The sequence below is a fragment of the Vipera ursinii genome, assembly GCF_947247035.1.
Source record: "Vipera ursinii genome assembly, chromosome: 1".
NCBI lineage: Eukaryota > Metazoa > Chordata > Lepidosauria > Squamata > Viperidae > Vipera > Vipera ursinii.
In genome coordinates this window covers 109,421,297-109,493,385 of record NC_139512.1, presented here as the reverse complement: position 1 = coordinate 109,493,385, position 72,089 = coordinate 109,421,297, and the positions used below count along the sequence as shown (strand labels likewise).

The following is a 72,089-nucleotide window of genomic DNA, read 5'->3' as shown; positions in this document are numbered from 1 at the left end:
AAGTATCTGTGTCAAAAAGTCAAGATGGTGGCAGTGCAACAGTGCAATCAAAGTCCACAATTTTTGTACATGTCAAGCTGAAACGCCTTTGAATCCGTGATCAGAGATAGCCTCTTGACGTGTGTGACACATCCACCTACTGGATGATTTTACATGCAGAATAGGAAAGCTTCAGGTCCAAAGGGAAGGAGGCAAGGACCTTGCATGTATCCATTCTTTCTTAAATAAGGTGTGTCTGTACCTGGGCTTTTTATGGTATCCATGTTAGTCCAGGATAATATGCTTTTCAGGTAAAGAGATGCCACCTTCAGCATGTTCTTTACTGACCCCAAATGTGTATTTTCCTGGAATTGTGCAATTGTATACAAGCTCAAAGCTAGACACAACTTCTTTCAGGAAATAAGAGACAGGAATGCTTGGCATCTCCACAACCTCTCCAAAGCCCCTCTCCTGGCTCCAAAGTGAAGTAAACTATAATACCATCATAGCATTCTCTTTCCAGGCAGACACATTTTGGGCTGGATGCCACAGGTATAACTAAAGCCCAGCTTTATCCTAAGATTGCCTTTACTGCTTCATTCACACTATGATGTCTAATCTAGAGATGGCCTTGAATGTTAACACTTAATTGGTTATCCAGCCCATCAGTTTGCAGGAAGGGGCAGCATTCTGGCCTACACTGAGGATGCATATAAAATTACTTGTGTAAATAAGCCATCTACAGTCAAAAAGAAGAGTCTAATTCAAAAGAAACTAAAACCTTGGATCAATATATGTTCCCCTGACATTCTCACTAATACATCAATAGAGGTGCAAGAATAAAGCAGAAAAACTGCTGCAGTATTTCCTTGCTGGTTAGCCCTATATACAATGCCAAGCCATGAGCAAGCACATAAAACGATACATTTATTTATTTTTATTTATTTTATTACATTTATATACCGCCCTTTCCCGGAGGACTCAGGGCGGTTTACAGGGAATTAAAAACCAAAAATACAAAAGTTAAAACCAGTTTAAAAAAGATTAAATTTATCCCTGTACAAATAAAACCCCAATTAAAATAAATTAATCCTCAGCCTGGGCCAGAGAGCTCGAAGAGCCAGGTCTTCAGGCCTGGCTGATTTCTTCCTATCTCCACTGGAAGATTGTTTTAATGACGTGAAGTTAAGAATCGATTTAAATTACCTATACAAATACCCTGCTGTCCTCTGTTCTTTGAGAACATAAGTCCTTAAAAAAAAAGGCAGGGGGACAAACTAAGCCCTGGCCATTCCCTGTTAATTTCACTTGTGTGTCTCATTGAATTTAGAACTCATAAAACACTGAACAAGTTTGTGATCTGGAGGATCATCAAAGTAAATGTTGCATCCTATTTAATGAAGAAACGTTCCCTTAAGAACCCAGTTAGGGAAACTAATGATCCACACTATCCCAATACCTGCAGTGGTACACTTTCAAATGCAGTCATATATCAAATGGTTAACAAGAAGCTTCACCCAGACAGAACACCATCCTTTGGAAGATCTTTACGTCTTTACGTCTTCCAGAAACACACTAGGTGCCTTGTGGGTGTAGGCTAGAATAAACAGAGCAAATAGAAACTGCATCTTGGGGGTGGGGGGGAAAACCCACTGGACTGACTTTCAAGTTAACAACACCGCACATTTCCAGGATATCCAGATTTAAAGTTCAGATGGGACATTCATCATCCAAACCAAAAGGCAAAGTATTAATGCATCTTTCCATCCCTCAATATATTGGAAAGGTTATTAAGAGATTGCTATTATCTACCTTTCCTAGTTAAAACCTCCAAGGCAACTATTAGATGTAACATTTAAATATTTTTTAAAAATATTGAACATTGACTGTATGTCAGCACACCACGTGTACCTCCAAGCTGGTGAGTTATGAGCAGTATGTTCTTTTTCTGGATCTTTTCATCAAGGGGAAACAAGATTTTTCCTTGAAGAGTATATGAAATCATCAGCAGCTGCAGATTGACTTTATGTTCACTCTTATTTCACATCTGGCACCTTTTCAAATTAATTTCAGAGTAGCTCTGAGGCAAACTCCATGACCAATCAATGCTGCATGCTGAGATCGAGAAGGACAATTATTGAGAAAGTGCTGGTTTAAGGGTCAGGTTTGGATTTTCTAATTAGTACAATCTGATATATTTATATATGTAAAGTTTAGAACTGCATTCACAAGGTTATAACTCAATGCGTGGAATCACGCATCAGATTCAGATATACCAGTAGCTTGGTTTTGGTATAAGGGTCAACTAAATTCAGGAGTATGGATGCTGATTATTATTATTAGCATTAATTTGGAATGCTAATCAGGCTTATTAACATTAACCAGGAATCTCTAAAAATGTTTCCTACAGCAAATGGAAAACCTGTGTTGACAAGGACAAAATGGAGTCTAGAGTCTGGTCATAAAAGAGCAAAATGATATTTTGGAATGCAAAAGAAGAATCTGAGGAGTGTAGGGCCAAATAATGTACTGCTTCTAGGGTTGAGAGAAAATGATTGGCCCAAGGTCACCCAACTTAACCACTTTTATTAAATGTGCAACTGTGCAAGGAGAATACTGTCATGGTATCCCAGAACCGGTCAACTGCTAAAAGAAAAATCAGGTTCAGTTCCAGTCTGGGACACCCGACCAAATGGAGTTGAGAGTGGGTGACTCTTTATGAGGCTCTGAGACTTTGAAGTGGAAAAGTTTCCGGGTTGTGCAATGAGGTGGGTTTTTGTGTCTTTTGCTAGTTTACTGGTGGTGAGTTAATCTTATTATGTCCTAAAGGTCATGTCCTGTCTTTGGAGCTGGATGGGGGAATGTAGTTCTTAATCCCCATCAGCTGTGGGTGCTGAAGGCACTTTGCTTATGAATACTGTGCCCCAGTCTTTCTGAATGGATTACCAAATCTGCATTTCTAAAATGTGGCCTCCTCAGGTTTCTGCCTGAGGAAAGGGAGACTGGGAAGCTTTTCTACCTAAGATTTTTTTCTCCATTTCTCCTTTAGGGGAAATATTCTATCCTGCCTTTTTTAAATATTCCCCAAAATATTTCATTCTCTAGGAGGGTGGGTGGGTGCTGATTTTCTACACAATTTAAGCCACGTTTTGGCAAGATAACGGCCCTATTAATGAAGGCATCATTTATTCAGATCAGTGGCATATAGTGACACTTTTGACCAATCTTCCAAACAGGTTTGCTATTTGGCCAGCAATTAACCAGTTATTGAGCATTAAGTTGTCAGAAATAACATTGGTTTAGAAGCTAGTTCAACTGTTGCAATTAACCCTAAACAAGTTGCAAAGTTGTTAGCTGGGATAAGAGTCATTGCCCTGGTTCCCAATTCCATTCTAGCCTAAATACCATGTAAGGATTTGGAAAACCTGGTTAGTAGTGACAACATGATTATGGAATAATCTCAGTCAAGACAATTGCCACAAAAATACCACAATGTTATTATCTCTTGGGAAATACTTTCAGATTATTATGGTTGGTCACAAAGTCAACCAAATGTTTAGATTGGATTTGACATCTTTGTCCACCATTTGAATCTTTCCCAAATACCTGGGATACCAGATGTTGCTGTTTAAAGGTATACCCTTGACCGAAGATCGGTACACTCCTTCTGTCTGGGATGGTCGTCCTCTTCCGCCGAGTGCGCAGCTTCGGGAGGGATGCACATGGAGTGGTGAGGGAGGGAGGGGACACCCGCCTAGCCAGCCAGATCAGCCGAATCAACCCTGGCGATCAATGGGGTGACAGATGTCGCAGCCAGATCGCCCTCACATCCTCTGTTTAAAGGTATTATGACAGGATGTAAATTGTTCCAAGTAAAACTGTCTTTTGCAATTGACATGTGAAAATAAGATCTAATAGTTTATATTGCTACTTGGATAAGTGGCAATATGAAAGAATTACCAAGTACAAATAAAACAAATAATGAAATAAAGTTATTACTAGAACAGTCTTTGTGAAGGCCTTGGAAGCATGATTGTGTATTAGAGATATTGAATAAAAAACATGAATAAACTGAATAAAAAACATGGAATTGAAAAAAGATGTAGTGAGTACTGCATTAATAATAACACTAAACATTGTAGCATTGATTTGTTTAGTGTTTTATTTGTTTATAGAGATACTGCTTCCAAAGAGCAGGATCTGGAAGTCAATCACTGTTAAGTAAATGTAACTTGATTAATATATTGCTGGCATATTAGAAAGCCATTTAAATCTTAATTACATGCAGGTCTGCTTCCAATCCAAGTTGCAAAAACATAATTTGCATGTTTCTATGCTATATTAGGAGAATGGAATTAATGACAAGTAAGCTCCTTTTCTTTATTCTGAAAGTGTGGTTTGATCAGGAGAGTAGCAAGGAACGCTTTTCACAGCATTAAAGATAAATGCAACAATCTGTTAACTCCAGCAGACCAAATTGTTGAAGCTTTACACTCCCAGAAGTTACTTTAAAAGCTAACAAACCTAGAACATGTTATCGTTCTTAATCTTTTAATAGCTGATAAATTAAGGTGATCTTTCACTTGGCACTTCCCTCTACATTTGTTCTACAAATAAAAATAATTAAACTCTTTCATTGATTTTTGAAACAGTTCAAAACTTTATACCAAGAAGATGTGCATGGAGAGAGAGGTGTTCAACAGGCTCCTAACATGTTATATATTAGAAGGTATCTGTTGAGGGCCATTGTCATCCAGGTCTTTTCTTAGGAAAATAATAATAATGATAATGATAATGATAATGATAATGATGATGATAATAATAATAATAATAATAATAATAATAATAATAATAATATGATGATGATGATGATGATGATAATAATAATAATAATAATAATAATAATAATAATAATAATAATAATAATAATAATAATAAGTTGGAAGGGACCTTGGAGGTCATCTAGTCCAACCCCCTGCTCAGGCAGGAAACCTTATACCATTTCAGGCAAATGGCTGTCCAGTCTCTTCTTAAAAACCTCCAGTGTTGGAGCATTCACCACCTCTGGAGGCAGGTTGTTCCACTGGTTAATTGTTCTAACTGTCAGGAAGTTTCTCCTTAGTTCTAGGTTGCTTCTCTCCTTGATTAGTTTCCATCCGTTACTTCTTGTCCTGCTTTCAGGTGCTTTGGAGAATAGCTTGACTCCCTCTTCTTTGTGGTAGCCCCTGAGATATTGGAACACTGCTATCATGTCACCTCTCACCCTTCTCTTCGTTAAACTACACATACCCAATTCCAGCAACCGTTCCCTATATGTTTTAGCCTCCAGTCCCCTAATCATCTTTGTTGCTCTTCTCTGTACCCTTTCTAGAGTCTCGACATCTTTTTTACATTGTGGTGACCAAAACTGGATGCAGTATTCCAGGTGTGGCCTTACCAAAGCATTGTAAAGTGGTATTAGTACTTCACTTGATCTTGATTCTATCCCTCTGTTAATGCAGCCTAGTACTGTGTTGGCTTTTTTGGCAGCTGCAGCACACTGCTGGCTCATATTGAAGTGATTGTCTACTAGGACTCCGAGATCCCTCTCACAGTTACTACTATTGAGCAAGGTACCACCTATACTACACCTGTGCATTTGATTTTTCCTGCCTAAATGTAGAACCTTACATTTTTCACCATTGAATTTCATTTTGTTAGATAGCGCCCAGTGTTCGAGTCTGTCCAGATCCTCCTGTATTTTAAGCCTATCTTCTGGAGTATTGGCTATTCCTGCCAGCTTGGTGTCGTCTGCAAATTTGATGAGTTCCCCATCTATCCCCTCATCCAAAACGTTAATGAAGATATTGAAGAGCACTGGGCCCAGAACAGAGCCCTGGGGCACCCCACTACACACTTTCTTCCATGTAGATGCAGTTCCATTGAGGACCACACGCTGAGTACAGCCTGTCAGCCAGCTACGAATCCATCTGGTGGTGATGCTGTCTAACCCACATTTTTTAATCTTATCAAGTAGTAGGTTGTGATCTACTTTATCAAATGCCTTACTGAAGTCCAAGTAAATTATATCTACAGCATTCCTCTGGTCCACTAATTTTGTCACTTGGTCAAAGAATGTAATAAGATTTGTCTGGCATGATCTGTTTTTGACAAACCCATGTTGACTTTTAGTGATGACTTTGTTTGCATTTGTAGTAACTAGTTCTTATTTTTCCATTCTTTTTCACCTGTTTTTTACTGGATATAGTTTGAAATCATTTTTATGTAAAACCTTGTGAAGCCTTTTTAAATATAAAATAATATTAGATAGAAAATGGTATAAAATAGAGTAAATGATAATTATTGTTATTAATTACATATTTCAATAGTATTTGTTCAATAGATGCAGGGCTTTTTTCCTCATAGAACGTTCATAACGGAGTTCCGGCACCTCTTTTGGATGGAACCTTGTAGGGTAGGCAAGGCAGGTTGTATGACATGTGTGAGTTCCGGCACCTTTGTCTTTTACAAAAAAAGCACTGAATAGATGATACAATATCACTTATCATTTCAAGTATTCATGCAATGGAGTGTAATCTAAATACTGTATCATAACAACTGTGTAATATAGATTGAGAAATAACAAAGGTACAATAGCTCACATGCCGGACACAGAATATACACTGTTGTTTTAAGTAGAATCTACATTTTAGAAAGATGGCATTTGACATGTAGGCACAACTCCTGCCTCTTTTCTGGAAACAGGAACATTCAGAATGCTTTCAAAATCAGCCAAAACTTCTTAAGCTATGGACTGAGGAAGAAAAAAAGAAAGACACGTCCCAGAGTCTCTCATTTGACTTCGGTGTACCAGGATCCTTGGAGAGATACAGGGAATTGAGACAGATGGGATATCTGTTTTAAGGGAATTCAAGTTTTATTTATTTATTTATTTATTTATTTATTTATTTATTTATTTATTTATTTATTTAATTTTAATTCCATTTATATCCCGCCCTTCTCCGAAGACTCAGGGCGGCTTACAAGCTTAGCAGTAGCCTTCATTCTATGTATATGCCTGCTTATTAGGGCTTTCACACACACCCCAAGCGGCATTATTACAAAGTCAGCTTAATTGCCCCCAACAATCTGGGTCCTCATTTTACCTACCTCGGAAGGATGGAAGGCTGAGTCAACCTTGAGCCTGGTGGGATGCGAACCTGCACTAATTGCAGGCAGCTGGTGTTACTTAAGGAGGCATTAGCCCACTGCTCCACCAAGGAGCATAGTAATAGATAACAAATGTAGCCAGGAATCTCAATTAAGTTTTATTTTACTTTGTGAAGTTATCTCCTGTCTTTATTTTTCTGTATTACTGATAAAATTGGGTTTTTCAAATTCAGTTCTTATCCATTTTACAATTTGGGCATGATAACATTACCTATTTGTAATCTGTAGTATGTCTTGAATCCTTTCCAGTCTCTCTTTTTTTAATAAAGGTTCTAGCAGGAAGAACAAGACTTTGAGATCAGCACCATCTTCTGGTCAACTCAGTGAATAACATTTGTCCTTTATGCTTTTCTTTCTTTCTTTCCCAACTGATTTTTAAGTTGTATCATTGTGATTTGAACAGTATCTACTACAGTATCGTGCTCTTGTCCTACTCAGTGTTAGCCTTTTAAGATTTTAAAGTTTGTATGTATTCACATTTTAAACATATTTATATGGTTGCCCAACTCACACACAGATGACTCCGGGCTGCTTACAAGATTAAAAATCCACAACATAAGATCCACAATCCACCCAGTCATGCCTGTGGCAGCAGCAACACAATCAAATCTACCACTTGATCAGTTCCATCTCCAATAAAAGATGTTTTATATTACTTTTTCAATAAAGTTTGATTGTTCTTATACCTTATGAGATTGGTGAATTTCCCAAAGCAGAGAGAAAGTGCTGGTCTAGTCACACACCTTTAAGCTATACAGCCAAGAGTTTGCATTACAGGGATTATTTCAATTTCCCCCATCTTTATCTTTTAATATCCAGAAAGGCAGCAGAAATAGTGAGGGCCCTCTGTTTTACATACACTAAGTTTAGGGAGAGAATGCAAGGTGAGGCACCTCCTGGAAGACAGATGGCAGTAGAGGGAACTATCAATCTGCTGTTCCAAGACAGAACTAGGGAGTTTCTGGGATAGGAGGACTGAGTCTTCTAGTTTACTCCCTATCAACTCAGTCATGCAACCACCAAGGTTAATTTAGTTCTAGTTTACCTCGATATCTGACCCTAGGTATGTCTAGTTTAATGAAGAGAAGGGCGAGGAGTGACATGATAGCACTGTTCCAATATCTCAGGGCCTGCCACAAAGAAGAGGGAGTCAAGCTATTCTCCAAAGTGCCCGAAGGCAGGACAAGAAGCAATGAATGGAAACTAATCAAGGAGAGAAGCAACCTAGAACTAAGGAGAAACTTCCTGACAGTTAGAACAATTAACCAGTGGAACAACCTCCCTCCAGAAGCGGTGAATGCTCTGACACCGGAAGTTTTTAAGAAGAGACTGGACAGCCATTTGTCTGAAATGGTATAGGGTTTGCTGCCTGAGCAGGGGATTGGACTGGATGACCTCCAAAGTCCCTTCCAACTTTATTATTATTGTTGTTGTTGTTGTTGTTGTTGTTGTTGTTGTTGTTGTTGTTATTTTATAATCTGTGGTGTATGGCTCAGTGTATTGTATAAATTCAGCCACAGCAGCTAGTCAAGAAAAACAACTGAGATTCATTGGTAAATTAGTTCTCCCAGACCAGAACATCTTCCTTCCACTCTTTCCTCTACTTCCTAAGCTCCTATACTTGTTGTCCAAGACCCAATCTGTCTTTGGTTTACCTGGCACAATCAATAACGCAGGGCTGAGGAAAGTGGAAAGTTATCACTTTATTTCTGATCAGAAGCAAAGAGGCTCTCCGTTAGCCAAAAAAAAAAAAGGAGCTGGAAAGAGCAGGACTGGCATTCTATTTTTATACCTCAGGATACAGGAATTTCAGAACAGCAACGATAGGTTGCAAATTTCTTATCAACATAGCATGTGTATAAGTAATGCTGTTCAGCATGGAAAGCACATGTACATGTAGTGCTGTTCAGGTGTTCTTTGCATGACCTACACCACCTAGATCCCTGCTTGCCCCTCAACCCAAGCTGCAACAAGCTTCTACCATAGGTACTGTTCTAATCACATCCTGTGCATCTAGTTATGGTTTCTGTGTAGGGGCTGGTTACTTAATCATGCAGATCTTGTTCCACAGGAAAGGCTCTCTCCCTTGTATAGATCTACCTCACCTCCTTGGTACCAGGAAGAGAGCATGAATAGAGGATCCTAAACTTTGTATAATTCCATGCCACACTCTTTCAAGTAAACTGCCTGAAATGGTATAAGGTTTCCTGCCTGAGCAGGGGATTGGACTAGATGACCTCTAAGGTCCCTTCCAACTTTATTATTATTATTATTATTATTATTATTATTATTATTATTATTATTATTATTATTATTATTATTATCTATCAGAATGATACCTTTATCTGTTTTAAAACTTTTTTGCATGCTTTCCATAATATACAATCCTAGATGATGTCATGCAGTTAATGTTCCCAGGGGAAAGAATTTACATCAATAGCTCTAATTTATCAGCTAGATCAGACATGTCAAACACAAGACCCGGGGGCCAGATCCGGCCCGCAAAGTGGTTTCATGCGGCCCATGAAGCCATCCTGGAAACAGTGAGGGAACGGCCCCCACTGCCTTGGCCCTGCCCCAGAGACCCTCCTCCTGCCAGAGACCCTCAGATCTGTCCCATTCCTGCCCAGGCCCCCATAAGCACCCTTGATGCGAATGATGTAGAGCTGGCCACACCCACCCAGGCCATACCCACCCGGCCCCCTGAGGGCAACCACAATGCTGATGCGGCCCTCAATGAAATTGAGTTTGACACCCCTGAGCTAGATGGTCAGCCTTTTCTATCATTTGTTTTGAGAATTCCAGGACTGAATGACAGAAAAAGATTTTTTTTTCCCAACAGAGTTACTTTTGTGAAGTTTTAATGCAAGAGCTTTCCAATGTCAAAAGATATGTCTTGCATATAGTTGATATGTCGAATAATGTCATAATTATTGCTGTGTTAGTGCCCAAGAAAAACTTGAGAAAAAGGAAATTAAATATTTTGAGCATATTGAACCACAGTAAAGCTGCCGATGTTGATGTCACTAAATAACAAACCCCAAAGTTAAAACATGGAAGTGGTTTGCTTATCAGGTCACTGTGTGACTTATTTACTCTGTGTGAAACCTGCACCCACACATGATGATTGTATAAGGAACAGCAAAGACATTCTTCCAAGGGAAGGGTAGCAAGAATAAGTGCAAAACCCATAAGGGGATTAGTTTGTTAAATGTGTCTAGGAAAGCATTTTGCAGAATTGTGATTAAAAGTTAGGGGACGTAACAATAAATAAAAGTACAAAGTTGCTCTATGCTGAGCAAAGAATGTGCAAGTCAGAGTTTTGCTCTTTGACAGATGATTGAAAATTCTGTGTACTGTACTTCATTAGAACACATTCTACAGATATCTCCCCAATGCACACTTTATACTAACCAAGAAGGAAAAGAAAAAAAAGAGAAACAGGGAGGGAGGGAGGGAGGGAGGGAGGGAGGGAGGGAGGAAGGAAGGAAGGAAGGAAGGAAGGAAGGAAGGAAGGAAGGAAGGAAGGAAGGAAGGAAGGAAAGAAGGAAGGAAGGAAGTGTTGTGATTCAGGGTCAGCCTGTGGGTTCGGCATTTGGGTCGGACGATTCAGAGGAGGAGGGGGGGGTGTTGGAGAGGTTGCTGAGGGGGTTGGAGAGCTTGCTGATGAGAGCCCTCAGCCAGGCCCCTCCCACCTGGTTACGACGCAGACCCAGCTCTGTGAGCCTGACAGCGTGGATGAAGATGACCCACAACTGGCCCTGTTCAAGGACGCCCGACGCAGGAGGCAGTCATTCAGGAGTAAACAGAGGAAGGCAATGGGGCACCTCGGAAGGAAGCAGAGAGAAGCCACGCCCTGAAGTGTTTAAAAGGGGAATGCGTGGGAGGGCTGGTTTGCTGAAGGCAACCGTTTGAATAGTTCCTGTTTCATGGTTCGTGTCTTGTTTTGCTCTATTTGCTTTTGTGTTCATAAATTTGGCAGGCTTAGTTCCAGCCTCTTGCCTTCTTGTAAAAGGGGTTGTCCCTGCCTTATCTGCAGGGCCGGTAGTAGGCTGGTACAGAACAGGAAGGAAGGAAAGAAGGAAGGAAGGAAGGGTGTCCATCCATCAAAATGGAGTTGAGGGATTTCAAAGAGCTCTTCATCCTAATGAAATGAAGATGAATCTGACTTTTACAATTCCATGGGTCTATCTTTATCACAGCTTCTAGGCTGGTCCTCACAATAAGTGTTATTTCTTTGAAACTAACACTTTGAATAGGCCTCACAGATTTCTTTCCTGTTTATTTCATTCCTTTCTGAAGGAAATAAAGCTTTGTTTATTTGAGCTAGGCATGGAAGAAAGATGTTTTCTTTAGCTCGCTTTCATTTATCAGCGCTAAATGATAGTTACCGTTTGCATTCTTCACTCTTTAAGCTTCCAGAAATAGATACGTAGAAAAGAAGAAATAGAAAGGTTGTACATAATACAAAAAACATTATTTCATATCTGGAAACTAAATGCTTAGCAAGTAGTTCCTCAAGAATCAAATAAGAATGTGTGATGTGTCCTGGGTTTTTAAATTTATAGATAATTATGGGGGAAATGCTAGAAACAATAGTAAAAGTTTATTGGTCAGGGACACTGGACTTTTTTTTGCAGGCAAATACTGTGGTCAGACTCTTTGGGCGAGCACTTGACTAATTTGTATAGAATGTTAAAGAGAATATAGGATACAAGAGGTGTGAAGTTGAAAATGAATGTGTCAAAGTCCAAAGTAGATCTGTCTGATATGGAAAAGATAGACTGCAAATGGAAGTTATACATAAAATGGTAAAAAAAATAGAGCAAGTAGATGGATTTATGTATCTTTTCTGAGTGTTTAGTAAAGAAATGGACAGAAAAATTTAAAATACACTGTACAAATATTGGTAAGAAAGTGATTCATTGTGAGGAATAGACACATATCAAAAGATTGCTCTGTATATGGATCTGTATTCTTCTCATATTTTTAAATGAAAGTAAGAGATGGGTATGTCAGAACAAACTGAAACGTAAACAGAATGCAGTGGAATAGATTACATAAGAAGTATATGTGATAAAATAAAAATCGATCAAAAGTCAAAAATGATCAAGTGATTAATGAATATGGTCTAAATACAACAACAACCAGTATACTAACAAGTATGCCAAGATGGTTTGGACACACAGGGAGAATGAGGAATTAATTAAAAAACCAATATATGAAGGAAAAATGAATAAGCTGGGAGAAGGGGAAGACTGGGAAAGTCCTAACAGCATGAAATTGGTAAAATCTCAAAAGAAGAGAGGCAACCAGTTTAAAGAACAAGAAGCCACATTTGAAGTATGTCCGTGTATATGAATGTGATGGGAGCAAGGGTGATTTGCAAACTTTGAAAGGTGTAAAAAAGATTAGTGAAGGTGTAAACTAGATTTAGCTAGATTTTCAATTCTTTCATTACTGGTCTTTAATTTTTTAAATTTAGAGTTTCAGTTGCTTTTAGTCTAAGAGTAGAACAGGATAGGACATAGGGTAACATCAATAAATACAACCCAAAATCTAGAGACAGTTAAAATGATATTATAAAGCAACCCCATTACTACATTTCTAAAGATCCTGGCCCATACTGGATCTCTGAATTCCCATGAAGACAATGTAATGGGGAAAGCAATCCTTTAATATCTTATCTGAAACCATAAAAGTTGTTGACCCTAGAAATAAAACAGAAGGCTAGACCATCTATTTAATAACAAAGTCGTATACCTGTATAGAACATAGAATGATAGAGTTGGAAGGGACCTTGGAGGTCTTCTAGTCCAACCCTCTGCTCAAGCAGGAGACCCTATACCATTTCAGACAAATGGCTGCCCAGTCTCCTTTTGTAAGCTTCCAGTGATGGAGCACCCACAACTTCTGAAGCTAGTCCATTGGTTGATTGCTTTAACCGTTAGGAAATTTCTCCTTAGTGCTAGGTTATTTGCTAGGCAAATAGTTTTGGGAGGGATAGTAAGGGCTATAGGCCACATGATCAGGAAGATTTTAATGTGTTTGAGCAACATGGTGGAACTAAGGTAACATACGACATACGACCGACAATCTTTGCTGGCATGGTGAGTTTCTAGTTGTTTTGGAACTGTTGGTGAGACTGTTAAAGGTCGTTGGCACAGTTTGAATTTGTTCTACCAGCAGCAAGATCTGACTGCTGGCCCAGTGATGGATTGTATTGCAAATCAGGGCTGTTTCCAGAGGAGGCAGAGGAGGAGAGGACCTGGAACTTATGGAGTGAAGGAACTGGATGAGGCTGTCGGCAGGCCCAGAGGAAGAGAGAGAGGCTTTTGGAGGAGTTGGTGGCAGCAGCAGTGTGCTCCAGGGGGAAAAGAAGCAAGGCCTCTTTAAGGAAAAGATGGAAGAGTCAGGATCAGAAAAAGGAAAGAAGGCGAGGTTGTCAGAATACAAGCGAATTTGAGGGCTAATCCACATGGAGCCCCATTTCCATCTGTCCTGTTTGCCATCGTTCACTCCCTAGAGACTAAAATGGACAATGTGAAATTTGAGCGGGCCACGAACAAGAAGTATATATCGGAGGTGGTGACCCTTTGAGAGCTGTATGCAATGAAATTTCATTTTGATGCATGCCGATTGGTGTACATTCAAAGTGACAATAAAGTTATCATTATCATTATAACCAAGGTTCTCTCCTTGGTTAGTTTCTGGGCCTTTGTTTCTTGGAATATTCAAACATTTGTATCATGTCTCCCCTAGTTCTTCTTGTCATTAGACTAGACATACCCAATTCCTGTAACCATTCTTCATATGTTTTAGCTCCAGTCCCCTGTTCATTCTTGTTGCTCTTCTCTGCACTCTTTCCAGAGTCTCAACCTCTTTATATTGCAGTGACCAGGACTGGGTGCAGTATTCCAAGTTGGTCTTACTAAGACTTTGTAAAATGGTACTAGAACCTCATGTGATCTTAATTCTATCCCACTAGTAATACATCCTAGGACTGCATTGGCTTTTTTGGCTGCTGCTGCACACTGTTGGCTTATATTTCAGTGATTGTCCACTACGACTCCAAGATCTCTCTCACAGTTACTGGCATTAAGTCAGGTTTCAACTAGTCTGTACCTATACAGTTGGTTTTTCTTGCCTAAGTGTAAAACCTTACTTTTATCTATGCTAAATTTCATTTTGTTAGATAGGGACCAATCTTTAAGCCTGTCAAGATCTTTGGGGATCTCGAGCCTATCTTCTGGTATGTTGGCTATTCCTGCCAGCTTAGTGACATCTGCAAATTTGATGAGGGTCCCCTTCTGTTCCCTCATCTTGATCATTTATGAAAATATTGAGGAGTACTGAACCTAAAAGAGAACCCCACTACTTACTTCCCTCCATGTGAATGTAGCTCCATTGAGGACTACACATTGGGTACGATTTGTCAGCCAGTTACAAACCCATCTGGTGGTAGTGGTGGTGTCTATCCCACATTTTTCAAGCTTGCCAAGAAGTAGGTTGTGGTGTACTTTATCAAATGCTTTACTGGATATACTATACCCATAGCATTTCACTGATTTATTAATTTAGTCATTTTGTTGAAGAATGAAATAAGATTTCTTTGCCATGATCTGTTTTTGCTGAACCCATGTTGGCTTCTGGTTATAACTTTGTTGCTTCTAGGTGCTTGCAGATTTGTTGCTTGATTATCCTTTCCAAGATCTTCCCAGGTATTGATGTCAAGCTGATTAGTCTGTAATTTCCTGCATCAGGGTTTGTTTGTTTTTTGCCTTTTTTTGAAGATGGGAACCACATCAGCTCTTTTCCAGTCCTCAGGTAGTTCCCCAGTGCTCTAAGAACTTTGAAAGATACGTTTCAGTGGTTCTGAAATTATGTCTGCCAGTTTCTTCAGAACTCTGTGATGTAGCGTAGTCCATCAGGAGCAGGTGATTTGAATCCATCTAGAGCTGATGGATGTGTTCTCTTATTTTTGCATATTCTAATGTGTATGCCTAACCTGTCATTTACAGTTCTGTTTCTGATAAGTAGTGTTTTCTTTTTGCATGAAGACAAATGCAAAGTATGAATTAGTTCTGCTTTCTCTCTACTACTACTACTAATAAAGTTGGAAGGGACCTTAAAAGTCATCTAATCCAACCCCCTATTCAGGCAGGAAATCCTATACCATTTCAGACAAATGGCTGTCTAGTCTCTTCTTAAAAACTTCCAGTGTTGGAGCATTCACCACTTCTAGAGACAGGTTGTTCCACTGGTTAATTTTTCTGTCAGGAAGTTTCTTCTTAGTTCTAGGTTGCTTCTCTCCTTGACTAGTTTCCATCCATTGCTTCTTGTCCTGCCTTCAGGTGCTTTGGAGAATAGCTTGATTCCCACTTTTTTGTGGAAGCCCCTGAGATATTGGAACACAGCTATCATGTCACCCCTCGCCCTTCTCTTCATTAAACTACACATACCCAATTTCAGCAACCGTTCCTTATATGTTTTAGCCTGCAGTTCCGTGATCATCTCTGTTGCCCTTCTGTGTACTCTTTCTAGAGTCTCAACATCTTTTTAACATCCTGGTGATCAAAAACTAGATGCAGTATTCCAAGTGTGGCCTTACAAAGACATTGTAAAGTGGTATTAATACTTCACATGATTTTGATTCTATCCCTCTCTTAATGCAGCCTAGCATTAAAGTTTCTGTAATGGCAACCATATCATGTATTAGTGTACTAATATTTCAAGTTCACCCTGTTTGTTGCTTAAACTTTAAGTGTATAGGCATTTCAGTTCTTTGTGGCTGACCTTGGATATACTTCCTGTATCTCCTACTTTGCATCTGAGTTTTTATTTCTCTTTACTCCCTACCTTCTTATTTGACTGGGTATCTAGTGAGTTTAGCTTGGAATTAGGTCCTAGAAGTCATGAAGATTGGTCACCCTCCCCCCTCAATTTTATTGTACATTGTATGTGTGTTTATGATCATTGTGTTTATTGTATTATGTGTATGTTGTTACTATCTGCATGTTTATTGTTCCTGTGATTATTATCAACAAGCTTGTTGACACATCCTGGAACAATTACAGTTTCCAAGTTGTCTCCAGAGATAGTACACTATCCAAACATAATGCAACCAAGCGCATCTCGCTGCAGCCAAGTGTTATATCGATCTGCAGAGTCCAGCAGAATGGCTTTTACACATCCAATCACAGTTTTAGCAATCAGACAAGCTCTTCCACAGGATACTACATTTCACGCTTCCCATTTCCTTCCCAACAGACGCCAAATGATTATTTTAATCCTCATTTAGGTGTGGGTGGGTGTCGGGCGGGGGTGCACTGTCTATTGTATACCATTAGGTTTTTTTCTTCTGATAGTTTTTTTAAATCCATTCTCCTTACTTATTAGATATGCTTCATTCAACCTTTAGTTCAGTTCAGCAGTTGGTCACATACCCAAAATATCTATGATATCTTACAATCTTGGAAAATGTGTGCCTGTCCAGCAGAATATTCATATTGTCATTAACCAGCAAGTGAAAGAGAATGGCCAGGAGTCAAGGCTAAGCATATTCTATTTATCTCAGTGTCACAGGGTATGGGATAAAGTGATGCTGGTTGTGAGGAGGCTAAATAGTTACTGCACTGATTGAGATATTACAAGCCAGATGCTGTTACTGGCAAATTTGATTAGCCAAGGCAAATGCTTCAGCAGAAAATAATCTATCTTCCTACAAATCTTTCTCAGCGGCCAAAGATGTAGTGCTAACCAATCCGATAACCAGCCAGGGGATTATAGGGCACAATGCCATTTTCACACATTTGTAATTCATCATTGCAAATGCCTGTAACTGGGCTTTTTTTTATCTACATCCAGACCTGCTCGTATTGTTATGTTATCCAATTTCCTGTTCATTTGGTAAGCCCGAATCTTTTACAAGCAATCACTGAGTCAGTTTCCCAATCTCAAAACAATATTTCATTAAAGAACCAACTGAGTTTCTGGTCACAGAATCTAGCAGCCTGGAAACCAAAAGGTTTAATCATTTAAAAATTGCTTCCACGATTTATGGAATAGGCCATCACGATCTATAAATAACAGTAGCAGTGGATAGATGTGCACAATATGCCAAAAGCAAATAAATATGTTAGAACTTCTGATGTGGGAACCGAACAATTTTGTTTGCAAATATGAGCTTGACAAATTTGGAGACAGCTGCGTAGGATGAAAGTTACAGTTACCACTGAAACTTTCAGAAGTAAAATTATCATGATGCAAGCAGCCCCTGATTTTTCAATCCCATGAATAGTGGGAGAATAATTTATTGAAAATAATTAAATACGTCCAAACTAATTTAATTTGCAGATTGTTTACAAGTTCTTTTGGATAAATTAGTAAAATAATGTTTAATAATTATTTATAACACCACTTTTACTAATATTTGCTGATTTGGTATCTTTAAAATATCTTCCCATATTTATACACTTTTCCTAAAGTTAGTATATAGTGAAGAATTATTCAAATTCTTTTATTTTCTTGCCAAATACTTATTAAATAATATTTTGCCTCAATCTGGTAATTTCTATTCACACATCAGTTAAAAATGGGGTTTGGGATAGGCAACAATATTGATGAAAAATTATAGATGAGTAAAAATAACTGTGGTACTTGCCTGAGAAAAGGAACATCTGTACATGCTCAGAAAAGCACTCTTTATTTATAGCGCTGAAAATAAGTTTGATCTGTTTCAGGTACTCAAGGATTATTACCCACCACTTTGCAAACTTTACTGAGAAATTTTCTTTATCCTGTATATATATTTAAGTTTTAAAATACTGTCTCTTGAAATTGCTTAACTACAGCAAGGAATGTCATAAATTTTTTCTAAATGCGAGATTGAGATTGTGAATTATATGCACATGCAATACAGTAAATTCTTGTTATACTTAAAACAATTGAATTAATAACGTTAACATATAATCAATTTGGGGGAAAGATCAGTAATTCTGCAAGTTTAAAATGTTAGTAGAAAATTAATAAAAGGTGAATGAAAAGCTAAAGGAAGTGGAATAAACAATATATCGTATATCTCTCTATGCTCCAAACCTACACCTATTTGGAACGGAATAGTCTGCTTTCCAGTAACACCAAATTGATATTTTGCTAAATGTATCAACTGCAGCTTGATTCTGGGTCTGAAATCACATTTTGAAATACATGTCTGGGTTTTTAAAGATATGTCTGCAGTCTTTTGAAGGGGAGATAGAGAGAAATAGCGATTCCATACAACCCCTATCTGTGGCTGATGTGTTTGATTTCTTGCCCTTTTTCATAGGACTTCTTTTGATATACTTTGTTTTCAAGGTAGTTTGTATGAATTCTGTAATCCTTCTTATAAACTAGTTAAAGCTCTGTTGTAATACCAGTCTGCAGTTATAGGAACATTAATAGGCTTCTGAGGGAGGGAAGAAGGAAAAACACTCATTGTTTTCATTCCAAGCAGAATCAAGGCTGGGGAAAGCATGATTTGTTTCATTGAAAGCAAAGGCAGAAACAGCCCTTTGTCTTCTGGACAGGGAAAAGCTTTCTTCTTTCAAAATCAGAGCTAGAACTCCAGAGAAATTGGGAAGGAAGTTGCTGAGTCCGAGCAGGGTAAATCATCCCCCCAACAACTTTATGAATGGCTGGAATAACGCAAGAGGAGAGGTAGGAAGGAAAAAAATGGACAACTTTGTTTTGAGATTAAGGTTACCTTTAAGAAAACAGGGTAAATAAAACGTTAATGTTGTGTATTACTAATTGTTATTGTATTTGCAGATTGAGTTAAACAGAAGTTACAGGGCTGAGGTAAAACCGCGGCAGCTTTTGACTGCCGGGCGAAACCGCGCAAGCGCCAGCAATTGACAGCTCAACACGCGCTACCGATGACAGCTCCGAGCTGTCAAAACCGGACGGCCCCGATTGGCAGAGACAACGGCGCGGGAACGGACTCACCCCTGATTGGTCAATCCGCCGGCAGCTGTCAGTATAAATAGATGTCTTGTTCCCTTGTTTCTTTGCCTGGTTCTAAATAAAAAGTTGAACTGTTACTCGCTGTCTCGCCTGCTTATTAACCAAAGCACTGGCGACGAGGGTGGGATGCCTGCTTGCCTAAGCTGAAGTCACTACCTAAGGGGAGAAGAGATTTTTCCCCTTAGCAGAGCTGGTCACTTGCTGAAGTCACCGGGAAGCCGAACTTCCACTCAACGCAAGCAGCGGCACCCACAAGTACAGACAGCATGACGAACCACGGCCACATCCGAGAATTCGATACCCGCCACCCTGAGGGCTGGGAATCTCATCTGGGCCAGGTAGAAGGATACCTGGTAGTCAAGAAGATTACGGACGACCGGGCCAAGGCAGCCTCCCTCCTCTGGCTCAGCGGCCCCGCCGTTTATGATGCCGCTGTGGGGATCTTCACCCCTGAGCCGATCGCCACTATCTCCTACGCAGACCTCACTGAGGGGCTGAGCAAATACTTCATGCCCCTCAAGTCAGAACTCTACTGGAGAGTGAACTTCGCTCGGAAACTCCAGCTTCCTGACGAGCCAGCAAATGACTTTATAACCCAGGTCAGGCACGCCGCACGTCGGTGCCGGTTCCCGGACTTAGAAGACCGAATCCGGGACCAGATTGTCATAGGGCTCAAAGACGAACGGCTGAGGAAGAAGCTGATCACCAAGCCTGAAATGACGATGACCGATGTGGCAAGAGAAGTCATTGCATACGAAGACTGCCAGGGAGACAACCGACGGGCACCTGACAGCGGACCCAGGGGGTCCGTGCACCAGGAGGACGGCAGGTTCAGCGGTTCCGAAGACGACGACGGACCCACAGACATAGATGCGGTACAGCGGCGGTTCAAAAAACTTAGGCTGCAACGCAACTACAGAGGGGGGCCGGCCAACAACCAGAGGGGCCCTAACTTCCAGACAAATAGGTCTAAGTGTGCCAGCTGCGGCGGAAGCCACCCGAGAGCAACGTGCCGGTTCCGCAGTGCCAAATGCCATGGGTGCGGAAAGACGGGCCACCTCAAAGCCGTGTGCCGCAGCCGGAGCCGGGAAAACCTGCATGATCTGGAGGTGACAGCCGAAGGTATGACCACACACACACTCAGAGCCAGGAACAGTCCCAGAACCCTAGTGCTTAATGTAAGGGGGAGGGCGGAGAAACATACAGTCCACTGCACTCTTAAGCCAAAAGTCAAGGTGGACGTTCTGATTCAGGGAATTCCCTGTGAGATGGAAGTGGACTCTGGGTCCTCCGTCTCACTAATCTCATGGCAAACTTACAGGGACATTTGTAACCGAAGTAGGAAAAGGCCCGCCCTTCGACCCACCAAACTCCGCCTAGCTGACTTCCAGAAAACGGCCATTAAACTCCGGGGAAAAGCTTCCGTCCCCGTAGAGTTCAAGAAATTTAAAGGATCCCTCCCTATTCTTGTGACCCAAGAAAACAGAATCAGCCTGCTAGGATTAGACTGGTTTGAGGCACTAGGAATAGCGTTGACAGGTGTCAACGCCATTCAGCTGTCAAAACTGGAATCCGTCTGCCTTCAATTCGCGGACGTCTTTGACAGCTCACTAGGGAAATACACGGGACCGCCCGTATCACTTAAACTGAACCCAAATGTGATGCCTGTCAGAATCAAGGCAAGAAGGGTTCCCTTCGCCTTGAGGGAAAAAATAGAAGCGGAGCTTGACAGATTAACAAACTTAGGGGTCCTTGAACCGGTAGAAGGGGCCAAGTGGGAGACACCCATAGTGACCCCAGTTAAGCCAAACGGCCAAATAAGATTATGTGCCGACTATAAGGCGACCCTAAACCTCGCATTAAATGCACATGCCTAACACTTAAAGGGATTCCCGGGGTCTGCCCATATTTTGACGACGTCCTAATTGCAGGGGAATCAGAAAAAGACCTAGCTGACAAACTAACTAAGGTACTCCTAAGGTTCAGGAAGGCGGGTCTCAAATTAAAAAGAGACAAATGCTCCATCGGGGTGCCCTCAACAGAGTTCTTAGGTTTTAAAATAGACGCTAAGGGAATTCACCCCACTGACACAAAAATTAAAGCTATTAAAACAGCACCAACCCCTAAAAATAAACAAGAACTTCAGGCCTTCCTAGGTTTAGTTAACTTTTATCACACCTTCCTACCGCATAAAGCCTCCATAGCTGAACCCTTACATAGATTATTAGACAAGGGCAAAACCTGGACTTGGACCTCTGAGCATGATAAAAGTTTTAATCTACTAAAAAACTTACTCTCCAGCAGCACAACGGTAGCCCTGTTTAACGATCAGCTGCCCTTATGTCTAGCCTGCGATGCCTCCCCCTACGGCATTGGAGCGGTCCTAAGCCATTTAACTAAAGAAGGAATACAGACCCCTGTAGCGTTCTATTCCAGAACGCTGTCAAAACCGGAGCGTAATTACGCTCAAATCGATAAAGAGGCTTTAGCTATAGTAGCCAGCGTAAAAAAATTTCATGATTACCTATACGGCCGACCCTTTACCATTTTTACAGATCATAAGCCCCTATTAGGACTTTTTACAGTAAACAAACTAACCCCACAAATATTATCTCCCCGCATTCTGAGATGGTCTACCTTTCTATCAGCCTATTCATACAAATTAGAATACAGGCCAGGGAAAACCATGGGCCACGCTGATGGCCTGAGCAGACTGCCCCAACCAATAGTTGACCCAGACCCAGCACCAGCTGGAAGGATACTGGCTATCTCAGATCTGCCAGAGTGCCCATTGTCTGTTAAAGATATCTCCACAGCTACCGCTGCAGACAAAATCCTAGGTAGAGTCTTAGGCTATGTCACGACTGGTTGGCAATACTCACCCCAGGACCCAGAATTCCAACCTTATATCTTAAAACAAAAGGAATTATCTACCCATCAGGGATGTCTCTTATGGGGCAGCAGGGTAATCATACCCGACAAACACAGACTCAAAGTGTTAGAGAGCCTCAAACGAAGGGCACCCGGGTACCGTCAAAATGAAGGCTCTGGCCAGAAGCTATGTCTGGTGGCCAGGATTAGACAAACACATTGAAACACACGTAGCTGGCTGCTATTCCTGCCAACTTGTTAGAGCCGCCCAGCCACAGGCTCCCATACATAGATGGGAAACTACAAAGACACCCTGGTCTCGCATTCATATAGATTATGCAGGTCCATTCCAGGGACAATCATTCTTAATTGTCATAGACAGCTTTTCAAAATGGTTAGAGGTAGCGCCAGTAGCTAGCACAACTTCATCAGCCACAATACAAGTTTTAAGGGGATTATTCGCTACACATGGGCTTCCTGATGTTATAGTTTCCGATAACGGCCCCCAATTTACCTCCTACGAATTCCAGAGTTTCACAACGGCGAACTCTATTAGGCACACCACCACAGCTCCCTTTCACCCATCGACAAACGGCTTGGCAGAGGTGATGGTGAAATCAACCAAGGAGGCACTGCGGAAAATCATCTCCGGCAACTGGCACCAAAGACTGGCACAATTTCTTTTGTCCCAACACACCACACCTTGCACAACGACCAGGAAGTCCCCAGCAGAGCTTCGCTGGGGCAAAAGATTAACCACCAGACTGGACCGTCTACACCCAGACAGATCCCCTCCAGACCCAGAACCACCCCTCCAACATAGAACTCTCAACACAGGGCAAGCTGTCTGGGCTAGAAACTACGGGGGGGGGAACAAATGGACACAAGGGGTAGTCATCGAACAAACAGGCCCCTTGTCATACATCATAGACATTGGACAAAATATACATATCCGCAGACACATAGACCAACTCCGGCAACGCAGTCCTCAAAACATAGGGGGAAGGGGTGACGACGAAATGCTGACAGAAGCACCGCCGCAAAGCCTGGCACGACAAAGCTCCCCCGATCGGAACATACCTTTTCAACACCCCGCCCCAAGCAACGCGGAACCTGCGGAGCCAGACCCCCTGCCCCCGGAGCCAACCCAAGAAGCCCCAGGGGAAACGGAACAACCCACCGAGACAACTCCCCGGCGCTCCGAAAGACTTAAGAGACCACCCACCTACCTAAAAGACTTCGAATGGGGAAACCCGAAAAAGAAACAGTTGGGGAAAAAATCAACTCAATCAGAGGGAGGGGTAAGGGGTGTTGTGTATTACTAATTGTTATTGTATTTGCAGATTGAGTTAAACAGAAGTTACAGGGCTGAGGTAAAACCGCGGCAGCTTTTGACAGCTGTCAAAAGCTGCCGGGCGAAACCGCACAAGCGCCAGCAATTGACAGCTCAACACGCGCTACCGATGACAGCTCCGAGCTGTCAAAACCGGACGGCCCCGATTGGCGGAGACAACGGCGCGGGAATGGACTCACCCCTGATTGGTCAATCCGCCGGCAGCTGTCAGTATAAATAGATGTCTTGTTCCCTTGTTTCTTTGCCTGGTTCTAAATAAAAAGTTGAACTGTTACTCGCTGTCTCGCCTGCTTATTAACCAAAGCAGTTAATTTCTTCTATCTGTGCTTCAGACCAGACTCCTTCAGGTTGCATGCTGCAGTTTGTACAGAAGGATGCTTCCTTTCTTTCAAATCTCTCAAGCTCATCATCGTTTGTCCCTGAAAAATTCACTAAACACGGCAAAAAATTAAAAACTACGAGAATTGCAATAGATCAGTGCCAACTTGGACGATTTTTTTTGAATGTTTTTACTTAACCAATTAGCTAGCTGCTGTATACTGTAAATTTGGCAGGTCTACATCTTGCAACACCGTATAGTTATGTTTTGAACATATTACGGTTAAAATTTGATTTTTAATTTTTCTTTCTATTACTTTAAAATAAAGCTTGGCTTTTCTTTTCTCCTAGATGTCACTAGATGTATTAGCCATTATTCCTTTATTTATTGATTAATTCTATATGTTTCCCCTTCTTCCTTCTGTCCCTTAGTCTGCCTTCCAAAGGACGGAAGGAACAAGGAAAAGCATATAGAATAAATAAATAAAGGAAGGACGGCTAACACATCTAATGACGTACCTCAGTGTATATAGCCAGGGGGAAGTTCTAACCATGATTCCACTTTTATCTCTTTATTCACCCAAAATCCAACAGGATGTGGGAATTCCCCCCTCCCCACTCCATGGAGGTAAGAAAAGGATAACCAAAGGAGGCATCCCCTTGGAAGATAGGGTGACAGCAGTAGAAACTGCTATTCAGAACAGGATGCACAGCCGAAGTAGGCAGATCCAGAAGGTTTCTAGAAAAGGATGGATGAGACCTCCAGCTGCCCTATGGTTTCAGCCCTGCTCACTCCCTAAGGCAGGGGTAGGCAACCTCGGCTCTTTTATGACTCATGGACTTCAACTCCCAGAATTCCTGAGTCAGCTATGCTGACTCAGGAATTCTGGGAGTTAAAGTCCATGAGTCATAAAAGAGCCGAGGTTGCCTACCCCTGCCCTAAGGTAATGGAGGGGGAGAGCAATCCAGAGTGGGGAGAGAGAAAAATCAATGCATGGAATACATAGGCAAGTCTCCCTCCTTTTCCTTTTTTTCTTAATTTTCTCTTTAGTTTGGGGACTGAACAGTGGGGACCTCTTCTGTAACCAATCCAGTAAATGTCTATGGAGATCCCCAATCAACCAGGTCACGCTCGTCCCAAAGATGCTTTTCCAAACAGCAACTGGACTTTCTTTGTTTTGTTTTTTTCCAAAGACTTTTCGCTTTTCATCCAAGATGCTTCTTCAGTTCTGAACTGAAAAAAAAATTCTTGGAGAGGGAAAATGTTTTCAAAGAAAAAAAACAACAACAAGAAAGTTCAGTTGCCTTTTGGAAAAGCACCTTTGAGACAACCATTCCAATAGTTCCAGCAGCAGCCAAGGAAGGGCATACGTTTTTCAGATTAAGAGGAGGAGGTGAGGATCCAGAGCATTTCCTGGAGAACTGTAAAAAAAATTGACCATGGCTACTAAGTTGGGAATAAATCAGTATATGTGACAATGGAGAACTGTCCGTATGTTAAGCTATTTGGAAATGATTTAGTCGAACAGAAGTGTACAGGAGGGACAATTCCATCAGAACAGAAGGACTCAAAACCAGCCACAATGGACTCCTGACAGTGACAACAAAAGATCACCTAGAGTCTTGGAAACCCAACAATAAGAGAAACAGCTGGAGCAGAGAAGCAGGTCCGGGCTCCAAGTGAATCAGTGAGATGGAAAGGCTGGTGTATGCTTCTATTGCCATCCTCTTGCAGACAAAAGTAAGGACTAGCAAGTGGCCTTAAGCTTACTTTAGGAAACTACTTCACAAAGATGAGGTTTAAATTGAGAATTTGCCATCACGGATTGATTTTGAGAGTGCCATAAAGTTGCTTTTGACCCCTGGTGACCGCATAAATAAAGTTTTCTCTGTGGTGATCTGTCCCTAAACTAGTCTTTGAAGTCCCCCAGCGGTGCTTTCATGGCCACTGTAACTGAGTCCATCCACCTTGCTGCTGGTCATCCTCTTCTTTCCTTATAGCTTTCCCAACATTAGAGCCGTCGCTACAAATTCACAGGCACCACACTTACGTTTTCTCATGTAAAATGATGGAGGGTCACAATTTAAAGAATTCTTAGGTATAGAATATCATTGTATTTTTCAACAAACCAGATCAGTGCCACTAATAAAGGTAAAGGTAAACGTTCCCCCACACATGCGTGCTAGTTGTTTCCAACTCTAGGGGCCGGTGCTCATCTCCGTTTCAAAGCCGAAGAGCCAGCGCTTGTCCGAGGACGTCTCCGTGGTCATGTGGCCGGCATGACTAGACGCCAAAGGCACACGGAACGCTGTTACCTTCCCACCGTAGTGGTCCCTATTTTTCTACTTGCATTTTTACGTGCTTTCGAACTGCTAGGTTGGCAGAAGCTGGGACGAGTAACAGGCGCTCACTCTGCTACGCGGCATTCGGGATTCGGCCCGCCAAACTGCCGACCTTCTGATCGACAAGCTCAGCGTCCTAACCCACTGAGCACCGAGCCAAATGTGTCGGGCAGCAAATATAAGGGACTAGGCAACGGTAGGGAAAGGAAACTGATTTGTTACCTCCTTTTCTGTCTGGAATACAATGGGAATACTATTAAGCAGCAAGAAATGTACTGCCAACAAAAAGAGGTATTAATTAAACCCGCTCTTCAAAATAATAATTTGCCTATCCCCCCCCCAAAACATAAAAGATTTAAAAAGCTCATATGCATCTGAAGAAATGAATGGATAATTTATCATCCCTAATCAGAATAAGGGTGGAAATCATTATCCCTATGGTGCTACTTATAAAGAGACATATTTTCTGTTTGTTGTCAAGTGACCTATTTTTGGTTCCAATATTCCTTTGATAATCAGTTTTAAAGAGGCAGTTTATTTCTCAAATAGTGTCATTCAGGATTTCCACCAGGATTTAAATAGGGGAAAGATAGAACTTTTCAGCACTGATTAAGGACATCCATATGTGGATTCAGTGTTCCTTAAAAAAACTGCAAGCAATGATATCATTAGATGTAATTTACAACAGCAGGATACAAATTTTTGACTCAATAAAAATGTACATAAAATTAATTATATTTGCATGTAATTTTGTATAATTGAGTTAATGAACATGAGAATGGTTATTTAAAATGACTCTCTGTTCTTCTGCTACTTTTTAGGTTTCAGAACATAATATTCTATTTTGTTGTTTTTTCTTATAGAGTAATTAGTAGCGTTACTGAGTTTAGACTACTCCAAACTGGAATATCAGAAAATAAAAACTTATCTGCCTTCCATGACGATAAGACATAAGAAATCTAAAATGTTCCTATTTTAATGGAATTATTATTTGGAGAAAAACCTAATCTTCCTTTCAGGTACATACATTTAATCACAGCTTAAATAAAGCGCAACTCAGTGAATTGATAATGATATGGTAAGGGATCAGAATAAAAGATGAGTCTGATATCATATTAAGCCCAAACCAAGTAAATCATACTTTGGTTGGTGCACTGTGCAAACTGGACCAGTTCTCTGGTAACACTTGAAATCAAATTCTCTTCAGGCACTTCTGCTCTTTCCTTATGCATCAAATGTACTAGTGTCACAAAACGTTTCTGCATGACACACTGTCCTTTATTTCTTCATCTCTCTTCAAGGCCCCGTTATTCATACCTAAAAGATATTTCAGTCAAACACTGATTCTGAGATTACCTAGAAATCATTCAGTTAGTGTAAAAAAAAAAAGAGCGGAGTTTAACAGGGCCATGATGAATTAAAGTAAAAACTGTTTTAAAAAGTAAAATATGATTTAGGCCTGCCACTTGATGAATTGCTTAAAAGATAATTGTAATCATGAGTTATAATTAATTAATCTACATATGAATAAAGCAATTATTCTGGGGAAAGAGACATTTTGTCTTTGCTGATGATGTGCAGGTTTGTCTGCATAAGCACTATTCCCTCTTCTCGTTCAAGGGTGCTTTCTGAAGGAGCCACAAGATTTGGGATTATAGAACTGTAGTTGGTGGCTTAACATCTTCAGCCCTATTCTGATCTGCTTGGAAATAATCACCCTGATTATATCCAGGAAGGAAACCCACAACAAATTTCAGCTTGGACTATATTATAGGAATATTTTGTTTTTTCTATTTGGACTATTTCTCTTTTTTCCTACAGTACATCAGAATTGGGAATTGGAAAAATTGAGAAACTGACCAAGAGCCCTTTGCTCTTGAGTGTCAGTGTCCCTCGTGGAACCCACAAACTTGGGCAGCTGAGCAAATTCTGGGAGGCAGAAGAGTAGAGCAACTTTTCCTCCTGCATGAAGAGAAGTTTCTCCAGGTATCTTCTCCACCACCATGGGACAAAGCTGGAACAAATCTTCGTAGTCCCAGGCCCACCGATCAACAGAATATGCATCCTCTTCCTCCCATAATCACTACCTTGATGGGCCTCAATTGCTGCGTCCAAAGTTAATCGGCAGTAATGCCACATCGGCGCCCCACAATTGCTCCCCCGAAAGCCTCCTTTGGTGGCTCTTGTATCCGGACAAAGGAAGTTGCCTAACTCTAAAACAAGCCGCAGGTATCATCTGGCGTGGCCAGGCCAAACGCTGCACTGCTTTTAAGAATGAGCGACATCCAGATTCCTAAAGAAAAGCGATTAAGAGTGGCAACTATCATCCTGTAGTAACCGACGTGCTCCCCTCCCCCACCCCTTCTTCAGTATTTTTTGGAAGACTTAATTCCAAAGCCAGAATGCTGCCTCTCTTTGGCCCACGTGAACTTCACACTCAGAACAGGGAAGCCTATTTATTTTCGGATTTTCTCCATCTCCTTCAGTTTAGCAGCCTTTCCGCTGCCTTTCAGCTCCTTAGCGCAGCTGAGCCGAGTCACAAGCCTGGGCTCGGCGGCTACCACGTGGCGGGAGCGAGCACCCGGCTTCGCAGAACAATTGTCGCGGAGTGCCGGGTGTTGTGTTGGTTCCAGAATCAGAGGCGACACAGGTTCAGGAGCTAAGTTGTTTATTGAGGAACATGGCCGAACTGGGGAACAAAGGATTTGAGCCCTCACTTATACCTGGTCAGGTAACTGCCTGGCCAATGGGTTAAATCCAAGCGTCCTGCTGGCTGGTCAGCCAATCCCTTTAAATCCGGCTCTCCCGCTGAACGCTGTCCCCTTGTTCTGGCTTCCCGCCAAACGCTGTTCCTGCTCGGAGCTGTCCAGCTCCCCACCTCCTTAATTCACTGACCCTCACGCAAAACCTGCATACACTACACGGGGCCTGGGATGGCATCGGGCTTCCTCGCTGTTTGACGGGAGACGCGCGCGCGCCACGAGGCAGCGCGCCTCTGTCTGTCAAGAGTTAGGCTGAGGTGAGATCTCTCAGCGGCGGGAGGCGAATTTGGGCGCGAACTCGCCTCAGACGCCGGGGCGACCGGCTAAAGTCAGCCGGTCGTCCGATCTGGACCTCAGGCTCATTGGATAAGGAGGGAACCGGCCGCGCCTTCCCACTCCGCAGCAGGACTCTCTTCCCTCCCTCCGCCCCGCGCCCTAATCAGCTTACTTTCCACTTGGAGGCGGCCCACTTGTGGCGCCGGGCGAGGCCGGCCGCCTCCCTCCCTCCCTCCCTCCTTGCCCGCCTGCCTGCCAGCAGAAGCGGGGAAAGTCGGCAAGAATTCGAGAGGGCCGCGCCAAGCAATTCTCCCTCTTTCCTCCGGCACGCGGAAGGCGGCCACGGGCTGCGGTCTGCAGGGCGCCTGTGAACGCGCGGACGGAGGAGCCCCGCGGAACTCGTCGGGGGTTGAGTTTGGAGCGGACCGCGCCGGCTGAGGCTCGGCGCCTCCGTGGAATGGGCGAAGGCTGACAGTTTAACTTGAGACAAGTTCGGGAAGCAGCTTGGATTGCTAGGGCGAAGCTCTCTCTCTCTCTCTCTCCCCCCCCCACCACTCCTTTCCCCTGCCCGCCAGCGGCGGCTGGAGAAGAGCGACTTGGTTGGTCGTCGGGGCACAGCGGCTCGGTCGTTTCGGCGATGGAGTGGGGCAGCCTGGGTACTGACTCCTGCCAGTCCAACTGCCGGGAAAGGCGACTCTTTGGCCAACCAAGTTCGAGCGGACCGCTGCTCTTCCACCGGGCGAGGGGGAACATGGGGGCCAACGGCACGGAGGACTTCTCTTCCAACACCACCTGTCCTCCTCCTCCTCCTCCTGAACAAGACCCGGTCCGCAACTACGCCGCGTTGGCCTTGGGAATCTTCCTCATCCTCTTTATCATCAGCGGGAACTTGCTGGTGTGCCTCAGCGTCTGCACGGAGAAAGCGCTGAAGACCACCACCAATTACTTCATCGTCAGCCTCGCCGTGGCCGACCTCCTTTTAGCCATCTTAGTGCTGCCTCTTTATGTCTATTCCGAGGTAAAAGCCCCCAGGGCACCCTTTAACTTCTTCGAACTCTACTGATGATTATGATGCCATCGTGTTTTGTTTTTTTTCTTGAGAGGGGAAAGCTTCCTCTCCCGGTTCGAGATATATTTTTATGTCTGTTTATTTGGGGTTTTAAGGTGCCCGTTTTGGCCCCGGATGGATGCAATTGTAGGTAAGCATGGGAGGAGGGGGAAAAAAAACCCGAACTAAACCCTAAACATTCCATTGGGTAACATTGTTATAAGGTGGCAATCCCCACTTATTCACCTGGTTGTAGATTCCATTGAATTGACTGAGACTTGGGGTAGATGCATACTTAGGGTAGGAAAGCCCTGTCATTCATTGTAACCCAGAATTGGAAAAGGGCTACCTTCCTTGACGGGGGTGGGGGGGGGTGGGGGTGAGTATAATATCTACATTCACATAATGCAAATATCATTGTTTGGTTACCTTTATTGGGTGCTAGTGCTTGTTAGTTACTCTGGTTCACAGACCGAGCCACCATGAGCTATACAGTCTTTGTAATATGTAGGTTGCTGCACTCTCGGAACACCTGTAACTTTATGGGGAAATGATGGGACATCAGTACTGCAGTCAATGCAGCCTTAGTGGAAACCACAGTATATACTGTACTTGTAAGGCTGGTTAGGCAGATAGGCAGGGAACCAGCCCAGGGTGATGGTATTTCTGGATAAAGCTTTTCCCTTGCAAGTACCTTGCCTCATTCATGATATTTTACAGGGGACTTCATCACATCATAGTCCTTTTAGAACCCTTTCAGGTTTTCTCACTACTGCTCCCCTCTTTTATCTGTTCCTACTAAAACGTTGTTAAAAAGACAAGAGACGGAATAACTGAACAAATTCTTTCATTGGTATTTATTTTTATTAAATGTATAAGCCATCCAATTCATACACAAGTGAGTTGCCCATAAAATTGCCTCAAAAGACACTGAATAGCCTATATATAAGGACCTTTGTATCCTAGAAGTTGATCTGTTGTCCAAAATGTATGTCTGCTGATATGCAGTCCAAATGAAATAGCAGCTCTTCTTCTAGACTAGTCCAGTTCTGCAGAAGAAATGCTGCAGTTCTGTTGGGTCCTTAATTTGTTTTTGTTTTGTTTTTATAGTTTCTGCTTTATGACTTCTCCACTATAGAATATTTTTTTCTTAAAGATATTAAGTACATTTGCTTCCTAAACTAGAACTACAATTTGAAAGCATATGATATATTAGGACCTTTTTGTTGAAGTTAGACAGGTTTGGGTTGTGCCAGTAGCTCCTGACAATCAAGGATATGAGTTTGTTCCCCAGGAGAAGAAGGGTTGGGTACTTCTGGCGTTGTGGTCTCCCAATGGATGAGGTGATGGAAGACGAGTCAGCCAACATAATTGTACTCATTGCTTGCCTCTAGCAAAGATTATGTGAATAGAGTTACTTTCTTCTGGAGAATTAGAGTGATGGTTTGAAAAGTGTCAGTTCAAAGTTGGAGAAATCCATTTCAAAATTTCAACTTGCTAAAGAAGCTGTGGAGATAACTTTTGGTCATCTCGACTTTATCCTGTTATGTCCTGAAAATAATGTGAAGGGGTGCATGCGAAACTGCACTGCTCTGATCTCTTTCAATAAATACAATAAATAATAATTAAAATGCCTACAGAAATAGTAGTCTCCAGGATTATATGCACGGGAATTTAACCTATTTAGGAGGAGGAGTCTTTTTAGACAGATACTGTTATCTTTTTAGTTAGGAGAAATGTAGGCTTAAAGGTTTGTCTTTAGTATTTTTAAGTGACCTTTCTATTTAGATATCTTTGGGCTAGGTACAGTATTGCTTAAGTGCTAGCTAATCTTAAATAGCTAAATTGCAGTAATCTTTCCAAAGCCTGTTGCACAAGCTTCCATTAAGTAATTTGAAGAAATGGGTCACGTAATAGAAAAACTAGACTAATGGATCTCTAAACAAGATTAAAATGCTGTTTAATAGAAGCATAACTTTGTCCAAAACATGCTTACTCAAAAAGAAATCTCACTCTAGGAAAGGTATGCTAAAGGATGTGGTCTAAAACTTCCTTATGATGGAACACAGGTCTGAAATTCAGAAAAATGACAGGATTCTTAATGATAATTATCATTAAGTCAGCTGGTTGATACATGAGAGGTTTACATTAGCTGGAGACCAAATATTTTTTTAAAAAATCTGCAGTAACAGGGTACTCTATAATGTTTGGCAAACAAAACATGTCAAATATTATCTCTAGCTATAGAAGGCATCTGGTTCCAAAGCTGAGCATTTTTAGGCTATATAAGGGAGTTTCAGAGATAAAAGTTGTGGATAGCTAGAATTAGTGACTGGTGGAAATATGGGTACCTTTCCTTTTTGATGTTCATTTTTGGAGTAATGATAAATTTGTCAAACCTCAAAGTATGTGAAGATAGAAGGTCTCTGTTTTCAGCTTCACTAAAAATATTGTTCAAAATATATGTGCCAATCCTTCTTAGATCTGATTCAAAGTCAGTTGAAGTTAATGGAAATCATGTGAAGGGAGCTAAATGTGGAGTAGATTGAATGTCAAGAATATGTATTAGAATGTGAATTAGAAACAGTGATGCGACATTCACCGCACCCTATTATTATCCATTATCTCAACAGGCTGTTATTAGATGAAAAAAAGCACTCACGTTTCCAAGGGTACATCTCATTTAAAGAAGAAAAGGAACTTGATAAGCTAAAACATTATTCTGTGCATGTGTTAACAAACACGGGTATTCTATAATGATGTGGAGAGCACAATCTCAGATTCCATTTAAGTAAACCAAAAGATGCAGCGGCCTTGTACTTGTGTTTCAATGAATTTGATTCTGGAAAAAATATGGCTTTCTGCAGTTTCAAAGGCTAATGAAAAATCGATAGAAGAAACTTTGTTTACTGGGATTAGAATATACCACCTAGCTTTATTATAGCAGTGGATCTCTGAAACAATAAAGACATTGCCCTCTTTGTAAATGAAATTCGCAAGATGATGAACACTGCAACTGCTAAGATAGAATAGAACCAAATCAAATGCTGCGTTGTAATTTTTATCCAAAGCCAAATACAATATTATACATTTAGAAACCAGCATGAGGGCCAGAAAGATTTGCTAAAGGTTTAGGAGATTAGTGTGTCGTGGAAGTAAAGAGTCACCAGCAAATTGGAGTCTATAAAAGACAGAAGTGTGAACCATCTTGGTAGTTGCTAGATTATGCTGGCAAATCTACTTTAAGTCTATGCGGGGAAATCTGAACCATCTATGGATGGTTCATTCAACAGCATGCAACCCATCAACCCTTTCATATGAGTTATTTGATAGTCTTTCAGGTTTTGCAGCCTTTGAAAACAGCTTCATTGAAGTGCCTGTGCTCAGTTCAGCCAATAACATTTATATACCTCTGTTCTCAAAAATGCACCAGTTCTTAAGTGGCCAAAAGCAAGGGATGATTAAGGAAGAGAAGCATTTGTGTTTTGGTTTTTCCTCCTAACTTTTAGAAATTTTCTAGTCTGTTGGAAACCTCAGTGCTCAACTGATAGGACTTCATACCCCAATGAGAAGAGCAACATCAGGTAACATGAAGGACTGATGGCTTCATTTAAAGGGGAAGGCAGTGAATACATTTACAAGAATATCTATGAGATAATTTATATAATCCAACACTCTTAGGAAAATACTTTTAATTCTGTACCAGTGGACAAATCGAGGGGGTTGTTGTGATACGGTCTTTTCTTGATTAAGGAAAAAAAGAAATTATGTTTGCAGTGACTTCTCTAACTGATGGATGCTGGTTGTACCTCCTTTGCCATGTGGATATTTCCGGAGAGGGTGGAATACAGGATGCATCTTCTCAGTGGCTTGTGGTTTTCTGGCTGATGGCAGGTGTACTTCCCTTGTGTCTGCAATTTGACAGGGAAAGTAAAATAATTTTTAGCTATTTTTCCTGCGACTGGTGGATTTATCCAGAGTAGTTTCTTCCCTGCCCTATTTCTGGGATGCTGTTTACCTTTTTTAGAAAATTTACTTTTCTAACCTTTATGTGTGCAAATGTTCTCTTTTTCTTTAAGCATAATTATACAGTATGAGTAAGGTGCCTTTTTCCCCTGCTGCAATGTTGTATAATATCATGGATTAAAGAAGAAAATTGTTTTTTGAAACTTGTAGAGATTCTATCCACAGAGTGCACTTCTCATTTTATATGGCTTTGTTTTTAAATATAGATTTTGAATGTGGCTTTCTCATTTGCAGGGCTGGGTTATTATCTATTGTCTTTGAATAAAACATTGGGTGGTTTAAAAGAGGTTTGTTTATATTTTTATTCATGTGGAATTGTAGCTTTCACAGGCATCAGTGAATATTATAAGCAACAACCCAGCCTTATTTGGAAATAAATGGATAAGTAGACTGACCTGGAAGTAAGAGTATCCACGGAATCAGTGAGCAATATGATATATGATTGCAGGTTTGATGGTCAAAATAACATATCAACTAAAATTACACGCTTATGCTCTGTTGTGTAGCACTCATTTCAGCAAGAGCAATACTGATGTTTAATCATCTTAGATGGATTTTTCCCCCTGATCAGATTATCTGACCTAGTAGATCCAGAATGTTAGCTTTTCATCACATTGCTGCATTGGGCTCATTAAGCAGCTTCCCCACCAAATAAATCCTACTTGATACAATAATTAATTTTTATTGGCTTGCTTTGAGTTTCTAAGAGTAAACTTAGACCTAATATATGTAGATGTTCCCAGTTTGGAATAGATGGTGTTTGTGAGAAAGAGAGAATAGAATCAGAACATTTCACCAGAGATATTCATTGATTGCCCCAGTTAATGTTGGTGTATATGTGACACTGTAAGGCCCACACAGAGAAAGCATTTGTGCATTGTGCAAATCCCACTGCCTTTAATGCAGTTACCATGGTTAAGAGTGTTGATATTCAGCATATTGCAATTTCAAAATCTTTTAAAAGTATATTATTTTCCTCTCATCTGTGAGAGCTAAAATGTAGACTTTACATTGGATACCTCAGCTTGTTTTGTGTGTAGATGTGTGTACTTTTCTTAGATAACACTCTGGGCCTTTAAATACCAAATATTACTGGCATTATAGTTCAGCTAGAAGAGTTGACAGCTTTTCTGGTATCCCCAAAGTCTCATTTATTTATTCATGCCAGAGTAGACAAATTCTACTGCAAGCAATTTGGAGTAAGCAGAACAACATGGTATAAATTTCTCTATTAAGATCCTAGTAGCATTTTTATCACTGTACTGTGAATTCTATTAGTGTTGGATGAAAGGTAAAGCCAGCAGGTGGTCAATTTAATGTAGTCTTTTCCTTGCTAGCCTGCTACTGCCTATTGAGGCAAGTTTGGCTTAACTACTTAGCAAGTTATTTTTAATACAGTTCATTAGGAAAAAGAGGAGAGTGAATCATCAGTGATTGGCTAAGCAATTCCCTTCTTGAGTTTTTTAAATCTTTGCTTGCTAATGAGCAATGGACCTGATTTAATTTGACATTCAAAGGGAAAGTTTGATCTACCCAGCACACATATATATATCTATTGTACTTTATTCTTTTTTCCCTATATAGCAGGGGTGTCAAACTGCCAGCCCACGGGCCAGTTTCATCATACTGAAGCCGCACCCACCCCATTGCTGGCAATGCAAAAAGAGTCGTGTCACGTGACGTGGCGTGGCGAGTTTGACACCCGTGCTGTATAGTTTTACTTCCCTCCATTTCTGGTAAATCAGAGTTACTGAAGTCACATTACTTTCCAAATAAGATTCCTACATTAAAGAACCTTCAATCTGGATCCCCAGAGGATCCAGTCTTAGAGCTTAGTTCTAGAGAGAGCCTGACATAATTGTCTTCAAAGGTAAATACTGGTATGGAGACAGTGAAATAGAAGGTTTCAGGCAAGAGACTCCCATTTATGTTTCTGCTCATTTGAGAGGTAAAAAGGCAATATTTAAGTGGAGCTCAACTCCTAGGGATTCTACTTATGCCATTTTCTTGATGGTGATATAGATCTGTTTTACTATTGCCGCCTTCTGAAATGTGTTTTTCAACTTTCCAGTCTAGCCAACTGCTTTGAGAATTCTGGGCAGTTTTCCATCCAGCTTTAAACTAGGGATCAGGTTCTGAGATCAGCCTTTGTGTAGAAACACAATAAACTTTATGGAATATTTAAAACCAAAACCTTGGCTTTAACTGAATTCCATATTGGATTCTGGACTCTGTCCAGGGTCCTGAAATTTTTCTCTTCCTTCACCTGCCCTTTATATACACAGAGTATTCCCTTTCTCTGTTTTCAGGAATCTTTATCTTGAAGCATTAGCTATCTTTTGCCCTAGAATCTTGTCTGATTGTACCTTCCTGGCTTACATTACATTTGAACTGTCCTTTGCCAGGATGGATAAATATTTCTCTTTGTTAACCTAAGAGATAGAGATATTATGTCTCTAGCCTAAGACTGTGTTAACTGTACCAATACTCATAACACAATTTTCAAGTCTCCAAAAGGATTGAACTTCAGTTTCTTTGATTTCCCATTGCATGCAGTTGGAGTAAAACCTATAGAATACAGAGTAAATTGTAAACTAATCATGCAAGAGGGAGGAATTTGAAACAGCTTAGACAGTTGACCGTAATTTTCTGGGAATCCACCCTTTCTTTCCTGACTTATATTAAGCTTTCCCATTGAGTTCTTTCCTCACTAATTAGATACAAATAACTGTATTAAATGTTTTGCTTAACATCATAATATTTGTGCAGCAAAATGGGTAGACACTCTGATATTTAAGGGCTTATTTAGTGGGAATGTTTGGAAGTCTGACATTTCATTTTAATTCTGGAGAAATCACTGTAAATAGTCTTATCGTGTCTGACACCTTTCATCTGCAAAATATTTTTAGGAGGTTCTTCATTTTCATTTAATTTCATTTAATTTAATTTCATTTTATTATATTTGTATATCGCCCTTCTCCTGAAGGACTCAGGGCGGTGAACAGGGCATATATAAAAATACAGAATACAAAAATTAAAAAGAATTAAATAGTAGCCCAGCTAAAACAATCAATAATAATATAAAAATCCCCATTTAAACCCCAACACATCCCCCATCAGGCCAGGCTGGCTTGTTCAAATAGATTGGTCTTCAGACTGCGTCGGAAGGAGCGAAGGTCAGGTGCCATCCGGAGCTCGACCGGCAGCTGATTCCATAAAGCCAGGGTGCCCACAGAGAAGGCCCTCCCCCTGGGGGCCACCAGCCGACATTCTCTGACCGGAGGCACCCTGAGGAGGCCCTCTCTGTGGGAATGCACAGGGCGGAGGGAAGTTGACGCCGGCAGCAGGTGATCCCCGAAGTACTCTGGACCCATGCCATGTAGGGCCTTAAAGACCATTACCAGAACCTTGAATCTCACCCGGAAGACAACTGGTAACCAATGCAGTTGAGCAGTTGAGTTTAACAATAAATAAAAGTTGGGAGTAGAATAAGGGTATTGGATATTTTACACTTGTGCAATTTCAGTTGCATGAAATGGAGAATGAGGCTCTACTCATTGTGGCAATCTGCACAATCCTTGTAGTCCAATCTTTGTTATGCTCACAGTCAAATGGAAATATTATGATGAGTGCAGAAAACTTTTGTTTCTATTGTGAACTCTGTATTAGAAAAAGAAACTTCCTCCGTTCCTCAACTCCACTTTCTTTTTTCATCTGTTGTCAATCACATATGGGCAACAAAAAAGCAAGTGGCTTATCAAAATAGGTGTGTGTGTGTATATGTGTGTCATTTTTAAAGGAATAACCAGCTTTATAATTTTTTTCTTGCCATCTGACACTTTTTTTTGCAGAGAAGCAGGAAGCTATTGTATACTAATTTATTCAGTATGATATGTGTATAGGATAAAAACTGTACAAATGAAAAAGATGGAACTAGATGTGCTGCCATATCCCAATACTTCTCATCTTTTGGTGTTGAATGAAAGAGTCTGCAAAGTATTCTTACTTTCCTTTGCAAGAAAATGAGTAGAAATAGTTACATTTACATTACAGAACACACTATAGCAGAATGCAAGGTGTTTTGGAAAAGCAGGACTTTAATGGCACCATTGAGTGAGAAATTGTAGAACTCATATCAAAAGGTTTCAGGGGATAATTCCAGAAGTTCTGAACAAACAGTGGATAGTTAATCCATCAATTTATTGGTGCCATTCATTGTTTTGTTTTTTTACTCCTAGCAACTGCATAGAATGATTTTCTCCATAGTGAAATATCCCTGACCTGTCCCTTCAGATCTTCCAACAGTTGCATTCTTCAACATTGTAATTGAATCCATTCACCTTGCTGCTGGTCATCTTCTTTTTCTTTCCATCTTTCTCAGGATTAGAGCCTTTTCCATAATATATCTTCCCATAACTTGTCTGAAGTAAATTAATTTCAAGCTGGTCATGTCTGCCTTGAGTGAGAACTCTGGGTTGATTTGTTTAATGATCCATCCATTTGTTTTCTTTTTTAAAAAATCCCATTTATATCCCGCCCTTCTCCGAAGACTCAGGGCGGCTTACAATTTTAAAGCACAAATCAAATGTGCTTAGCAATAGCCTTCATTCTATGTATATGCCTGCTTATTAGGGCTTTCACACACACACCCAAGTGGCATTATTACAAAGTCAGCTTATTGCCCCCAACAATCTGGGTCCTCATTTTACCTACCTCGGAAGGATGGAAGGCTGAGTCAACCTTGAGCCTGGTGGGACTCGAACCTGCACTAATTGTAGGCAGCTGGTGTTACTTAGGGAGGCATTAGCCCACTGCTCCACCAAGGCTCTTTCTTGGCTCTTCACTGTGTTCTTATAGTTTAGTCCTCAGTTGCAAAGTTCCTATTTTCAAACAAGATAAAATAGGGGATGTAAGAAATGGTATTGACATGCACAGTCTCCTGCCTTCCTTCATCTGGATTATTTTTATTTGTTTATGTTTTTATCTAGAATGATGTGTTTTTAATTATGGTATGTTTTGAAATTTTTTATAGAGCACCACCCAAATCTGTGGTTGAGGTAGCACACTTATTTTTTTAAAAAAAAAATCACTTTCAAGAATTATACTTCTTTTTGTTACATATATTTATCTGGGTTATTTTTATTCAATGTAAGCAGTTGCCTAGATAGAACTTGATCAAGTCCTCTTTTGAACCTGCTCACAAAAAAAGGGATTGAGGAAACCAGTTTCAGCATGGTTTTCCTTGAGTACCTATACAATAAGCTACACAAGCCAATTGTCTTTTTTGTATAACTGTTAAAGTACAAGAAGTGTTGTAGACTCTTTTGAATGTGATCATCCTTTTATCACACATTTTCACACATTCAGCCAGATACCAAAATCTGGCAGTTACCAAAACAGATAACATGGTCACTGTCTATTCCATCAAAGAGAGATACATCTAATCCTTTGCTTTATATAGGTAGAAGAAAGAGCTGCAGGAATCTGGATTCTTATTTCAATGTAAATAGAACTCCCTTTTGATATACAACAGTCTCTGGAACTCTTTTGGCTTTCTACTACAAAGATACTTGTCAAAATTCTTGGATTCTTGTGCACCTGTTGAAATGTTTTCTATCCAGTCTGTCCTGAAAATGCCTGATTGTGCTAATGGAAAGAGATGAGTGACCATTGTCAAAGTATATATATATGGGTGTAGGTATATACTGTAAATATGTATGTAGCATGTTTTTATGTGTGTTATGTATGTGTACACTTTTGAGGGCAGGCAAAAATTTCATTTTTAATGTGTGCCAGTGTGCCCACAGTAAAAAAATGACAATAAAGGTTATCTTAATATAATTTAAACTGTCCAGTCAGAAGGAGCAGAGATAGTATAAAAACAGGCCCTCAAATGCTCAATAGTCACAGATGATCCCAAATTTTGTTAAGAGGTCAAGCTGGATCAGAAGGTTCACACTCCCTCTCTCCAAGTCCCATTGTAGGTTGTCGCATGTGTGATCAATGCAGTTTTCATCCAATGCCCGGGTCTAAAACATGCTAATTTGCTTCACCCAGAATCCTTGAGTCCCCACTGCCTTTTCAACAACCTTCCTAAAAACACCAAGTTGGAAAAAGGACCCAAATAACTCTGCTTGGTTGAGGGATGCCTTTTTCAGGAGAAAGTCCACAGCTACCTTTTTCAAGGAAGCATATAAAGTAAAACAGATGTGGTGATAATGTCTAATTCAGGCATGCTATTTCCTTAAAAGTGTTAAAAGGAAGAGAATGATTGGCATGTGACAATCATATTTTCAGTCTCAGTTTGTACACTTTCCTGTCCTGACATAGTCAACATTAATGGCACTTGGCCATCTGGCTTCCCTTTTATTTGATTTCAGATCCACAGCAGCATGGATTTCCAATTTCATTTTGCTTTTTCCTCTGTTACCCATTTTCTGGTCTGATTCAAGCCATTGCCATGTGCAAAGTTCCTAAACTTAAAATCAGTTAACCATTTCACCACAATGGTATATCATTTTACTGTGGGATGCAAAACTGACATAAAATGAATTTATTTTCAACGGCTGTTAAGTATTGTGGGTAGACCGGTCAGGATAGATGACAAGACGTTGAGGTTTCAACTAACGCTTTATTGTGGTTGAACTGAGGAGTCTCCACAGCTCGGCTCCTTTAAATACTGTTGCTGGCAAGCCGGTGCCCAATCCACATCCTTAAAGGGTCCCGCCAGAACGGGCTGACCAATGGGACGTCTCAATGGCAACTCTGCCCTTCCTGGAGATTGGCTATGATCTTCCCTGCTAACCTCTGGACTGGAATTGGGGTCCCCCAGCTGTTCCCCCAGGCCCTGGGATGCCTGACTAGTGTCATGACTGTCCCAGGTATGCGTGGTTGGCATATATTCAAGTGAGGGCCCTTCAGGTGTCATAGTGGTTGCCGGGTCAGATGTTGATCCTCTAATGTTGGCCTCACCCTCGGGCTGGTTTTCAGGGGCTTGCCTCCGTAACTGGTCTAAATGTCTTCTAAATTGTCGGCCCCCTTCCCCCTCAATAACATAAGACACAGGCCCAGTTTTAGCAATCACCACCCCTTGAACCCAAAAGTCCCCTGAAGTGTAATTTCTGGCCCACACAAGGTCCCCCACTGTCAATTCCTTCACGGCAGAGTGTTGTTCTGGTTCCGTCGCCACACGATCATGGTGTAGTCTGTCCAGTTTTGTTTTGAGGCGACGGCCCCAACGCAGTTCCGCTGGGCATTTGCCGGAGGTGGTGGACGGGGTGGTGTGTTGGCTCAACAGGAATTGTGCCAGTCTTTGATGCCAGTCTCCAGTGATGATCCGTTTCAGGGCGTCTTTTGTTGACCTTACCATGCGTTCTGCAAGGCCATTAGTCTCCAGGTGGAAGGGAGCAGATGTGATGTGTCTAATCAAGTTGGATCTGTTGAAGGCCTGAAAATCAGCAGACGTAAATTGTGGGCCGTTGTCTGACACAATGACATCAGGTAGGCCATGAGTGGCAAAGAGACCCTGCAGTACCTGTATGGTTTTGGACGTGGTCATGCTGGACACGGGAATTACCTCCAACCATTTTGAGTAACTGTCCACAACTATGAGGAAAAGGTGGCCTTGAAAGGGGCCTGCATAGTCAATGTGGATTCTTGACCAGGGTATAGAAGTTGGTTCCCATTTATACACTGGGTGGTGTGGTTGGTTGGGCCTGGTTTTTTGGCACTGATAGCATCCCGCAACCTGATGTTCAATTTCTTTGTCCAGACCGGGCCACCAAACATAGCTTCGGGCCAGGGCCTTCATCCTAACAATTCCAGGGTGCCCTTCATGTAATGCCTGTAATACCTTACTTCTCAGTTTGTCGGGGACTATAACCCTGCTACCCCATAGCAGGCATCCTTTATGTGACGATATTTCATTTCTACGGGTAAAGTATTGTTGGAAATCCTTGCCAGGGCTTTGCGTCTGCCAGCCAGATGCTACCCAGGCTGATACTCTGCTTAAGATTTTGTCCTTAGCTGTGCTGCTGGCTATGTCTTTGGCTTGGATGGGTGAGTCTGGGAGGTCCTGAATGGTAATGAGATTACAAGCTGGGGCTGGGTCTGGCTCAACAATAGACAGGGGAAGCCTACTTAGTGCGTCAGCATGCCCCATGTCTTTCCCTGGTTTGTATTTTAAGTGGTAAGAGTAAGCTGACAGGAAGACAGACCAACGTAAAACCCTGGGGGATAGTATTTGAGGTGTTATTTTGTTGGTTGTGAATAACCCCAACAGGGGTTTGTGATCAGTGTAGATGACAAATTTCCTGCCATACAGGTAGTCGTGGAACTTTTTAACCCCTGCCACAAGGGCTAATGCCTCCTTATCTATTTGTGCATAGTTCCTTTCTGCAGGTGTAAGTGTCCTGAAGTAAAAAGCAATTGGCTTTTGCTCCCCTGTGTCTTCTAAGTGACTGAGCACCGCGCCCACACCATATGGAGAGGCATCACATGCTAGGCAGACAGGCTTCCCTTCAATAAAGTGAGTGACAGCTGAGTTTCTTGAGAGCAAGTGTTTTAGAGTTTTGAAGCTATTGTCATGTATTGCGGACCATTTCCACGGGGCGTTTTTGTCCAGCAACCTATGCAGAGGTTCTGCGATGGTTGCTTTGTGGGGTAGGAATGAATGATAGAAATTGATTAACACCAAGAATGCCTGTAGTTCTGCCTTATTTCTGGGAGTAGGGGCCAGTTTAATAGCTTTTACTTTAGAGTCAGTGGGGTGGATGCCCTGTGCATCTATCCTAAACCCTAAAAATTTGGTTGATCTTACTCCTATGCAACATTTTTCCTTTTGTAGTTTTAGCCCGGCAGTCCTGAACCTGCCAAGTACTGCTCTAAGCCTGTCAGCTAACTGTGTCTCCGATTCCCTGGCGATCAGCACGTCGTCAAAATATGGGCACACACCAGGGATACCTTTCAGCGTTTTTTCCATGATCTCCTGGAAAATTCCAGGAGCTACGGCAATTCCGAATTGTAAACGATTTACGCGAAAGACTCCCTTGTGTGTGACAATTGTTTGAATTTCAGCTGTTTCGCAGGAAACCGGAAGTTGCTGATACGCCTGCGCCAAGTCAAGCTTGGCAAAGATGGCGCCAGGCTGTATAGCTGCGAGGACGTGTTTTACCGAGGGGACCGGGTAAGCATGCGGATTCAAGGCCCGGTTCACGGAAGCCTTATAATCCGCACAAATTCTTTTTTTACTGTTCGGTTTTAGGGGGGTGACAATAGGCGTTTCCCATTCCCCCCCTCTACGGGTTCTAGAATTCCCTGCCCCACTAATTTATCTAACTCATTTTCAACCCTCTCTTTTAACGCGATCGGGACCCGTCTCGCTTTAATTCTTACGGGCAGGACTTCTGGGTTAAGTCTTAATTTTACTGGGGGCCCGGTGTATTTTCCCAACCCCCCCCAAACACGTCTGTAAACTCGTTACAGTCGGAGTCTAGGCTATTAGATTGGACGTTATTTATTCCCCCTAGCCAGATGCCCAGGGCCTGGAACCAATCTAATTCCACTAAATTTGTCCTTTTCCCTTCGGTTATGAGAATTTCCAGCTGACCCTGGAATTCTTTAAACTTAACTTGCACAGTGGCTTGTCCCCTTAGTTTAATGGGGGAACGTTGGAAGTCTGTTAATTTAATTTTGGTGGGTGCTATGCCAATCTTCTGTCTGCTCTTAGAACAAATTAGGGAAAGGGTCTCTGATGAAATTAAAGAGACTGGTGAGCCTGAATCCACTTCCATTAAGCAAGGGATTCCTTCTATGCTAACAGTAATTTGGATTTTAGGTTTGAGTGGTGGGTGGATTGCTGACTGGCAAGCCACTTCCAAATTTTCTATAATCTGGGGTGCCCTGGTCCCTGGGGTTTTTGGGGGGGGGAACTTGTACTTGCAGACTGCTCATTGATGTCGTTTATGTTGTCGCGGTTTCGGGCTCGGCAGACGGATTGTATGTGGCCGGTTTTGCCACATGCATGGCATTTGGCCCCACGGAAGCGGCAGGACGCCCTGGGGTGGTTGCCCCCGCAGCTGGCACAATTTTGGCTGTTTCCACTGGCATTGCGGTTAGGGGTTCTAGCATTTCTATTGGCCCCAGCCGGCTTCTGTTGTGTTTGGTTGTGCTCACGGCGGTTCTTGAACTTCTCCAGCCTCTGTAGAATAGCATCGATTTCGGCTTCGTTGGCTTGTTCACCTTCTCCGCTGTCAGCAGCATTTTCTTGGTGCACGGAGCCGTTCGGGTTGTTGTTATGTCTGAGCGTATTCTTTTCGTTAATGGCCTCCTGAGCCATTATTTCGTTGACCACTTCAGACAGGCTCAGGGTTGGTTTGGCTATTATTTTTTGCTGGAGGTGATCGTCACTCAGGCCAAACACAATTTGGTCTCGAATCCGATCTTCCAGGTCCGGGAACCTGCATATTCGAGCGGCTTGTCGCACGGTGGCCACGAAGTCCATCGCCGATTCGCCTGGCAGCTGGTTCCTCTGGATGAATTGGAGTTGCCAGTAGATTTCAGACTTTGGCATGAAGTGTTGGCTCAGTTTGCTGACGAGGTCAGCGTAGGGTAGTGTCGAGACAGGATCTGGGATGCACAGCCCGACAGCTACATCGTACACAGCCGGACCGCTGATGCACAGCAATGCCACTGCCTTCTCCTTGTCTTCTGTGATTTTATTCACGAAGAGATACCCCTCGACTTGTCCCAAGTGGGACTCCCACTGTCCCGGATGGCGGACATCGAACTCACGGATGTGTCCGATTTGGGTCATTCTGTCCAGGTCTGGTTACTTCTTTCCGGGAGGGAATCGATCGGGAGAGTTTTCTCTTCCCTCCTTTCCCGCGATTGCTAGTGCTTCAGCTCTAGTGACTCAGCTGGTGCTTCACCTCAGCAGCAGTATCCCACCTTCGTCGCCACTGTTAAGTATTGTGGGTAGACCGGTCAGGACAGATGACAAGACGTCGAGGTTTCAACTAACGCTTTATTGTGGTTGAACTGAGGAGTCTCCACAGCTCGGCTCCTTTAAATACTGTTGCCGGCAAGCCGGTGCCCAATCCACATCCTTAAAGGGTCCCGCCAGAACGGGCTGACCAATGGGATGGGAGTTAGGACGCCACCTGTTGTTGCCGGGTGCAACACAGCTGATGTTCAGCTGGGCTGACAGCATAACAATGCTCTATGCTCATATTCACTATATATAACAACGGCAGATTTCCTTGGTCATTAAATCCCATCAGTATGGGTTGAATGCAGATGATGAACAGATTATGCATGATCTAATACATCCTCCTTATCCTGACTTTCTCTGAAAAAAATCTATTCTTCTCAAGTGGTTGAAAGCTGCAGTTTAGGGAAGCTGCTAAAGGAAAGTATGGTACAATTTTCTTTTAGCACTGTGACACTAAAAAATTATGAAATCCATTTCGCTGGTAAGGATAGGCTATGGTCTTCACTAGTAGAATTTGAAAAACTAACAATTTGGTAGGTAGGAAAATGTGCAAGCTTTTTTATTTTATTTATTTATTTTAATTCCATTTATATCCCACCCTTCTCCGAAGACTCAGGGCGGCTTACAAGCTTAGCAATAGCCTTCATTCTATGTATATGCCTGCTTATTAGGGCTTTCACACACACCCCAAGCGGCATTATTACAAAGTCAGCTTAATTGCCCCCAACAATCTGGGTCCTCATTTTACCTACCTCGGAAGGATGGAAGGCTGAGTCAACCTTGAGCCTGGTGGGATGCGAACCTGCACTAATTGCAGGCAGCTGGTGTTACTTAAGGAGGCATTAGCCCACTGCTCCACCAAGGCTCTAAAACATGAAGAAATGAAATGATGGTTTGAATCTGTGCATATTTGTACTCAGAATGTAAAGTTTTAAAAGGTTACCCATGGCAGCAACTGTGATTTGCAATTGCAGAGCTATTTTCAGGCTCTGAATGTGTGTTTCATGCTCACCTTCCAAAAAAAAAAGCAATTCTGTATTGTACTGGTTGACATATATACTTCCTGAAAAGCAATTGTATTTTATGGCTTCCACATGAAATATTCTCCAGTACAGAAATATTTTCTAGATAACAAGGTTGCAGGGAAGATACTTACAGGGAAACTAATAGTTGAAAATAAGGAGATATCCTGGTGGCTGAAGGCTCATTTTTCCACAGCAGTTTCTGTTCACCCTATTTTTATAATAGGAAGGGTTTTGTATTTTCTGCAGTGACAATAACTGTATTTAGTAAAACTGCAGTTTACTGAATAACCAGGCTTTGTAATAGCACACATAAAAGAAGATTTAGGCATGTGAACCACAAATGCAGTCTAAAGTAACGCAGTTTCCCTACAGGGATGGGCAACCTGTGGTTATTGTTTGTGTTTTATTTTTTTAAAAAATTAATTGGTTTTGTTTTTTTACAGCCCTCAGAATCCCATCTAACTATGATCATTAAAAGTATAGCTGTCAGTTTGGTTGAGAAATACGTGAAAATTGTCTTCTATAGTGCAAAATACGTCTGTCACACTAGAAAAACAAAGCAGATCCCCCAGAGACCTCTACAAACTGATCCTGCCTATGTGATCCCACTGACTCTGTGGCCATCCAAAGGTTGCTCAATTCTCATTTACCACATCAAAAGAAAATTGAGTTATCTGGGAGTAAGTTCTACCGAATTCCAACGCCGTCATCCACAACACTGGGACTTTGAAACTCTGTCCATGTCACCCAGGAGACTAGAAACCAGAAACTCAGCTTGACTTGGGGCAATAATTCTGAACCCAATGGCTTACTAGCATTTTAAACAAAATAATATGTAATTTAGCAAGAAAAGGAGACTGAAGGTGCCAATATAGTCAAACACTGGATTCAGTTCCTGGGAGCACACACATAAACGCACAGTAAATACACTTGCAAAAAGTTGGGGTGTGTGCTTATATATTGCCACTGTGTCCTTAGGCTCTGTTTGGGAGCAAAATGCTATTTTTGTTTGTTTGTTTATATATGTATTTTTTAAAAAAAATTCAAGAGAAGAATCCTGGGTATGCTGAACTGTGATTCTTTTTAAGTGTAGTAATCAATTAGTATATTTGATTTGAGTATAATATTTTTATTTTTTTATTTATTAAATTGTTATTCCAGTTTTTGAATATTTAACAATGAGAAGCCTTTCGTTAAACTTTCTTATCAGGAGATGTACAGGGTTAAAAACTAATTCAAAATTAGTTTGGTGGGCCATTTCCCATTAGTGACTTGTAGTATGTCATTCAAACAACATTGCCAAATAACCTGTGTAAACAAGGGCTTCTGTGTGAGAGGGATCGAACAGTTCAAGATGGTTGGCATGGGCAATGTCTTTCCCCTTTGGAAATGTGTGTCTTGTCCATGCATGTAAAAAGGGGCAGGACTTTGATTGCACTTGTTAGCTCCACTTTTCTAAACTCCCTTGCAGACACTTACTATCTGAGGATTAGATTTTTGTAACTAAACTGTGTCTGGGTGAGGCTAGTAGGGAAATGTTGTGTGTACTAAAAGCAGCAGCAAGCACATTCTCTGCCTAGGGCTGGCAATAGGTCAAGGGTGTCAAACTGCTGGCCCGCAGGCTGGTTGCATCATGCAAAGGCCACACCCACCCCAGTTCTGGCAATGTGAAAAAAGTCACGATACGTCATGTCACGTGATGCGGTGAGTTTGACACCCGTGGTCTAGGTCATGGGGAGAAACAAGCAGACTAGGACTATGCCTTTTGATACCTTAACAAATGTGAGAAATTATTCACATCATGCTAAATATGATTTCTTTAATTTTGACTTTGTGCAAACCGAACCATTTCAACTAATAAAAACTATGCATTCCAAAATGTACGATGTAGCCAATGGAGGCTTATTCAACAAATTATCCCTAAACAAAAGGAGCAGTTAACCCTTGCAGGAAGAAACTCAGCAAAAGTGTGGGGTAAAAGAGTACTATAAATATAAATTCTCGAGTTGAACTTAAACAGTTGGTTGACCTGTTCAGACACTGCTATCTCTTGCTGCATTAAAGAAGACATTGTAGGCCATGTGGAAATCGGAACAGATAATCTGTTAGTGTGTACAATTGCCCATATTAGCATAGCCAATATTTATGGCAGATATTTGCAATGTCACCTTTGCTCAATTTCCCCCTGCCCTGTTTCTAGCATCATCATAATAATATTTAACTTATTTTAATCAGAAAAGTACATTAAAAACATAATTCAAAGGAAAAACAAGGGTATTCAGTTTGCCAACCCCTGCTTCATTTTCACTGCGGTAACTCAAAAGTTTATACAGGCAATAAACAATTCCTGCTGAGTGGTGTCACAGCAGGAGTAAGCTACAACCACCTGAATGTCCCTATAAAAAATTAGATTAGCACACCACATGCTGAATTGTTTTGGAAGTCCTGTCCTGCGAATGTGCGGAGGGAATGTGCCATCACAACCATGTGGTTTTATCCTTTCACTTTGCAATGTGGTAGGAAGTTGATGCAAAACTCATTTTTTTTCCTGGCAGGACAGTTTACATGAGCCTGTGATGGGGGACTTCCATAGAGAATGAATATACAGCACTGTAGGTTTTGTTTGCACAGTACTGTATGTTTGATAGTAATTAACAGCTGTATGCATGCAACATATCAGAGGACCCTGCACCTGGGGTGGGGGAATGCCAAGAGGCCGATGATGATTTGTGCAACATATTAAGCCTAATTATTTTCAGCCTTGATTAGGCTTGGCGTACATGGTATGCTGCACAAATCCAGTCCATTTGGTTAATCTGCGATTCAGACCATCTGAACTAAAAAAAACTTCAGTCACTTGATAAATGTATGGTACAAATGATCTAATACAGCTATCTTTACGATGCTATTTTCTCTGAAAATTTTGTTCCTGTGCCTTTAAACGGGACATAAGTAGTGTGAATATTTCATTACAGCTGTTCAGCAGCAAGGAGATAGAAGGATGGAAGAAAATACATTTGTTTCTTTTCTTCAAATTAGGCAGATTGGAAGGGGGCTAAAAATTGTAGAAAAGTTATGCTATCCTGAAATGGATTAGAAAGACAGTATGCAATTTGGCTAAATTCTCAGAGGGAACATACTCTGGTATCTTTATTTATATAAAAACTGGTGTGGTTCTTTTAGCTTTTGCTCTCTGATTGTTAAGCACCTGGTGTTTTGATAAAGATTGACAATTTGGTTTTATATTCACCAAAATGGGAGAAATTAAACATTGTGTGCCATAATGGTTTCATATATCAACTGCAACCTTGTAAAGCAGCCTTTTTAAGTTGGACCTAAAATTGGAGGGGCTTGAGAAAAGCTGGTTAATTTATTTAATCCTGTGACTCTTCATCCCATTTTAAGATTCAGGTCCTGGCTTCATCCAATCAGCTTTCCTTCTCTTTCTTTTCCTGCCTTCATTATTTTTTCTGTGGGAGAGGTGGGGGCAACCCTTAACAGATGAAGAAATCTGAAGATCTTCAAAGATGGGTCCTAAAAAGATCATTATCTGACTGTGACTTCCAATTGTTTTAATAATTATTTCTGTTAGATACTGGGTTTGTTGCTTCAATGACGAGACGAGGCGAGTGAGTTCAGCAAAGATCATTGTTTATTTGGTTGCAGGAACTGAACTGAGAAACAGGGCTGCGAATGCAGCAATTTATACCCTGGCCTCTAGGTGGCAGCCAATAGGTTTAAAGCAACCTATTGCTGCCCTAGAGGCAGCCAATGGTGGCGCTGGAGACGGGCTGTCTGAGGAGCTGGGAGCCGTTAGCCAGCTTCCCTGCTTGAGCAACCTTCCAGCAATTAACCCACGTGATATTCCCTTAGCAAGACAGAGCCTAATACATTACACCCCTCCCCCTAGAATGTACATACATTATAATAACAAAAGGAAAATGATCACAGCAGTACAAATTTTACCGAGGTACAACAGTAGTATGCAATGTACACATTTTCCATACTGGCTAGTACAGAGTGTTTCCTGGCTGGCAGCATGTTAATGATACAAACAACATTATAGCTCAGTTATTTCAGAACAAAATCTTGTAGATATGCAGGAGGCTTGCGAACCCTCGTGGAATGCCTGGGAGAGCCAGGTTCTCCCTGGCCTACCAGCTTGCCCGCCGGGCTGGGTAGACCAGGGTCCATAAGTTCCTGCGAGTCTGGCTGACTCGGAACTCTCTAGCTGGCCTTTTCAGGTCGGCCCACCCCAGAGTCCAATCGCTCCACAGAGTTAGCGCAGCGGCTGTAGTGTTCTGGTTGGCTTTCTCCATCAGGGGCCCCATGTTGCACTCCTGGGCTTTGCTCCCCTATGGCCACCTCCCCATTGCTTTGACTGCTTGGGACCTCAGAGCCTATGGATTGATCGGCCTAGCTGCCGGTTTGTGGTCCGTAACTGGCACCTGGGACAAAGTCCTCGCTTTGTGACCATTCTGGAAAATGCTTCCTAAGATGATCAATATGGCGACAGATGACCTGCCCACCCTCTAGGCCCACTTCGTATGAGAGAGGGCCTGACGTTTTGGTGATTTTCCCTGGCACCCACAAGTTCCCATGCCCATAGTTCCTGGCCCACACCCCGTCACCCACTTGCAGCCCCCTCAGGGGTTTTGGGCAAGAGGCCTCAGCTGCCACCCAATCAGGGTGCAACCTGTCCAGTTTCATGATTAATCACCTCCCCCAGTGCAGCTCTGCTGGGCTTTTACCCATTGCCGTGCATGGCGTGGAATGTTGGCAGAGCAAAAAGTCAGCCAGTCTGTGGGGCCAGTCCCCAGTCACTATATGCTTTAATGATGCTTTCATGGTGTGCACCATTCGTTCAGCTAGACCATTAGTAGATGGGTGAAATGGAGCCGATGTTGCATGCCTAATGAGGTTTGCCCTCAGGAAGGACTGAAATTCTGCTGCAGTAAATTGGGCCCCGTTATCGGACACTACAACATCCGGCAGCCTGTGCATTGCAAAGAGTTTCCTAAGCACCTGGATGGTCCTAGCAGTAGTCATATTTGTGATTGGTATAACTTCTAGCCATTTAGAGTGGTTGTTGACCACTATAAGAAAGAGCTGTCCCTGAAAGGGCCCAGCGAAGTCTATATGAATTCTCGACCAGGGTGTGTGTGTCTCCTCCCACCTGTGAACAGGAGTGTGTGGCATTTTAGGCCTCGATTGCTGGCATGTATAACATCCATGCACTTGAGCCTCGATGGTTTTATCTAATCCTGTACACCATAAATAGCTTCTTGCAAAAGCTTTCATGCAAACAATACCCAGATGACCTTCATGAAGCGATTGCAATACCCTGTCCCTTAATGAGGTGGGAACAATGACCCTGTTTCCCCAAAGAATACAACCCTTATGAGCTGAGAGCTCATGTCTCCTTGTGAAATAGCTCTGAAACTCAGGACCTGGGCTTTTATCTAGCCACCCTGTGTGTACCCAAGATAGCACTCTGCTTAGAGTCTTATCTGCTGCCGCTTCTGCAGCTATGTCCCCCGCATGGAGGGGAAACTCCGGCAAGTCCTGAATGGACAAAATGTGGGCTGCCGGGGCTGGATCTGGTTCGATTTGAGGCAGTGGAAGCCTGCTCAGGCCATCTGCATGGCCCATATCCTTGCCAGGTTTGTGAATTAGCTTAAAGCTGTAAGCCGATAAAAAAATGGACCCTCTTAGCATCCTGGGGTTTAAGATGTGGGGTGTCTGTCTGTCTGTAGTGAATAATCCCAATAGCAGTTTATGGTCTGTAAAGACTGTGAAGTCCCTGCCGTATAAGTACTCGTGGAATTTTTTTACTCCAGCTACTATAGCCAGTGCCTCCTGGTCAATCTGAGCGTAATTATGCTCGGCGGAGGACAGTGTCCTCAAATAAAAAGCAATTGGAACTTGAGTTCCATCACTCTCTAAATGACTTAGGACTGCCCCCACCCCATATGCAGACGTGTCACACGCTAGGATACTGGCATTGATTCCTTGAAATGAGTGATCGTGGAACTGACCGACAGAAGAGCCTTCAATTCCTGAAAACATTTTTCGTGGACCCTAGTCCACTTCTATGCAGCATTTTTGTCCAAGGGCCAGTGTAACGGCTCTGCCACTGTGGCCTTGTTTGGAAGGAATGCATAGTAAAAATTTAGGAGGCCTAGGAATGCATGTAGCTCTCCCTTTGTTTTGGGGCTGGGTGCCATCTGAATAGCTTTTACTTTAGACTCAGCAGGGTGGATGCCATTAGCATCTATACGGAAAACCAAGAACTCAGTGGAAGGAACTCTGATATTGCACTTATTCTTTTTAAACTTGAGGCCTGCTTCGCGCAGCCTTTGAAGGACGGCTCTGAGCCTCCTTGCTAGCACCTCAGTGGACTCACCGGCAATGAGCAAGTAATCAGAATAGGGGCAAACCCCTGGAATGCCCTTGAGCATCCGTTCCATAATGCTCTGAAAAATGCCAGGGGCATTTTGCAGGCGTTTTACTTTAAACGCCCCCCTGTGGGTTACGATTGTCTGTGCCACAGCTGTAGCCTCATCAACAGGAAGCTGTTGGTAGGCCTGAGCCAAATCTAATTTTGCAAAAATTGTGCCACCTTGCAAAGATGCCAGGATGTGGCTTACTAGTGGTACCGGGTATGCATGCTGTTTGAGTGCACGGTTAATTGTGCATTTATAATCGGCACAGATTCTGACCTCCCCATTAGCTTTTAGTGGTATTACGATTGGGGTCTCCCATTCACCCCCATCTACTGGCTGAAGTACACCCTGCTCAACAAGTTTATCTAACTTGTGTTTAAGAGCACATAGCACCCTACGAGGTTTAATCCTGACTGGCACTACAGTAGGATCTAGTTTAAATGTTATTGGTGGGCCCATGTATGTCCCCAGAGCTGAATCAAACACATCTGCGAATTCCTCACATATTGTCGCTAGACTCGTGACTTGCGTCCGGTTGATTCCAGTTACTTGGATGCCTAGTGCATCAAGCCAATCGAGCCCGATCAGGCTCGTTCGCTGACCCCCCTACTACAACAACATCCAGGTGCCCAGAAAACCCCTTAAATTTAACGGCTAGTGTGGCCTCACCCTTGACTGTGACTCTGGCATTCTGGAAATCAGTTAGTATAATGTCAGATGGCCTCAGCTTGGCCCATCTCTTACTGCAATTACAGATGAAATTAAGTGTCTCAAGTGAGATAATAGCTTCTTCTTCAAGTCTGTGAACGTTACAGACTCCAATGGCATTGGCACGAATAAGTTCTCCGTGATGTCGAACGTGGCTGGGCCACACACACACACACAGGAGCGTAGAGGCCTTCAGGCCATCCTCGGCAACTTGATTTGAGCGAAGATAGTTCTCAACCCTGGATAGATACGAGGACCATCATTCTGGGTGAGCTATGTCAAATTCTTCCAGCTTTCCGACCTTGGCCATTTCTGCTGGTCTTTGCGGCTGGGGCTCGTTGTCTTTGCGTCTTGCTCCTCTGTTGCCCAGGTACTGGTCCTCTGGGCACATGGTCGCTAGCGTGGCTGTGCTAGGCCAACCGTAGGGGGGGGAATTGCTTTTCCCACCAGGCGTGTTCAGCCTCTCCCCTAGTGACTCTTCAGCTCAGTTGGAGGAGCAGGATCCCACCTTCGTCACCAGTGTTAGATACTGGGTTCGTTGCTTCAATGACGAGACGAGGCGAGTGAGTTCAGCAAAGATCATTGTTTATTTGGTTGCAGGAACTGAACTGAGAAACAGGGCTGCAAATGCAGCAATTTATATCCTGGCCTCTAGGCAGCGGCCAATAGGTTTAAAGCAACCTATTGCCATATCCTGGCCAATGGCGGCGCTGGAGACGGGTTGTCTGAGGAGCTGGGAGCCGTTAGCCAGCTTCCCTGCTTGAGCAACCTTCCAGCAATTAACCCGCGTGATATTCCATTAGCAAGACAAAGCCCAATACATTACAATTTCCATAGTGAGATAAGGAAGAATAATTAAATGCACACACACTTTAGCTTCCTCACATTTGATAGAAAAGTGATCACGTGCTTGTATATTCTTTGCTAATGCTTAAACTGGGAATTCTCAAACTTTGCAGTAATGAAATCCCCTGAAAGATGGCTCAATCTCTGATTCTTCATGAGTCAAAGTCATGGTTTCACTGGAGTTAGGCTTGGATAAGAAATGAATATTATATTTTTTTAATCATTACATTTTTACATTACGTATGCTAAAGACCATCATCCAAAAATTTCACTATGTTGGATACCTCCGGGCGAAAAGAGGAAACAAGGCCAGCTTTAGAAAACTTGGCGTCAAACACTTAAGGAAAGTCTTAAGATTATTAATATCCCTTGGGACAATGCTGAAGATGCTGTGAATGATCGAAACTGCTGGAAAATCCTTGCTGCCCGTTATGCTCTGCACAGGACCTAAGGATGATGTTAAATCATGACATTTTAACCTGTATTGCTGATATTCCACGAACTGCCCAGAGTCACTTGGGGTCAGGCGGCATTTAAATTTATTATTGTTGGTCACATAGTTACCCAGATGTTTGAGACTGGATTTGGTGTTTTTATCCACCTATCATGACATTTTAACATGTATTGCTGGTATTTCACGAACTACCCAATGACCTAGCATAGGCAGATGTTGCTTCCTAATGTTAAAGGTATTGTTGCAGGATGTAAGTTATTCCAAGTAAAGCTGCCTTTTGCAATTGATTGATGGTGATTTTGTTAATGTCAATGGTGCTCAAGTGGTGCTCCAGATATTTTGGGATTGCACCTAAGGCAACTATTACCATGGATACTATTTTTGCTTTCTTTTGCCGCAGTGGTTTTACTTCTATTAGCAGCTCTTTGTATTTGTGATTTTCTCCAGTTCATTCTCTTGTTTTCTGTCTCCAGGTATTGCAGTGTCCACTATCCAGATTTTCTTGTCTTTCTTATTGATCATTACTAAGTGTGCAGTGTGATGTTGTCTGTTTGATTTGTAAAGTCCCAGAGTACTTTAACTTCTTCATATTCTATTACTTTCTGGTCCCATCAGTTCTTGCTTGCAGACAAGTGGTATTTCTTGCAGATATTCCAATGTACCATTGATGCTACTTTATCATGCCATTGTTTGTAGTCAGTCTGTGAGTTCTTTTTGCACCAGCTAATTAGATGTCCACTGTTTATTCAGCTTCTTTGAGAGGCAGCATTTGCTTTCATTTTTTTATTGTCTCAATTCTGGCTTTGTATGCATTTGTTCTTAAGGCTTGATCTTGTGCAGCCAGAATTAGCCCCGCTATCTCTTTCTTTAACTTTCACATTCTTAGCCATCGGCAGGACTTGTTGTTATACTTTGCCTTCCCATATTTCTATACTATTCTTCATTTTGTCTTTTTTGTAGATCAAATGTTCGGTCTTTCCTCTGTTCACAAGCCTTCATGGTATACTAAGTTCATTGCATCATCTTCACTATCCTTCAGATATTCCTCCAGTGCCCTTTTTTCTTCTTAACTGTTTTGTGTATTTGCAAGATTCCATGCCCACCTATTTTCCTTGCTAAGTAGAATATGTCAACATTGCTTCATGGATGAATGATTCATTGTCATTATTTTTCTGGTTTTACTATCCACAACCTTTAGTTCTGCTTGAGTCCAGTTCATTATTCCAGCTGTATATCTAATGACTGAGATTATCCAGGGTTAATTGCCTTGATGGTATTTCTTTCACTGAGTTTGAACTTTAGGATCTTTTTTTAGTCTCATGATGTATTCACTTCTAAGCTTCTTCATAACTTCAGTCAGCTGGATGTTTTCAGTTTGAAGGATGCCCAGGTATTTGATCATCTTCATCCAAACAAACTCTTGATGTTATTTCCATATAGCATTTTGATTCCCTCAGTTTTCACTAGTTTTGGCCTATTGATAGTAAGGCAAGCACATCTGTCCAGTCCAAACTCCACTGCAATATCTAGGCTGTATATATACAGACAGGGTTGAGCAGCAGCAGTTCTATTTCAGATATTTTTCTTTAGAACATCCATGTAAAGGATGTTTGATATCCATACCTTGATGTTTTTTTCAGTATCGTTGAAAGAGGAATCAGTACAATGACAAACAATAGTGGTGATAGTAAGTTTCCTCGAAAGTTTCCTCTCTTGATATTAACTTCTCCTACCTAGTCTATCACCATTGAACAGCAAGCAATTATGTCTTCCATTGTGCCATTGATCTTTGCACAAAGCTTCTGATGTTTCTACTGACCCCTTTTATTTCTAGGCACTTAATCGTCCAATCATGAAGCAGAGAATTGAATGTCCTTTTGTAATCAACCGAAGCTACGTTTAGGTTGCTTTTCTTTCAGTTTTCCAAAATGATCTAGTCAGTTAGGAGTTGATCATTTGTTCCTCTGCTGTTTGGGCAATTTCCTTTCTGCTCAGTTAAAAGAGATTATTTTCAGCTAAATGCTGTTGGACTGCATCAGACACCACCTAGTTAGCAATTTGAAAGTTGTTGGTAAGCAGGTAATTGGCCTCTAGTTGCCTGGTGCTGCCCTCTTTGTTGAATATTTTATTATCAGGTAGCTTTTGCCAGATGTTAAACAATCTTCAGTTTCACCTCCTTGCAGTATGTTGTTAAATTGCTTGACATTGTTATTATCATTATTATTATACATTGTGGCTTGCGTAATCTGTCAGAAATGAAGTAAGGAGCAAATTTAGACAGCTATCTCACTCTAAAGTCTTTTTATTTTTTTTATAAAAGTTGCTCCTGGCCTTCTGGGGAATCCCAGGTCACAGCTGGATAATCTTCAGGCACCTAATGAGTGCTTATATGGGGGCATTCGCGCTCTCCTAGCCTGACCCCTCCATCAGATTGAAAATTAAGGAATGATGAAGCTACAGTTTATAAGGTGTAAATAAGCCACTTCTCTTGACATCATCCCTACGTAATATTTATAGCACCAACAGGGTGAGGATCAAGTGATATTAGCACAAGGCTTTGTGATTTGCTTTCTTCCTAATATAATCCAAGATTTTACAAACAGATAGAAGAGCTATCAGCATATATTACAGTAATAATGGAAGATTCTAGAATGCTTTTATCATAAAGGGATTTGGTATTTACTATTGGTTATAAAGGTGTGCTGCAGTTGCTGCTGATAAAAACAAATGGCTTAGCTATCTCTGCACTGGCTTTGTGTGTCTCTCCTCTGGAGAAATCTTTCTCCTTCAGAGTTACAACACTTGATAGCCACAGTGGTTCATGGTTCAGGAATATCCAGAATGTGGTTACGAAACCACATCCTGGATATTTGATTTTCAGATTTGGTGAAGGTTTTTTCCCCTCCTTCTTTTGTCTGTCTCTTTCCTTCCCTCATTTGTTTCAGTATGTAAGCCTCCTAGTATGATGTATAGCAACAAAGAAGGCTGAATGATTGCATTGAGACAGGAACGTGTGGGAGGAGATGCAGCTATTTCACCCACCACTACCACTTGATTGCTAGTTTTAAAGCTACAACTCTGAATGCCTGATTGCAACCTGGCAACTTTCTTGATAGTGTCAGCCATTGAAGAGGATCTTCTCAAAGAAAAGAATCAGAGGCAACCTGAGAGTCCAACTAGAATTGTAGCTAAAGAATACAGTGAAGGGAACCCTTAAGTACGAACTTGGAATGCATTCACTGATTTTTCTTCAGTTCCAGGGAGGCGTTTGGCCTTTGGGGACGGTCCTGTGCGATGGCTTGATGACCATGGATGTTATGCTATGCACTGCCTCCATTTTCAATCTCTGTGCTATCAGCGTGGATCGGTAAGAAACTCTGGTCATTATGGCTTTTAGATGCTAAATTTCACAACTCTTTCAGTTCTAATACATGTTACACACACACACTCTCACATATATGTTTTCTGAGGTTTTCGCGGGTGTTTGTATGTAGATCTTTGGTCATTCGGGTTTTTCCCCACATAGAATTGGAGGTATCAGGGCAACGTTTCAACGAAATCTCATCCGTCATCCTCAGGCTGGTGACTTCAGCTTCGTTCTTCTGGGAGAAGTGTGCGATAGTGGCTGTTTTTTCTTCTTTTTTAAACACACCCCCTCTGGCAGTTTAAAAAAGAAGAAAAAACAGTCACTATCACACACTTCTCCCAGAAGAAAGAAGCTGAAGTCACCAGCCTGAGGATAACGGATGAGATTGCGTCAAAACGTTGCCCTGAGTTAAGTATTTAGATTACCTTGCTAGGCCCCAAACATGGGACAAATCAGCCCAGGTTCGCATCTCAGAAGGGTATGGCTGACTGATGAGAACAAATAAGTTTGAAATGCATATCAGTCTCCCTTTAATTCTTTGTTAGCAATCCCCCCAAAATATATATATATATATATATATATATATATATATATATATATATATATATATATATATATATATATATATAGTTAAATGTCTGCTAAAAAAATGTCTGTAAAAAAAATTTACACACACACACATATAATATATATACACACACATATATAATATATATACACACACATATATATATATATATATACATATATATATATATATATATATATATAGTTAAATGTCTGCTAAAAAAATGTCTGTAAAAAAAATTTACACACACAAACATATAATATATATACACACACATATATAATATATATACACACACATATATATATATATATACATATATATATATATATATATATATATATATATGTGTGTGTGTGTGTGTGTGTGTGTGTGTGTGTGTGTATATATACATATATATATATATATGTATATATATACATACATATATAAGGGACGCGGTGGCTCAGTGGGTTAGGCCACCGACCTTGTCGATCAGATGGTCGGCAGTTTGGCGGGTCGAATCCTGAGTGCCGCGTAGCAGAGTGAGCGCCTGTTACTCGTCCCAGCTTCTGCCAACCTAGCAGTTCGAAAGCACGTAAAAATGCAAGTAGAAAAATAGGGACCACTACAGTGGGAAGGTAACAGCGTTCCGTGCGCCTCTGGCATCTAGTCATGCTGGCCACATGACTACGGAGACGTCCTCGGACAAGCGCTGGCTCTTTGGCTTTGAAACGGAGATGAGCACCGGCCCCTAGAGTCGGAAACGACTAGCACTCATATGCGGGGGAACCTTTACCTTTACCTTTACATACATATATATACATATATATATATATACATATATATATATATACATATATATATATGGATAGATAAGTATCTGCTGTGTGAATGTTTACTATGTATTTGTTTTGTACATTCTGGCTTTAAAATGTACAAAAATGCATTGAATTCTCTAATCCACATACATATTTTTTTCCAATTTTCTTTACTAGTTATCTATCCGAACATTCATTTCTTTAGCAGATGTAGGTGTGATATTGTAAAGTGAACTGTAAAATTCAAAGTTTGCAGACTGAAGAATACCTTTGTTCTAATAATTCATTTTTGTCTATAATATATAATTTAGGTCTATTGACTGAAAATGTAGAGAGAACAATGCTCTCCCCTAAAAACACCCAGCACTTTATCAAGGCAAGCTTTTTGTGGTCTATAAAGCAGTATTCTATTCAGGAAAGGCAATTCAGATATGATCGGCTCCTTTCTCACTAACAGAAGCTGAAGAACTAATTCTTACAATAATTGCAGTTTGGGATTTTCTTACTGGAAAGACCTCAGTGCCTACCAAATAAAGGCAAGAATGATATTGGGAAGCTCTAGGAAACATAGGTGGTTTATTGTCTGTATGTCGCTTCTGACTATTTTGTTTTATCCTATCAGCTGCTGGGAACCCCATCCACTTCCCCCCCCCCCCCCGTTGTCCAGCTAATCAGAAAAAGCTGCTTTTATTCCGAGAAAATCTGAACATCACTTCTACTGTAACGTTTTCATGCTGTCACTGCTGAGCAAAGAAGGGGGAAAGTTTTTTTTTTTCCTTTGAACTATGGACAGTAGCAGAAAGAACAGAACATAAGCTGTCTTACCCATACCAGCCAAAGACCATTGTTTTCAGCCAATGATCAAAATGGTTTTGAATTGAAACTAAGAAAGCGGCAGAGACAATTCTTTTTTCTGTGGCTACCAACCAAGGAACTGCTGATAATATGTATTGACATTTCAAATGGAGGGGATTGCCCTGTTCAAATGACTTCCCCATGGATCTGCCTCTTTGGTTAGACCTGCGCTGACACATGTAGGGTTTGCTTTGCCCAAGGCAAAAGATAAGTTTAGGGTTAATGGCCTTTGTGTTTTCAAACCTGTAGGGGGAACTCTTTTTTTTTTTTGTCTCCAAATGCTTGTTATAACGCTGTTAATTCACTAAAGCATTCATATCACACAGTCTGTCTTGAGATTGATTTTAACTTGCAGACCTGAAATATCTGCCCTAATTTTTGGACTCTGCTGTTTCCTCTGCTTCTTCTCCTTTTTATAACCACTTCCCTGATGAAGTGTTCTAGTGAACAAAAATGTTGTTGTTAGTTGCGAAGTCGTGTCCGACCCATCGTGACCCTATGGACAACATTCCTCCAGGCCTTCCTGTCCTCTACCATCTTCTGGAGTCCATTTAAGCTCACGCCTACTGCTTCAGTGACTCCATCCAGCCACCTCATTCTCTGTCGTCCCCTTCTTCTATTGCCCTCAATCTTTCCCAGCATTAGGCTCTTCTCCAGTGAGTCCTTCCTTCTCATTAGGTGGCCAAAGTATTTGAGTTTTAGCTTCAGGATCTGGCCTTCTAAAGAGCAGTCAGGGTTGATTTCCTCTAGGACTGACCGGTTTGATCGCCTTGCAGTCCAAGGGACTCGCAGGAGTCTTCTCCAGCACCAGAGTTCAAAGGCCTCAATTCTTTGGCGCTCAGCCTTTTTTATGGTCCGACTTTCACTGCCATACATTGCAACTGGGAAGACCATAGCCTTGACTATACGCACTTTTGTTGACAGAGTGATGTCTCTGCTTTTTAGTGTGCTGTCCAGATTTGCCATGGCTTTCCTCCCAAGGAGCAAGCGTCTTTTAATTTCTTGGCTACCGTCCCCATCTGCAGTGATCTTGGAGCCCAGGAAAATAAAATCTGTCACTATCTCCATTTCTTCCCCATCTATTTGCCAGGAATTGAGAGGGCCGGATGCCATGATCTTGGTTTTCTTAATGTTTAGTTTCAACCCAACTTTTGCACTCTCCTTCTTCACCCGCAACAAGAAACTCTTCAGTTCTTCTTCACTTTCTGCCATTAGAGTGGTATCATCTGCAGTGAACACAAATATTCATGCCCATTTCAGTGATCCCAGGAAGGACAGAATTGAGCTTAGTTAGTACTTGGATTAGAGAGCTCCAGGAAAGCTTCTGTAGACTAGAAGGTGAAAGCATCTTGTCACCCTGTAGATTTGGGAAGATGAAAGCATATCTCAGGAGAAGTCAGAAAAAAAAAACATTTCTATTTTGTTCCCAAGAAAGCCACACAGAGACATTATTATTCTTGAAATTATCAAGAGTTGTGCTTGGTTTAAAGGAAACTTCATTTTGGGCTACCATATCCGAGTTTCAAAAATCCAAATAACCTCTAAATAAAATGAAAGTATTTTCGCCTTACTGATATCTATTGATCATTCAGTTGTTTGCATAGAGATAATGAATTCCCTTCCCCCCCCACACACACTATCTTTTATAAAGATATTGCCCAATTTGTGATTCAAATACTCATTTGCGGTACAGGGATAAAAGTACTTGGAGCCATGACAATCAGTTCAATCAAAACCTCTTCTGAATGTATTCCTCCACATGCTAAAAATGTTCTGCTCCTGGTAGGAACTTGTGCATTTCCCCTGCACTTTATACCACCATCTGCTCCATTGTCCCCAAATTTCACATCTTGAATGTTAACTGTGAAAGAGTGCTGATGACACACACAAATACTTTTAAACAATTTTGCATATGTAACAGTCAGTCTGCGTTAAGGAAAAAGAAGAATAAATATGGGAGCACTGCATTGGACTAGCAGAAGTTTTAGTGTGCATTTGAAAGAAATGACTTTACCCTGACCTTTGGGGACTATTGCTGCTATTTACAACTTCAGCTGGCCGTACAACAAAGCCTTTCAGCTGATAGCAATATTTGCTGCATTTGATTTGAAAAATAATCCAAAATACAAGACCACAGACCAAATAGAAATTGAAATACAAAGCAGGGAAATACTGTATTTTCCGGCGTATAAGACGACTCGGCGTATAAGACGACCCCCCAACTTTTGAGAAGATTTTCATGGGTTAAAAAGTCATCTTATACGCCGGAAAATACGGTAAGATAGATATATTTAACAGACAGAAAGGGTTTTCCAGCTCAAACTTTAGGAAATTATCATGTTTCTTGATTTTTTACCAACAAGTTTTCATCTCACCAGGTCAGATTTTCTTTTACTAGCTCAGAGTTTATAAGTATGGTACTAACTATACCATCTTAAAACGATTTGGCTCATGCAGGTTGAATATATAAAAATACCCAAAAGTTAAGTCCTTTTTTCCCCCTCTCTCTTCCAAGAAAATGGCAAATCCTGGCTCTTTATTTTCCTAATTCTGCCTTGTTAAAAAAAAAGAGTGGTCGTACAGGAATATTTTGATTGACACACACTGCTGTCTTTTACAGAGGCAAACGTATATGCTAAATAACTAAGGCTGAGACCTATTAGAACCCATTTTCTTCTGGAAAGGCCCAGTTTTTAGAACGTGTTTGTCAATTTAGTTGCAACTGTCTTTTACCAGCGGTATGGATTGATTGAAGGGAGAGAAGCAATATCATGGAGCCATTATGAGGAGAATAAATGTTCCATACAACAGGCAAGCATAATTGGTAATTGGCAAGGGTAACTGGTAATTGCCAAAGGTAATTGGATGAACAAAGAACTTGTGCAGGGAAATGTTGATATTTCAAAATGGAGAAATAGGGGTAAAAGAATATTTTGTGTTTGCCTTGCGGTGGCATAGCCGCACAATAATGCTGCATTTCCTAAATAATGAATGGGCAGTATGAGAGACAAAATGGGAATTTCAACCCAGGAACACCTGAAACATATATGGCCCAGCTCCATCTTCTAGCTTAGAGTTTGTTCTGCTTTACCATCATGAAGTAAACTGGTTCCACAAGGAACCCCGTGGTGACGCCCTGTTTTCTGTCATCCAGGTTCATTGCTGTCTCTGTCCCACTGAACTATAATCGACGACAGATTGACCTGCGTCAACTGATCCTCCTCTCTACCACTTGGATCTTTGCTTTTGCTGTGGCATCCCCAATTATCTTTGGCCTCAACAATGTTCCAGACCGGGACCCATCTTTATGTCGTCTGGAGGATCACAATTATATTGTATATTCCTCCATCTGTTCCTTCTTCATTCCTTGTCCTGTCATGCTGGTCCTCTACTGCGGCATATTCCATGCACTTAGGCGCTGGGAAGAGGCTCGGAAAGCCAAGCTGAAGAGTAGCATTTATTTGGGCAATAGGCAGGTATATGGTCCCCCACCTGTCATTGAGAAGAACCAGGAGGATATCAAGGCTGGGGAACTCAACCCCTGTGCCTGCTCTGATTGCACTTTACCCAGGGATTACAAGAACAATGGCATTCAAACTATGTCCTATCCACACATCAAATATGCACCAAACGGAGGACTCGGTAGGAAGCCAGCCAAAATCAATGGCAGGGAAAGGAAGGCCATGAAGGTGCTTCCAGTTGTGGTTGGTGAGTATAAAACATTAAATGGTTTTCAGGGTCATAAACCATCAAGACAGCTCAATTCCAGATCAGGATGGCTGTAAAACCTGGGTATTAAAAAAAAATTAGGATACAGGCATGCAGAGACATTTGCCATAACTGATAAGTACAGCATGACACAGAAACTGCCTTTTTTTTGTTCCTCATTTGGTGTCTCTTAATTGCACTTTAGTGGCTGATTAGAGAGATACTCCAAAAGGATGAAATGAGTATTGCGCATCTGATCATGTTTGGAAGACTGAGTCCTCTGAAACTCCCTTCATAGTATACGTGCGTGTTTGTACACATGGATACACATTCCTCACCTCTGAACAGTTGAACTGTTGGGTTCCAAGACCCTTTGCCTTTAACAGATGTGCGGCAGGCAGAATCTAAACAATTAAATCCTATTCCACCATCACATTCCCACACTGAGATATTTATTGTACTTTCGCTACAGCTTCATAATGGTTTGGAGGGATTGAAGAGTAAAAATAATACCATGCAAAGATTCTCTGCGTTTAGTAGGAAAAAGTCCAACCAAATGGCCTTTTTTAAAGGAGACCTATAGATTGAGGCAACAATGTTCTTCAAAATGGGAGTCAGAAGAATTGTTCAGCAGCCTGGTAGTGTGAGGCTATTAACTGCAATAGCCTCATCCTACCAGGCTACCAAATAATTCTTGCAACCACTATATTATCATGGATTGAATTATGTATTCGTGGAAATGGATCTTCTGAGGTGTATTGTTGATGCATCAGAGCAACTGCAAAAGATAGCAGTAGACAAACATGAGGGAGTATAAAAATGACATACAGGGACCTTCACATGACAGTTCAGATTTTGTTCAGTCCCAGGTTTTGTGCAGTTGGTTGGCTATTGTGAGAAATGATTGCTGGACTAGATAGGCCAGGGGTCTGATCCAGCAGGTCATTGCTTAAGTTCCTATGAATCAGAAGTTGAGACTTCACCATTGCAGTAGTTCTGACTGGAAATGAGTATCACAGCGTTCATGTTCTTGAAAAACAGAGATGAAGCTAGCTCATAAAAGATACCCTGGCAGTCAAAATTTCTGCCCTGATAGTGTCAAACCCAGGAGAGGCCCTCAAGACACAGACTTTTTTCTTTAGGCACAAAAATATCCACCCATAGTTTCTCAGACATCTCAATTCAGATAAGCAATTTTTCCCACCCTGGCCAGTTGATCTGATTAGTTAATCAAGTCCTTCCTTAATCTTTTGAGGATAATCTGAAAAGACAGCAGGATTTTTTCACCAACTGTTTCAGACATGCACTGAACTCCATGCATGATTCATGCCCTCTGGGATCTATCCAGATTTCTGCTGCAGGTTTTGGTATACTGTTCTGGGGGTGGGGGGGGAAAGAAATAGGGGATCTCAATCCTGTATAATATTCTGCTTATAAACTGATTGTGCCATTCAAACTATATAGGGCAGACATGTCAAACACAAGGCCCGGGGGCCAGATCCGGCCCACAAAGTGGTTTCATGTGGCCGGTGAGGCCATCCTGGAAACAGTGAGGGAACGGCCCCCACTGCCTTGGCCGTGGCCCAGAGACCCTCCTTCCTGCCAGAGACCCTCAGATCTGTCCCACTCCTGCCCAGGCCCCCATAGGCACCCTTGGTGCGAACGATGTAAGCCACGCCCACCCAGTAGGCCATATGCACTCTAGCCATGCCCACCCAGTAGGCCACGCCCACCCAGGCCATACCCACCCGACCCCCTGAGGGCAACCGCAATGCTGATGCGGCCCTCAATGAAATTGAGTTTGACACCCCTGATATAGAGATTTCAAGCTGCATCCAGGAGTAACAGAAACAGCTGGGCTTTTTATTTGCTAAGAATGGACAAAGAAAACAATATAAACTTCAGATCCTTCTCTCTCTTTTTTAATATAAAAGTACAGAACAACGATTCATGTTAATTTTGACATTTATGTAGCTGACTTTATACTGTAATACCTTATTCTGAACATGTTCTCAATTTCTGTAGGTGCAGCATAGGCACCGGGAAATAGATTCCACTCATTTCAGTAAGATCTGCAACATCTTAAAATCTACCCAGAGAATTTTATTTTTCCTCTGTTTTTTCCCCCCCTTTAAATCGCTTGAACCGCCAAATCCTCCTTATATCAGACTTCCCACAGAAGAGCAGTCTGATCCAGTGATTGAACAAAAGTTCAGGAATCCCTTTGACATTCAGTAAAGGAGCACATAGAGTATCTGGACAAACAACAGATAGTGGATTACCATTTTGACAACGCAAATAGTTTCTAGTTTTCTTTCTACTGCCATCTATAGTATTCTGGATTTATTGCAGCCAAGATTTTGTCAGCCACATTCAGTTCAGTGAAAGGGTCAGAGCTCTGAATGGAAAAGGGCATCTGCTGCATATGAAAACGCCATTTTAATTTTGGAACTTTGGCGATGGAGCCTCTTACAAGAATTTGCTTTCCTCTGTCAGAAAGCAGGCTCGGTTTTGCAGATCTGGAAATGTGATGCTGAAGGAGGAAGGACAGACAAGAAATGTCACAAGAAGTAGATGCTCTTGCTCTTTTCTTCCGTGTTTGACACTCGGGTCCGTGAATAGAGCTGCCTCTGTAGTGGCTCACTCTGCACAACCTTTCCATTGTAACTTAAGCCATTTGTGGGTGTGAATCGGAGCACATCCAGCCTGTATGCATTTTAATGAAAGTTAGATGACATATTAAGCACTTTACAGCTGAATATTAGCAACATGAAAGGTCTCCAGCTCCTTACAATCATTTCCATACCAGAGCCTCCCTTTGGAAGAATTGCATTTGAAAAACGCTCTACTGTCTTCCCTGGATAGGCTTGCAGCAATCCAGATGCAAAAGCAAAAGATATTCAGAGCACACATGGGTGAATATAGGTGTTGAAGGTAGGAAAGTGGAACATGCATTATATTGCAAAAACTACAACATATATAGTATGCAAGAGTGGACTGGGTGTCAGTATGCCTTAATCCCCGGTAGCCTATGTACACATACTCAGGTTGCCAGTGTATACACACATGATGCATTCTTGGTAATTCTGCAAAGAAGCAACCATGTGATCACAGGGAGATATGTTTGATTTAAAAAAGCTCTGAGAAGTGCAACACATGTCCATGCAGACTACAAATCACCTTTCCCCCCTTGACTCAATATTACTGCAAGTTATTATGATTTCAGAAGTTTATTTTCCATGTTGAGAACTGGGTCTACATCTTCCCTGAATCAGCAACACAGTAAATCCCCACCCGTCCAGCTACAGAGACCGATTAAAAAGGGAAATGCTATGAAAACCAACATTCAATTTAAGGCCAAATCCTCCACGCATGTACCCATTTATTCCTTAAAAAAATAAATTTTCACTGTGTTTTTTTTAAAAAATGACACCAAACAACCCCCAAAGATTATTGTGTCTTTTCTCCAGCAAGAAAAGAGGAACCACATCTAATTAAACAAGATAACGGAAGAATAAAACGAGTTTTAAGCAGTGCTCTGCTGAGCTCTGTATAAATTGAAGGATGTTGCTTGCTACTGCAGATTTCAAAATGATTTGTGCTATTTCCTACAAAGTGCTCTCAACGCAAGAGCCTCCAGCTGCTTTGCAATGTCCCGCCAGGACATTGTCAAGTTTCCAAGGAGGCTTGGCTCTTCCTTGGTTACCTTCTTGGCATGCCCTGTAGCAGCTACAGGAAGACAACCTGCCAGCGTTTCATGAATGCTCTAAAACCGAGGTTTCCCTGAGATCTCACTCAGACCTAGGACTTCCACTGGGATTGCATGTGAATTTGTTGAATAACAGGGAAGTTAGCTGCTGAATTGGGTTATCCTTAGGGACTTTGAAAATTAGAACAAAGGCAATATTTTTCTTCAGAGATAAAATGCTCCCCTTCCCCCAAACTGCCCACTGAAGACTGGGCCTGCTCTGAAAGTGAAGCAAAGATTGAACAGACAATATGATAAAGAGCAAGGAAGAGCTATCGAGAGTGGAAAGAATAACAGAATAACAGAAAAAATCAAATAACTGAGTTGGAAGGGACCTTGGAAGTCTTCTAGTCCAATCCCCTCCTCAAGTAGGAAACTCTAGCTATACCATTTCAGACAAATGGTTGTCCAGTCTCTTCTTAAAAACCTCCAGTGTTGGAGCACCCACAACTTCTAGAGACAAGAAGTTCTTTCCCTGATCAATTGTTCTGTCAGGAAATTTCTCTTTAATTCTAGGTTGGTTCCCTCCTTGATTAATTTCCAACCATTGCTTCTTGTCCTGCCTTCAGGTGCTTTGGAGAATAGGCTGATCCCTTCTCCTTTGTGGAAGCCTCTTAGATATTGGAACACTGCTATCATGTCACCTAGGAAGGGTCAGACCTAAAATCAAAATTGACACATGGTGTCAATTCTTCCAAGCTGAGTTCTTTTTTTCCCTTTTTTTTTGGGGGGGGGGCAGGCCCTGCAGACAAAATCTTGCCAGATCGAGGACTCTGCATCTGCAATATACTCTGTAAACTATTAGGGAGGGGCTGTCTTCACCCTCTTTCTCTCACACATAACATCCAGACTGAGTTGCCTGTTACTCCTCTGGAATGCACTTCCTCCCTCTTGGGAATCCGCCTCCTTGTTGCATTCCATCACAGAATGAATGAATTAACCTTTATTGTCAAAGTACAACCATGTATACATTGAGATTGGCTGAGCCTCCCTTCGTGCTCAGCCAATCTCATAGATACCAGAGACCCATAAATACATTTTGTACCCAGTCCCTTGCCAGCCAACACCCACCTGCTTACTCACTTTAGCCAGTCAACGGCTGGATAAGAGGTAACTTTGTTCCCTCCCTGTTGTGAGGCCTCTCTGCTTCTCACGTGTTTCTGTTTAATGACATTGTGTTCAACCTGGCCCATGTGTTGGAATATGTTGACTCTTCTGGTTTCAATCCCTGAAGTCCCCCTCAAAATTAGCAAAACATAGTGAAGCCAAGAGTACTCTCTAAGTATATTCTGCATTTGGGGGTCCCAGAAATTGTTTCTTGTGGCCCAGTTTGACAAGATGTTTTTGCATTGCTGAAAAGCCTGACCAACAGCCTTGTGTGCCTAGTTTCAGCTTTTACAGAAAGATCTGTTTCCTATGATTCCAGCGAGGTAAATGCAGGTGCTACCGGGGCCTGCAGAGACAGCATTTACACACCAGCTGCACTGTATCTTCCTGACCCCAGGATCCCTAAGGAGCCAGTGCTTCAATTAATAGGTTAATGGGTATTCAAGTATCCATTTGTTTGCAAAAACAAATAAATATGCATCCCAAGAGACCTTGAGTTTAGATACAAACTGATGTAGGGCTGTGTCTGCTGTTGTTTCATTCAACCAGTGCTAGGTGCATTTAAGCCAGACACCAGGTGCAGCAAGAATGGGGAAATTAAATATATTTTTTCATTCTCAAATGCAAAGAATTTAAGCAGATCAGAAACGGCAACCTCACATTACTAAAAAGTAACCTCGGATATTTTTTTCCCTTCCTCTTTTTTTTTTTTAAAAAAACGTATATGCCACTGTTCAAAATTGACATGTTTACCTTTGAGAAAATTAAGACACATGCAAGGAAGAACTGGCTAATTTTTTTCCCTCTCTCTTTTCCAAAGGTGCTTTCCTTCTCTGTTGGACTCCTTTCTTTGTGGTGCACATAACCAGAGCTCTCTGTGAGTCCTGTGTCATTTCTGGCCAAGTAATCAGCATTGTCACATGGTTGGGTTATGTCAACAGTGCCCTCAACCCTATCATCTATACAATCTTCAACACTGAGTTTAGGAATTACTTCCGCAAGGTTTTGCACATCTTCTGCTAACTCTCTTTGTCTAGAACTGAACCCCGAAGAAAGGAGAGTACATTGCACAGGACAAAGAGCCAGACCAATTATTGTCTTTGTATAGTTTTAATAAAGCTTTATTTCTTATTATATAGTTGCGTGTGTCAATTTTTTCACTTGATAAAGATGCTACTTTCTGGACAACGGTTCATTCATATTTGGTGAGAATGCAAAAATGGCCCGAAACCGATGTGTTATATTTGTGAGACTTCATGGTAATATTCTAAGTTGACTGAGGAATAATACCCCCATTTGGGTTTGCCATCTGTCCTCCATTCAAGTAGAACATGTATTCAGAGAAGCATTTGTGGTGGTTGCCCCACAATAATGACAGCATCTTTCCCCCAAAGAAATGTAGAAGTATCTTTTGAGCGATGCTGTAAGAATTTATACATCTTTTGATGGCTCTGATAGTCTAGGGATATTTTTCCTCACTTGTAAAAATAATTAACCATCAGAAGGTATTTAATGCCTAGAATCTTTTGCCAAGGATGTGACGGGTTAGAAACAGAAAACAGAGATAGGTCTGAAAAAACAACCATGCTTGTCATAGCTATACTGTAATGGTTTGTGCGTTTCGCTAGCTTAGAGTGGGCTGGTCAATGTCAAAGGCATGGATAAGATGCATAATCAATTTGATCAAGCTGTATGTGCCATGGAATCAGAAAAACATTGAGGATAATTTACATGACAATAGCATGGCAAGTATATGCCTATGCTTGCTCACCCTCTAGTCCTGATCGTAAGCAAGAATTAATAGTCCTATTGTATTGAAAATGGTTGCTGATCTGGGAGAGGAATTTAATCCCCCCACCTTTGAAAATTCTCTAGACAAGTTATAGCAACAGTTAAATCGAATTTCCTGATCCACCAAATTCTGGTCCATTGGACATATATTTGCTATTCTTCTGAGGACCCCTGTCTTCAGGAAAGAAATTCAGGAAAGTTGTTAAAAATCCTTTGGATTTTTGTATGCCCAAACTCCCACAGTACAAATTTTAACCTTATGAAAATTCTGAAAACATAATATATTTAGGCAACTGTGCATGTTTTAATAAGAAATCCCTCTTATAAAAATCTAATCTAAATATCTAGATATAAAAAAATATCTGGGAATCAAGGACAAAAAAACCCCCAAACAAGAATAAAGGCATCATTCCCATACAGAACAGAAAATGAATATAATTAAAGTAATTAATGTACCTGTTTGAGTAGTAGACTCTTAGGTTTGAGAATATATGCAGGATTCCTTTCATACTGGAATGATTTGAGAGAGAGCAGACTGGTCTCTTGCCTAGATGTTAATAGTATCCCCTTTTGTTTCTCTTCATTTTGAGAGCAATAGAAATGGAAATAAGTGAACATGAACCTCTTAGGAGAGGTTGACCAGACTGCGGTTTTGCCAAATTGAGGTGTACCATCTCCTCCATTTTTCAATATAGCCAGCCAGTGCTTTTTTTGTAAAAGAAAAAGGTGCCGGAACTCACACATGTCATACAACCTGCCTTGCCTAACCTACAAGGTTCCATCCAAAAAAGGTGCCAGAACTCCGTTCTATGAGAAAAAAAGCCCTGTAGCCAGCAAATCAAAGCATTAGCAAGTAGCTGAGTTCACTTTGGTGTCCCTGTAGTTAAATACTAAAGACACTGAAGAAGCTACAATGTGCAAAGACCTTATAACTGTGTTTATGGAGGGAAAAGAAAATATAGACTCAGCTCTCTTATCTTCCCAACATGGGACCACCATACCAGATACTTTTGGGGACCTATTGAGATGTCAGTATATGGAGTTGGTCTCCCTTTAGTCAGATAGGGATTAGATGAGCAGCATGAGGGGTGAGGCCAATTCTGCTATTGTACCTACAGTGGCTTTTTTGGTGCTCTTGATTGATGAGGGCAAACCAACATAAAGTCCTTCCTCCAAATGTCATTCATCTTCCCTTTACAATGTCTTGCCAAAAGCAGATTTGGGAACAACTGAAAATATGTATTTGTTACATTTACAAATTCCATCATGAATGCCCTTATGATACTTACCAACATTGCACCGAAACAAGTCTTATACCTTAGTTTGAATGTTTGCCCTAGGAAACCTAGGTAGCTGTTTAGAGCTATTTTATTTAGCTGTATTGAACTAGTACTTTTTAAAAAATCTATTGTGATTTTAACACTCAAGAAGCGCTATCTTCAAAATTAGTTTTCTTGCTAGGATGTAAGATTCTCTCTCCTCAAGTG

At 41.5% G+C, this 72,089-nt stretch overlaps 1 protein-coding gene across 1 annotated transcript; it reads left to right on the top strand.

The window, feature by feature from the left end:
• Window positions 1-29,728: 29,728 nt before the first annotated feature.
• Window positions 29,729-69,834, top strand: DRD4 (dopamine receptor D4; the record flags this gene model as incomplete). The annotated part of the gene is made up of 4 exons (XM_083349803.1): window positions 29,729-30,133; window positions 57,913-58,025; window positions 63,403-63,956; window positions 69,632-69,834. The coding sequence occupies exons 1-4, from the start codon at window positions 29,753-29,755 to the stop codon at window positions 69,832-69,834; spliced, it is 1,251 nt and encodes a 416-aa protein (XP_083205929.1). The 5' UTR covers window positions 29,729-29,752.
• Between the last annotated feature and the right edge of the window lie 2,255 nt (window positions 69,835-72,089).